The following is a 72089-nucleotide window of genomic DNA, read 5'->3' as shown; positions in this document are numbered from 1 at the left end:
CAGCCATAATCAAACTGTATTGAGACCATGGTGAGTTATAGTCAACCATATTCAATTATGGTTGAACATAAGAAAACCATGGTCAAATTATGGTCGATTATAGTCAAGTCATATTCAACCATAATCAATCATTATGAATTATAGTCAAACCATGTTCAACAATAGCAATTACAATTGTTAACCATATTCAAAACATAGTTAGTGATGTTTAAACATGGTGAATATGGAAAACTATAGTCAAGCGTAGTCAACCATAGTCATTCACATAGTCAAAACCATAGCCATCATCAACCATGATGAGTCACCATCAAGGTTTAAAAATGTTTAATAAAATCAATATTAACATTAATAAAGTTGACTACAACTAATAATAATAATCTAACAATGGAATGGTACTGAAACCTATCCAATGTCGCAATGTGACAAACATTGTCACCATGCTACATTGCATTATAGTTTATCCAATGTTGTAATGTAGAAATAGAAAATCATTCAAACATATTTACTAATTTGATTGATTATGTTTGACAATGTTTGATAGCCAACACTCTTCAACTTCGATCTAACATAATCACTTATTATTATCATTGATGAATATCAATACTCAAACATAGTCAAAGAAAGTCAACCTATATAGTAAATGCTTAAATAGTTGACCATAATATTAAAATTCAACCAAACATAATCTCCTATTAGTACATTGATTAATTTAATAATCAAACATGTGACATTAGAATGGTACAAAAATCAATCCAACATCACATTGTGACAAACAATATCGCAATGTGGCAATCATTGTTGCAATCTTACATTACATTGCAATTTATCCATACATTAGCAAATTTATCAACCACACTTATTAATGTGGTTGACCGTGTTTGACTATGTTTCACAGTCAACACTCTTCAACTTTGGTTAAAAATAACTTCATTTTATTATTATTGATTAATATTAATAGTGAATCATAGTTGACCAAATTAGTTAACAAAGTCAAACAATGTCAACCTTTATAAGCAATGTTGATAATCAACCACATTTATCAATGTGGTTGACTGTGTTTGACTATGTTTGTTGACTATGTGTAGTAGTCGAAAATCTTCAACTTTGGTTAAACATAACTTCCTTTTATTATTATTGATTAATATTAATAGAGAATCATAGTTGACCAAATTAGTTAATAAAGTCAAACAAATTCAACCTTTATAACCATTGTTTGAATCAATGACCATGATCAAACTTTATCACAATGTTGCATTATATTGCAATTTATCTAATGCCGCATTGCGACATTAAAAATTTAGTCAACCACATTTACTATTCTGGTTGACCATGTTCAATTATGATTGATAGTCAACACTTGTCAACTTCGGTCAAAGATAAGTATAGGGTGCTTAATATATCACACTTAATATATAGGGCTTATAATATTAGTGTTTAATATGTAGTGTTTATAATATTAGGGTTTAATGTATAACATTTAGAATATTAGGGTTTACAATTAAGTTTTATAATATTGGGTATAGAAATAGGGTTTATAATATTGTGCTTATAATATTAATGTTTATAACATTAGGACTTATATTTTAGGGTTTATAATATTGGGCTTATAATATTAATGTTTATAACATTAGGATTTATATTTTAGGGTTTATAATATTAGGTTTAAAATATTGGTTATTTATTTTAGGATTTATAATATAGGGTGTCCAATATATAGAGTTTAATATATATGGTTTATAATACAACATTTATAATATTAGGGTTTAATATATATGGTTTAATAATATTATGGTTTATAATATTAGGGTTAATATTAGGATTTATAATATTGGGTTTATAATATAGGGAGTTTAATATATATGGATTATAATATTAGGGTTTATTATTACGGTTAATATTAGGGTTTTTAATATAAGGGTTTATAATATTGGGTTTATAATATTATAAAACCTAATATCAAACCTCAATACCTTGCAGCTTAAGAGATAATGGTAGTATCAAATTTCAAGAAGGGAGGTGAGGGCGTTGCAATGACTGTTGCCCTTGAATTTGTCCCACATAAGGTTCGTGAATGCCACCCATATATTATTGACCCCAATTTTCCTCTTCCTACCTAAAACTCGTCTTATATCCTCTTGTTTATAATTCTCACGGAATAGTGTCCAGAGGGGGAGGGGCCCCACACCCCTAAAATGACTTTGCAAGCTTGATGCCATCTACAAACTCTGACTCAAGAAAATCTAAATCATCCAAAGCTACTAGGCTAGGTCTCACAAAATACATTAGCTAGAAATTGAAAATGGTCCATATTCAAAAGAGTACAAGAACTTTTATTACTAAATGAATAGAGATTCTATCGATTCACATCCCCCCATCTAGGCTAAATGACAAAATCTAATTCATGTAGCACCATGCCTTGATCTACAAGTTTATTGGGATTTGGCCAATGGAAAAATCACTCCTCCAATGGATCGTACTATGATAGAAGCCAAAATCCCACTACACGGTAAAATTGGGCTCAAAGGGGGTTTTACTATGATTTTCTCTCATTTAGAGGACTATAATGAAGTAATGGATGGAGTTCCTTACTTATTCAACTCTGTTGGGTTGTACATGCACCACTAGGTAAAACTCTTGAACCTACATAAAGAGAATTCAGTTAGGCTCATGTTGGGATACACATGTTTTTTTTTCCATATGAATACTGGGATTCAAAAACATTGCAAGACATTGGAAACAAGTTGGGTGAGTTTGTATCTCTCTCAAAACAAACAAATCATGGCTTCTACACCTCCTATGCTAGGATCTATGTTTACATGAATACCTTTGGCTCCCTCCTTGAAGCCATAGCCTTGGAATCAAAAGAAAGAGACTGGTTTCAAACCCTTGACTATGAGCATGTCCCCTTTCACTATAAGAAATTGGGCATGCACAAACACTTATTCCATGGCTTCCTTCTCAACAAACCTAGGAAATACCCAGGAGAAACTGAAGCAAAGGATGGAGAAGGATTCACGAAAATCCCTTCTAAGAAGTGTCATAATGAGAATACCACCACCTTAGTTTCTCCCAAGACACAAGAAATAACCAAAAACTTTGAAGTGATAATATATTTTCTAGAAGGATCAAGAAACCCATCGTAGGAGAACGTCCAAAAAATCCCTCCATAAGGATCCAGAAAACAAACTGTGAAAGAGAATTGAGATGAAAAGGATAAATCCACCCCATGTAATAATTCCACAAACATAGATCCAAAGGACATGAAACACATCATCATGATAGAGGAGGATGATTTCATATGCATAAAAGGGCTAGATTTAACAACAATTAAGGATTTATGGTGGCATAATGACTTGGATGTGATTCCTCCTAAGAAGATCAATATTCTAGATGTAGCACTCCAAAAATCCAAAGCCTCACGACAACTAGGATTCCAAACCATCATCATCAAAGAAGGAAAAAAACAATGAGGAATTTCAACAAAGGGGTAGGAAATCGGTTTTCCAAAGAATAGACACCCTAGCTAGAAATCTAGTCGAATCTGGCCAATACAAGAAATTCTTAGAGATTTATGCATCTCAAAGTATTGTGTCCCCATCAACGAAATATATTGGAACATAAGGGGTATGAATGTCCCCGATGAACAATGTATTCTCCATCAAATGACTAAACATGATATTCCAAATATGTTTCTAGTTCAATAAAACAAATGCTCTAGCACAAGTTCTGAATCCATAATGTCTCTTTTATGGAATAAGGTAAATACCATAGTTGTAGATATTAAAGGAAGTTTAGGTGGCCTTGGAATAGCCCCAGACCCCTCCCAGATTAGCATAACAAGCCTATATTAGGAAACTTTTATTATTTTTATATCCATTCATCTACTAGGCACAAATTTGCATGGATTTCTCTCCAATGATATGGGCCTCAAATCGTAGCAAGGAAACACAAAATTATCAACCATCTCAATTCCCTTCAAATAAGGGTGGATATGCACAAAGGGATTATAGGGGGATATTTCAACCTAATCATCTCCCTAAGTTAAAATAGATGAGCATGAAGGAATCTAGAACCTGAATTAGAGGACCTATGAAGCTTCATCAAAGAAAATGACATTTTGAAAATCCAAACCACGACTGGGTTCTTCACCTAGAAGAACAGTCTCTATGGATGTGCATATCTCTTCTCGACTAGATCATTTCCTTGTTTGGGAAAATCTACTCACTTGTGGGCATGATACAATGGAGATCCTCCCCTCAATTGGATTAGCTCACTGTCCCATCTACCTCTCATGGAGAACCTTTAATAAACTCCTAAAGCACCTATTTAGGTTTAAATAATTTTGGCTCATAGATACAAGCTTAATAAGAAAAATCTAGGAATATGTTGATGGTGTTGGATCTGCTAACATTCAGGCGATCTCCCAAGTGTGAATTCGCAACTAGACCTCACACGTTTGGTGTAGGAGTCCCATCAATTATGAGGGACTGGTTATCATTATCTTGAAGATATGCCTTAGCTCTTGCTTGTCAGAACATGAGAGTGGTTTACATAGTCTTCGAACAACGAGGTTCACATGCCTCTTGAGTGCTCAGTGTCACTTCTGTCAAGGTTCTTTCACTATAGAGGGAGAGGGTGAAGGTGAGTCTCAAGTCAAAAGGGAATAGTCCCAACTTTATTAGAGACACACAACACAAGATGACATGTGCAGCTTCCAGTGGAGTAGTCCACATGGATGTGGCAGTCATAAACACAAAGTGAACATGATGTACAACACCCAACGGAATAGTACACACGAGTGTGAAAGTCGTTATAACAAGATTACGAGAATGAATATGTCGAGTGTCTCGCAGAATAGTCCACATGACTAAGACAATTCTAACAACTAATACAACAAGTTTCCAACAACATATGTAGTAAAACAATCAAAATAGTTCAATTGTCTTAATACAAGCTAAAGAAACATGCATTACAGGCCTCCAAAGAATAGTTTTACAAATCAATACAATACATGTATGAAAATGTGTTGGCCTGTCACCAGGCTTCTGAATCAAGTGAAAGTTCCAAGACACATATGTACACCATTACATCACTAACCCCGATAGCGGGGCATTGAAGCCACTGCTCGATCCTCAAAGAAAATACTACAAAATCTCAAGGCTATGTGGGAGGAGCCAAGGTGAAAAGTCTTTTTCATGTACAAATGAGGGGTATATATAGCCAAGTGTGAAACTGACCCTTTTGACTATTCGACTTCCCTCATGACTATTCGACTTACATGACTCTTTGACTTCATTTGTGGGTCTCTTGGAGTTCCATGTTACATTACATTGTTTACATAGTTATGACCCAAATTGGTGATATGGCCGAAGCGACTCATGACATAACTCAACATGACACTACTGGTATGCACATGTTGGCTGTGGTGTTCATGTCGAGCTGCTATGTTGCTGAGTCATGAGTGTGCCCATGGTGTACCATAGCTTCACGTCCGCATGACAGAGTGCATAAAGTATTAAATGGTCTTGGTGTTCTCTTGATAGTTCATGCATGCGCATGTGTCTCCTTCGCTTCCTACTTGGTATGCTTCATGGTTTCATCCAACCATGAGCAAGTATTCTAGCATGTGCTTCTTATTCATCCCATTCGTCATCGTGCCATCTCTCATCCATGTACCTATTTCTAAAATCACTCATGACGAGATGACATCAAATCTGGAAATCCCTTAGTCTACCATGATGCATAGCCTTTCATTTCCGGGTGCAAGTGACCGAGAGAGAGGACAAGGCTCTGAAATAGTAGAGAGCACATGTCAGGCCAAGATGCGTGGCTCTATGGCACCGTCAAAGAAAATTGTGTAGAGATCACTGGGAGGTTGGGATGAGCAGTCCAGAAAAACAATGACATTTTTTGGGATCTAGCTCAGCTAATATCCAGAACTGCACAATTTTTCACAGGAAGGAAGTGCGTGCAGAAGAGGATGTTGACATTGAAAACCATGTAGATTTTCAAGGGAGGCCAGTAGCAGGCTACGAGAGCTTGCTGGAAAAAATAGAGTAGAATTGGAAGGTAGTCATTCAAGACATGTCTACGTAGTTTCTGGGCTGAGCGGGATGTTGTGCAGGTGGTGGACAGTCCAAGAAAACTGCACAATTTTCAGGAGCAGCAAACCGAGTGGTAACGGGACTGACTCATTGAAATGCATAATTTCCAGAGACAATGCAGTGACAGGTAGTGGGTTCCTGTCCCTCATGTCTGTGCAATTTCTTCAGTCAACAAAGGCGGGTATGTTGACAACTACTTTGTAATTTTTTAGAGGAGTGAAGCCCAGGGTCACTGCCCCATCAAACTCTTCATTCGACCAACGGGAGGCTTGATGTATTAGCTTGCAGACAACGTAGATTGAGATGGATTCTTGGGAAACTTCTGCGTTTTTCTGGGTGAAAGTCAGCCAAGTCAATTATAGGATTGCATAGTGTAGACTGCATGGGAGGAAACCTCAAGCTCTGCGCAATTCTGGGTAGCAGTACTTAGTCACTGGAGGCTAAGAGGAGGTCCAGTTGATGGAGGGTGGTCTAGTCGACAAATCTTTGGAAAAATAATTATGTGTCTAAGCAAGGGAACTCATGTATATATGACCTTGCGAACACACACTCAACATGAATTGACGAAAAGACATCTCGAACAAACAAGACAAGATATGCTCGGTGCGACTAACTGCGGGACTGCGTAATGATGAAAGCCACAAGTGTGACAATTTCGATAGACCTTCGAACGACCGTGACAACACTTGCACGACAGTGCTTACAACATCGTGTGTGAGTGTAGTAGATGTTTACATAGAGAACAAAACAGGAACACAAACCTTCAACATCACTAGAATGAGGTCGCAAGCATGACATAGAAATCAACATGCCGAAGATTACAGTTGGCCAAATGAGCAAAAAGGAAAACACATGAAATTAATTTTTGTGTTTTAGCACATGCATGTTACTGAGGAGAGGATGATATGACAATGACAAGTGGTCCTGCAAACTCAACTAAGAGGTGTTCTTTGAAAGGTGTTCTTTACTTAGCATACTTACCCTTCAGATGATCATGCATCTGATAGAGTTTGCATGCAGTCCTAATCTTTCCATGACTTGGTCTCTTGGTATTTCTCCTCAACTCCTTGGGAGTGGTCTCAAAATTTCACCTTTTCCCGCGGTCACTGAATGATAGGCCAACAATGTTTTAGCGGGTAGTGAGTGCTATCGGAATGAGTCCATGGGAAGCCCATCTATGGAGTTTCTGCCTGCAAGACAGACAAGGTAGCTTGGACAACTCTATGAAGTTTTGAGGCATAGGACACTCCTGAAGAAGAACACACGGATGTGGCAGTCATAAACACAAAGTGAACATATAGGACGTACAACACCCAATGGAATAGTACACACGAGTGTGACAGTCATTATAACAAGATTACGAGAATGAATATGTCGAGCGTCTTGTGGCATAGTCCACATGACTAAGACAATTCTAACAACTAATACAACACATTTCCAACAACATATGTACTAAAACAATCAAAATAGTTCAATTGTCTTAATACAGGTTAAAGAAACATGCATTACAAGCCTCCAAAGAATAGTTTTACAAATGAATACAATACATGTATGAAAATGTGTTGGCCTGTCACTAGGCTTCTGAATCAAGGGAAAGTTCCAAGACACATATTTACACCATTACATCACTAACCCCAATAGCGAGGCATTGGAGCCACTGCTCAATCCTCAAAGAAAATACTACAAAATCTCAAGGCTATGTGGGAGGAGCCAAGGTGAAAAGTTTTTTTCATGTACAAATGAGGGATATATATAGCCAAGGGTGAAACTGACCCTTTTGACTATTCGACTTCCCTCATGACTATTCGACTTACATGACTCTTTGACTTCATTTGTGGGTCGCTTGGAGTTCCATGTTACATTACATTGATTACATAGTTATGAACCAAATTGGTGATATGGCCAAAGCGACTCATGACATAACTCAACATGACACTGCTGGTATGCACATGTTGGTTGTGTTGTTCATGTCGAGCTGCTATGCTGCTGAGTCATGAGTGTGCCCGCGGTGTACCATAGCTTCACGTCCACATGACAGAGTGCATAAAGTATTAAATGGTCTTGGTGATCTCTTGATAGTTCATGCATGCGCATGTGTCTCCTTCGCTTGCTACTTGGTATGCTTCATGGTTTCATCCAACCACGAGCAAGTGTTCTAGCATGCGCTTCTTATTCATCCCGTTCGTCATCGTGCCATCTCTCATCCATGTACCTATTTCTAAAATCACTCATGATGAGATGACATAAAATTCGGAAATCCCTTAGTCTACCATGATGCATAGTCTTTCATTTCCGGGTGCAGGTGACCGGGAGAGAGGACAAGGCTTTGAAATAGTGGAGAGAACATGTCAGGCCAGGATGCGTGGCTCTGTGGCACTGTCAAAGAAAATTGTGTAGAGATCACTAGGAGGCTGGGATGAGCTGTCCGGAAAAACAATGACATTTTTTAGGATCTATCTCAGTTAATATCCAGAACTGCACAATTTTTCACGGGAAGGAAGTGCGTACAGAAGAGGACACTGACATTGAAAACCATGTAGATTTTCAAGGGAGGCCAGTAGCAGGTTGCGGGAGCTCGCTGGAAAAAATAGAGTAGAATTGGAAGGTAGTCCTTCAGGACATGTCTACGTAGTTTTTGCGCTGAGCGGGATGTTGGATAGGTGATGGACAGTCCAAGAGAACTGCACAATTTTCAGGAGGAGCAACAGACCGACTGGTAAGGGGACTGACTCATTGAAATGCATAATTTCCAGAGACAATGCAGTGACAGGCAGTGGGTTCCTGTCCCTCATGTCTGTGCAATTTCTTCAGTCAACAAAGCGGGGTATGTTGACAAATTATTCACAATTTTTTAGAGGAGTGAAGCCCAGGGTCACTGCCCCATCTAACTCTTCATTTGACCAATGGGAGGCTTGATGGATTAGCTTGCAGACAACGTAGATTGAGATGGATTCTTGGGAAACTTCTGCGTTTTTTTGGCTCAAAGTCAGCCAAGTCAATTATAGGATTGCGTAGTGTAGATTGCATGGGAAGAAACCTCAAGCTTTGTGCAATTCTGGGTAGCAGTACTTAGTCACTGGAGGCTAGACGAAGGTCCAGTTGATGGAGGGAGGTCTACTCGATAAATCTTTGGAAAAATAATTATGTGTGTAAGCAAGTGAACTCATGTATATATGACCTTGTGAACACACACTCAACATGACTTGATGAAAAGAAATCTCGAACCAACAAGACAACATATGCTCAGTGTGACTAACTGCGGGACTGCGTAATAATGAAAGCCACAAGTGTGACAATTCTGATAGACCTTCAAACGACCGTGACGACACTTGCACGACAGTGCTTACAACATCGTGTGTGAGTGTAATAGATGTTTACAGAGAGAACACAACAGGAACACAAACCTTCAACATCACTAGAATGAGGTCGCAAGCATGACATGGAAATCAACATGCCGAAGACGACAGTTGGCCAAACGAGCAAAAAGGAAGAAAGACATGTAGAGAAAACACATGAAATGAATTTTTGTGTTTTAGCACATGCATGTTACTGAGGACAGGATGATATGACAATGACAAGTGGTCTTGCAAACTCAACTAAGAGGTGTTCTTTGAAAGGTGTTATTTACTTAGCATACTTAACCTTCAGATGATCATGCATCTGATAGAGTTTGCATGCAGTCCTAATCTTTCCATTACTTGGTCTCTTGGTATTTCTCCTCAACTCCTTGGGAGTGGTCTCAAAATGTCACCTTTTCCTGCAGTCAGTGAGTGATAGGCCAACAGTGTTTCAGCGGGTAGTGAGTGCTACCGGAATGAGTCCCTGGGAAGCCCATCTGTGGAGTTTCTGCCTGCAAGACAGGCAAGGTAGCTTGGACATCAGTATGAAATTTTGAGGCATAGGACGTTAGCATGCCAAGTGTCTTTGTGGGTCCTTCTTGTAAAAAATTTAGTTTTTTTTGAAAAACTTCTGTGGATGATAACTTCTTCATACGATATTGGATTGAGGTTATGTTCACATGGGTGATTTTAGAACAATGAGCTCTTAGATTTGAGATTAGTTTCACTTCATTTCAAGGACTTTGGAAATTTGGCCTTTTAGGATCCTCCTAGATCACCTAGGGCTGGTTTGCAACCTCATGGGGTCTTTCGATATAAACCTGAAGGTAAGTTGAAGTGTATTCCGTAGTAGTGTTATATTATGCGTAACCGTACAATATGAGTGTTCCTATATACTCAATGTATGTGGAGCACCTTCCTATATACAAAAAGGTACATGGAAGAGCGATGCTATATACTTCAAATCATGTGGAAAAGTAACCATTCCTATAATATAACACATATGGTTAATGATAGCTCCTATGTTTAGAGAAGTCCAGACATGTCTTCTAGCCTAAACCAACGAAATTTGTTTTTACCATTTCAAATGGTCCTTAGATTCATTAATAAATTTTAATGTTTGTCTTTGGTTAAGGTTTTAGACTGACCGTCAAAAGAAAAATATTCACCTAAACTCCTCAAATGAAGCTAATATTGAAGAAATATTTTCAATTCAATGAAGACCTAACTAAAGGGAGAGATTTCAATTCAATAATGTAGAAAACAAATCTTCCAAACAAGATTTTTGAAGGCACTAGTCCAAATTCAAAATTTCAAATCCCTAATACACAAGAAACTCAATTTTTTTTCTTTTTTAATTTTCTAATATAAATAACATTGAAATTATGACTAGATTACTGAAGGAAAAGAAATTCATGCATATATGTACTTTAACATGAAATGTCTTTCAATGAATCAATAATCAAACCAAATTGTAAAAAGCTAATTAAGAAGAAAAAATACTTTCCTACCAAAGAGAAATACAAACTCAAATTTCATACAAATGCTAGCTTTACACAGGATAACACATAGTAGAGATTCATAGAAGCATGACCATCAAGATAAATTTGAAAGAAAGATAGGGAAAACTTGATTTTTGTATTTTTTAGGGATCATTGCACATATAGTATAGGCATGAGTGCAATGGGTCACACTTACTGAACTAGACAATTGCATTGGGTCACACTGTCTCAGAAGAATAAGTGTGATGGACATGATTCACAAAAAAAGAGAAAAACAAAACCTAATCAAGCTTCAAAATTCAACTTTATAAGTCAGATTACAGTCTAAACAAGACAAACAGAGTCAATTTCATAGGTCTTAAAAGGCCATAAAAAGAAAACCACCAAATGATAATATTTTCCCTAGTATGGTCATGTTAGAAAATTATATATTACAAAGCAATGGAACACATAAAATATTGCAGAAACACAAACAAAGAAAATGCATAAAACAAGAGAGAGGCACAGATATATGTGCTTCACCTAATTTGGGCTACATCCATGGAGAAACAACCAGTTCTTCCTTTTATATTATCCTGGAAAATGGCGAGATACAACCTACAACTGATCCACTATAATTTCCTCTTCGCTCTCACACAATCTTATCTCCCTTTCTCGCTCAGAATACACATATATTCGGTCACAATACAATTCCATGATATATAGCAAGGGTTTTCCTTCTAGGGAAGAAAAGCCTAAATTAAACATAATGTCTACCGTGAGATCATCCGCCTAATGAATGGCCCAAATTGACTAAGAAATTATAATATTTTACAAGGAAAATTTACATCAATTTTTAGCTTCGGGGGCACTACCCCCGAACCACCTCCAGGGGGGCTCATAAAAATCATAGTCATCCCCCCCCCCCACCCCATGGACCCCCCTGCAAGCGAATAAACAAGCAGCGTTTCCGCCCCATTATGAACTGGGGTCCAATGCGGCGATACCTCTGAATAAAGACAATAATCATGCTCCACACCCAATAGGTCACCAAGTTGTTTTCTAGATAAATCCCTTCCGCAAACAAAAGCAATCTCCCTAGGTTCATTCTCTTCACCTAAAAATACCTAAACAAACTACACTATATTTCTCTAGAAAAATTTTAAATATAAGAAGAAGACCTACCTGGTATCCAATGCAAGCATCCTTAAACTTTTCACCTTCTCACTCCAGCTCCATGTTTAACTCTTGAATGTGATATACTTAAATGACTCTAAATAAATATCAGATAACCTTATTCTACACATGTACAATCAAAGACATGATATATGGGAAAAACATGCTCTTTATACTAAAGATAACAAAGAAAGATTACAATCATTGTCGATGGCTTGATGTTGTGAATCTCTTCTAGCCTTCTCGTCCTTTCTTTTCCACAATGGTAAAGCCTCCAATATCATCAAAGCATAAGAATGGATTAAGGACCTCCAAACTTAAACTGGAAGCATAAGGGTAGAATTAGAACCTCCAAAAGCTAACCGAGACTCAATATGAAGTACTGCTTTTATAGGGTTAATGAGGTAATTTTAGATCCACCATCGTAGGGATAGTTCCACTTTGAAAGGGGATAAGGTCCCATAGACAATGGATAAATTCTCATTAGTAGGAATTAGAGATTAGATCCAACAAAGAATGAGTGAATTAGCTCTTGAAGCTTCTAGAGAGGGAAGTTTTGACTTTTTATTTTATTTTTCGTCATTTCCAAGTTTCATCGCACTTTTTGTAAAGGAAACCCACGATTATCAGTGCAAGTTGCATGTGTGAAAACTACGCTAACGTTTAATATCTTAAGGCTAAGTGCTATGATGCCTCAAATGAGGGTTTTTAGCTAATGGAATCCAAGATACTTGTAACTTTTGGAAATAGGTTTGCTTTGGCCGTGTAGGGGATAGATGCAAAGTGTATTGAATGGTGAGAGATCCGGTTTTGGGGCCTTTTGCTTCAGTGAGACAAAATGGCCTGTAACACCCCTAAATCAAGGTACCACTCACAACCTTGAACTAAGGTTGCCATGGAAGATATTAAAGAGAAATCCAATTTGAACTCAAAAGACAGTGCTTCTCCTCTTGTTGTTGGTACATCATGGTCACTATATTTCTTGTTTGGAAATTTTGTAGCATAATGTCCGAAGTTGTGACAATGAAAACACTTGATCTTGCTACAATCATTCTTTTCCTTTCCTCCATTCTGACTAGACTCAATTTTTCCTTAGGCCCTCTTTCCCTTGGCTTTCTTCCCTTTGCTAGCTAAAGAAAATATCTCCTCATCTTCTGACCCATAAGAGACTCCAACCCTTGTGTTCCTCCTTATTTCTTCCTAAGCAAAATATGACCACAGTCTCTCCCAATTAGAGAACTCATCTCTGCTATTCATTGCATTGTGGAAACTATGCCAAAATTGTGAAGCCAAAGAAGAGGAATGCTCATAAGATCTACTAGTGGAACTATCTCTCCAACACCTCCAAGTTCGTCCATGACTTGAGCAAACTTGGATAGATATGTAACAATGGGTTCATTTTCTCCCATCCAAATGTTCCTCAATTTGTCCTTCAAAGCTTGTTTTCTGGCATCACTACTACATTCGAATAGATGTGTAAAGGCCTTCCACATGGGGAATGGTGTCCCCTTCCCATGCAAATTTGGAACAATATGATCTCTGACGCCTTCTAGGATCATCCTCCTAGATTTCACATTATCCTTGTTCCATTGAGTGAGTTGTTGTGCATTTGATGCAGGGGTTTTAAGAATACCATTTTTGATTTATTGTAAAACCCCATTATCATCTAACACAACCTCAGATTTTTCCTTCCACGCACACAAATTTGAAATCCCTTCTATGGCATGCTCTATCCTCAAACCTTAGACTCACATGATTCTCGTAATTGTAGAATTTATTCATTAACTCATCTCCTCTTCAAGGCGCTTTGAATGTGATCAACGGACTCAGTCTATATCTTGTTTTGTGCTTTGATATCATGTAGGAAATCCTTGAAATGGTACCATGTAGAAAATCCTTGAAACATTGCAACTGCTAATGAGAGCAAGGTGATCACAAAAGACACAAGATTTCTCTACCAAAAATGTATGGAAAGAAAACAATGAATAGAAACACAATCACACATAGAACACAAAATACATGTGGGGAACCTAACTCCGAAAAACCCCTCTTGCTTATATTAAATCAACTTAGCAATCTCACCTATTACTTAAAATGTCCTTCAAACCTGAAGCTCCCTGCAATACTGAAAAACTCTCTCTCAAGGCTTTCCCAACACTTAGGAAAATAAGGCATGCTACGAGCTCCTATTTCCTAGCGTAAATTTTCCCCCAAAAGTTAATAAAAAACTCTTATTTCCTTGCTCAATTCCCAAGAAAAATGCTCTATCTTAATCCTTTAGCCTCTACAGAAAACAATAAATAAATACATATATTCCTTCATTCAATATCAATAGGAAATTTGAATTGTATGACCTAGTAGGGCTAAATTTAATAGTTGTCACAGTTAACTTAGAGTAAGTTGAGTTAACAGAAAGTCAAGTACTCAACTAAACTCAAGTTTATCTATATTCTAGAACTAGAGTTGAGTTAAGTTACACACACGAGAACTAACTCCACTATATAGCTAACTTTAGCCATCAACTAGTCCATAACTCATTGAAAGTCATCTAAATCGAATTAACTGACAATAACATGGTGGTAGGGGGCATCACACATGTTGATTGACACCTAACTCAAGTAACTATGAGACTCAATTCAAATTGCCATCTTTACTAAGGCACAAGTGAAAAAAGTCATTCCTTGCTACATTTTCAACATAATTTATAAATTTTAAAATCAAATAGTTTAAATTTAGATAATAGAAATTTTCCATTTTTAAACAAAAATATATTTAAAAAAAAAGTTTGTTGTAAATAAATTAAATTTATTACCAATATCTTTAATGCAACAAAATAATAATTATAATGTAATTATAATTATTTGATATATTTATTGTCAATTTTGTTAAAATTAAATTAAGACTTCTTGAAATGAAATTTTTAAGTTATATAATATGTAACATATGACTAAGCTAAAACTTTTTCAAAATACTAAATTCATTTATACAGTTAAAAATATAAACTTTGAAATTCACAATCTCAACCAAAAATCATATTCCTATAATTTATAAATAAAAATAAAAAATCAGCGTAGAAACATATCACCACTAAATATTCGTATCTTCTCTTTAACAGAAAAAAACAATATCTAAACTCAAAATTCATAGTTTAAGCTAATAAAACAATATCTACACTTGTTTGACATAATCTATCCTTAGCAATGACCAACGATCGTCCGACTTAACTTGATGTAGTGAGGCTGATGTCCACTTTCGCCTTCATATAAAAATATTGAAATAATTTGTTTGGGTAAATGTGATACCAAATCTGCCTCAAGAACATGGACATCACTGGCTTTATGTCTACGGTCATTGACCAAACTGGGGAGCATCATCGTTATGGACATGTTAGGAATTTCAAATCTGAATTAGCAGTTAAATTGGATGGTTTTTATAAGTTTAATGTTTATTTTTAGTATTTAATGTTTATTTTTAATTTTCACATAGTGTTGAAAGGCAAAACCTCGGTAGTATTGTAGTCATAACTCCACTTATCAGCAAGGTAGAAATTTCTGATTTATGGTTTCCGTAACTTTCATGTTTATTTTTAGTATTCACACAATATTGAAGGATAAAACCTGGGTAGTAATGTAGTCATGACTCCAGTTATCCCCAATGTAGAAATTTCAAATCAGATATTTCTAAAACTCCAACGTCTATTTCTACTATTTTATCACACAATGTTGAAATTTTGGCAATATTTGACGAACAAGTCATGAGAAAATCACCTTGTGACAAACAATTTGCTAGTCAAATTTGTTAGGACCTAACTTCTAATAAGTTTTGGCTAACAAATTTAAGAAAATATTGTTCTAATATTTCTCTGCAACTAGGATTGGTTGACAGAACAACTGCAGAATGACTAAACAATAATGACTGACCAGCACTTCCTCTGACTAAACCTAGTAAGAAATTCGTCATGGCTCATGTTATAACTCCTTTGTGGCAATTTTTCTAATTTCCTTTTTCATCATCTTTCAGTACATCTCAAATTTCTTCACCTGGGAGAGTAACTATAGATAACATTTCATTGACAGTGGAAGGCCACCACTCACTACGACATAGTTATGGAATTAGATAGTTCCATATTTTGTTTTCACATATAAAGTCAAGAAAAGATTTAAAATATTTAAGGAAATTTCAATAAATTAAAATATTTGTTATCATTTGTCCACATATTCTTCTTATCTCTGCTTTTTTTTGTCCTCTTATTCCGTCATTATTTATTATACATTGATAAGCATGAAACCATGGCACAAAGATTGATCACGGAGTTCATCCAATTTGGACTACGTCTCTGTCCCATGCTCAATAGTGGGGAGCCCTTCATTCATTAAGTGGCATAGAAAGAGATAAAGTATAAACAACATTCATTTACAATACTTGTACCTCCAAGCTGGAAGATGGATGAAGAATGGAGAACCCAACTTTAGAAACAGATAGTACCACCAAAATCCTCACAAAAAAAACATGCAAAAGCACCTATCCGAACACCCAATTCAAATAATTAGGCTTTTTTCACCCTCTCGGAACCTCTCTGCTGCTCAAGGCGAGGTTTTGGCCCCTACTGCTATGTCTGGTTACTATTGCGTATAATGGTTTGAACTATTAGCCAGACTCCTCCCTTTTTCCTGTGCAGGCCGTCCCATGTATACCTTTGATCGGTTGACTCTTCAATCTTGGGTTGTTCCAAATAGGTGACAAGTTTAGCAGGCGGGCATTTCCAACAGAGATTCTCGAGCAATGAATAGTACGTAGGTAACAAACCTCCAAACATAGAAAAACCTCTCAACCGCACATTAATCCTTAACCCGACTGCTTTAACATAGAGAATCAACGCTTTTAAATCAGCTAACAGACCCTATGCCTTTTCATTACGTGATGAGTGACCTGTGATAGAAGGTGGACCCAACGATAATTATCAACCACAATGCATGATATATATCAGATCTGATAGAACATCACAATATCGCAATCGGCGAGAACTAGCAGGTCTTATGGTTTGAGTTCATGGTGTGTACAATATGTGATTGTGATGTCACAATCGCATCCCTAACCCTATCAGGGCCAATTCATAAAGCACTTCCCTTTTTCGATTGTGATATGTGATTATCGCATTGCAACTTTTCTTACCTATGGCCGATTTGAAACCGCTATTTCTTCTTCAATCTGTGATTGTGATATCGCAATCACAATCCGTTAGTGCTGGGAGCAGTTTCCTTAACCTGTAGATCTCTGACTTTTGCAATCAACGAAATGCAGGACCAATGGTGGCCTGCCACTTGGCGCTTCCCCATACGCTAAAAAGTTATGCCACGTCATCTTCCCCTACCACATGTCCAAGTCAAACCTAACTTTGACTTGTTCTAACTTCTTCATAAGAACTTAGATTTGAGTGTCGTTCACATCGCTGGAATTAGGATGAGGATCACTTCGATCTGATGCTAAGTTTGTAGAGTTTCTGCCACTTTGAGTTTTGAGCCTTTTTACCATACCACTGGTACTTTCTAAAGATCCACCTAAATCAGTATACAAATACAAAATCATCAAGAAAAGATCTGAAAATGTCATTCATCACCCTCATGAATGTGGTTGGAGCATTGCACAATCCGAATGGAATCACCAAACCATTCAAAAAACCCTTGTTTTCCCTTGAATGAAGTCTTCCATACATCCTGTTCTGCAATCGTGACCTGATGATAGCCACTGCACAAGTCCAGTTTCGGGAAATAGACAAACATTTTTGAATTGGTCTAATAAATCATCAATGCAAGAGAGAGGGTACCAATTCTTTACCATTCTTTTGTTGAGTGCCATGTAGTCCATGCACATCCTCCATGTGCCATCCTTATTTGGCACCAATACAATGGGTAAGCTACATGGAGAATAACTTGGCCTTATGATCCCTTGGTTCAGTAATTCATGCACTTTTTTCTTTGTCTCCTCCATCTCAAGGGTTGACAACTTATATATACCAATATTTGGTAAAGGAGAATCGCGTTGCAAGTGAATTTCCTGTTGGATCTCAGGCTTTGGAGGAAACCCACTTGGCCCTTGAAAAATCCCATCATAGTTAGAAAAAATTTCATACAATTCTTGTTTATGAGTGGGATCACAACCTTGGAAAGGTTTAGATGCCTCCGCATATTTTTCTCTGACAACCATGAGCATGCACCATTTTCTAGAATTGATCAATCTCTTCGTCTGACCTGCATTTACATGACTTGCATTGATCTTGGCAAGATGATCTCTAAAATGTATTCGACCTCATATTTTCTGAGATGATACTTGTTTTCATGGCGAAAGAAAATTTCTTTCCTGTCATACAAATATGGACTCCCCAAAACAATGCCACAAATATCCAAAGGTATGACATCAAGTTCAACCTCATCTACTAGTTTGGATGCAATCACAAATCTAGCCCTACACTGCTTGGTTAGATGTAATTTGGCTTTGTCAGACACCCAAACAAGAGGGTAGGATTTTAAATGAGGCTTGGTCTCCAACCCTACTTTCTCAACAAAGGATTTTGAAATTTTTTTAGTTGAAAGGTTGAACCAATCAAGGTTTATACTTTAGTATGTTTCATCACTATTTTAATGTGGAACATGTCAATCCTCTTTCGTTCATTAACAACATAATCATCTGATGAACTTGTACTTGCATGCACTTCATAATTTTCATTAGCACGAAGAGAAAGGTTACCTTGCCTTTTCCTCTGAACTTGACATTCTGAGGTTTCAAAGATGATTTATTGGGTTGTTCCTCTTTGTCATTCTTGCCCCTTATTTCAAGGTGAATGGCCTTCACACTGGCAAAATCAATAGTAGTGGGCTCGAATAACAACAAAGAATGCTTCATGTAGCTATGTAAAGCACCAATATACTTTGTTACAATTTTCTGTGAGTTAAGTGAAATTCCAAAATTTAAATCTTGTTTTCTAAACGCTTCTACAAAGCTTTGTACATTTTGAAACTTTCCTTGTCTCAAATATTACCATTCCATTAAATCCTTTTGTCGATAACCAAAAGGATAGAATTGATATTTTAATGCAGAAACAAAAATGGACCAAGAAGAAAGGAGAATACCTAGGTTTTTTCTACCTTTCTAAAACTTTCTTTTCCACTAGACGAGAGTGATTCCACTTAGTCAAAGAGATTCTAATTGGATATTGGCCTCATATTCCTTGATTTTTCGAATCCGACAATAGAACTTAATATGTCTAATCCATTTTTTAAACTTCTTTGCACTACAATTTCCAATATATGTGTGCAAATCAAACTTTACATCTAGCTTAAAAAATGGCCTTTCATGATAGAGGTGATGCATACAGGCATCGCCTCTATCATGCCCTCGACCCCGGCCTCTGCCACTTCTGGTGGCTGGATAGACCGACGCATCTTCAGGGGGGTCCAGAGTGGTGGAGGAGTGCTGGGCGGTGGCTCGACCACGTGAACCGCCGTGCCTGCTGATCATTCTCAGCCTTTCTTTCGGCATTTTTATGAGATGGGAACTGTTAAACGAAGGAGGGAAGGCAGATAAACGACTGAGGGGCGAATGCACAGAGAGAGCCGAAGACTGAGCCCGTGAAAAGCAGTGAGCATTAGGAACTGGAGCTAAAGGGAGACCGGAGAGGGTAAAGACGTATATAGCCCTGCAGAGCAAGTCCAACAGTGAAGAATTCTCAGCATGCACCAGTGCCGAAAGGAAGCAGGTAGGCGGACTATCGCTCGGGGAGTCGCCTAGGACTGCGACTTGGATAGAGCCGAATGCGAACAAAAGAACAACAACAATGAGAATGAAACAGAGCACCATCGTGCCTATGACCAGAAGCAGGGAAGGCAGAGTTAATGCTGCCATTAATGTATATGTGCGAGGCCAGTTATCCAGGCCATGACTCATACCCCTGACGCAGATGGGCTGCCACTTGCCCGTCTTGCGCGCCTCCAACGTACCCTTATAGCTGTCAATCACCCGCATCCGGGAAAATTAAATGACATTGTTAATGAAAAGAAACCATATTATTAGAAAAACACATCAACTAAAAGAAACCGCATTATTAGAAAAAGACATCAACCAAACTTGAATTCATTGTAAGGACCAAATTTGAAAACCATTCTTAAACAAAAAAAAAACGACCAACCAAGTCATACAACAACAACACTTTAGATGTGTATTACATATTACAAAATTTCCCTATTAGATGTAGAAAACTTTCCTTTTAATTACATAAGTTTTTGAATCTATAGAACTTGAAGTTTTTAATGGAGATGAAAGTCTATTGATAGTGTTCTTTGATTGAGCAATGTTAAGACAAAAGTTCAATTCCCTTGGTTGTTGAAGATATATATTTGTTTTTATGGTTTGCTTTAAATTATTTCAATCTTAACAAAACAAATAGTATAAATTAGAAACAAATGAAAACTAAAAAATCTTTTTCCATTGTGCAAATAGATTTATATGTTCAATGATGTAAATTCAAATACTTTTGAAGATTATCTAATGAATAGAAGAAACATATGTTTACCTTTTTTAATAGAATTTGAGAAAAATATTTGCCTATTTGTTAAATTCTATTGAGATTTTATAGTATTTTAATGTAACCACTTTTTAAATTTTAAATATCTAGAAAGACAACATTTCATTTTGGCAATTTTTTTATAAAAGATTTATTTAATATACACTTGTTAATAGAAGTAAAAAAAAAATTATAACTTTTCATCTTTGAAAGGTTAGATAAATATATGCCTTTCCAAATAAAATTAAAACTAGCCCTTCAAATTTGATCACTGCCTCTCACCATTATTTATTATTAATTATACCTTATATACCTTATTTTTAACCAATTAATTTATTTAGAAAAATATAATCTTTTTCATAGTTAATTATATTCGAAAAGTATAAAACTCCACAATTATATATTTTGCATAGGTTAGAATTAACACACAATTCTTATAGCTTAATATTTTTTTTACATTAAACAAATCATCACGTCGTGGATGACAAATAATGTGTAAACTCATTATCACACTAAGCTAAACAAATTAAAATAATTTGATCAGAAGGCGAGATGGCAAGCAACAGGATTCTGATAATTGGAGGAACAGGTTCCATTGGTCGCTTTAGTGCGTAAGCCAGCATTGCTAAGGGCCATCCCACTATTAAAAGTAAAATCTTATAAACGTTACAAAACTAAATAAAAGAAATATTAGTTACAAATATTAGTAACAAATATTAAAAATATTAGTTACAAATTAAACGTTACAAAACTACTAAAAAAATTTGGAAGGTAGAAATATTTAATAAAAATAATACGAATGTAGATATGTAAATATATAGTATTAGAATAAAAAACAATAATATTTTATAACAGTTTTAGGCCGAATGTGATGCCATTTTTTTCTCATATGGTCTAATCAATAATTAATTTTAGAAAATGTCAATTTTTTTTCTTAAAGTAATTGTTTATAATGCGATTTTTTGGAGATTCTGGTGAGGGAATTCGGTGGAAGAAATTGAAGTTAAATCTTGATTTGTTGCAGTTAAAATGTTTTTTTAAGTGTATATTTGGATTCAGCACCCTGAAAAACCCCGGGGACGCTTTGATTGTGCAGAAACTAGCTATCAAACTTGCGATTCCAATAAATTGCTACCAAATTTTGACAAAAAAACCCACCAAAAAAACTTTCAAAAAATCTCATTACAAACAGCTGCTTTCCTAAATGTGACTACACCAAAACCATTCCTCTATGTTGAGATTCGAAGGGCGTTAAAAAACTTTATTTCACAATGAGTTGCGTGAGTTTCCCGATAGTCATTTAAAGACGTTAACGGATTTTATTATGCCTGGCGCGGCAGTGGATATACGTATTCGATTTTTGATTGACCAACTATTAAATAAGTGTTTGACCAAATATTAAACAGTAAAATATAATGTTAATTTTATATATTTTTTTAATATTTTTATTTTATTTTTTCAAGTTGTGATTAATTAATTTTGGGTGGTTTTTTATTAAGTAATGATGTCAATATACTATGGAAACCGTAAGAAAATGAAGTTTTTAATTTAATATGGAGTTGTCTTTAGTGTGATTTTTTGGAATTTTTGGTATCGGAATCCAGTGTAAAAATTTGTGGTGAAATCATGATTTGTGTTATTTAAACTAGTTCTTTTGATTCTATATATAAATTCAGCACCTTGAAAAACCCCTAGGGCACTTCTATTGTGCAGGGTTTATCTATCAAACTTGTGATTTCAATGAATCGAAATTTTAAAGAAATTAGACCTTAAAAATCCATCGGAAGAGTTTCCAAAAAATTGCACTAAAGACAACTCTATTTAATATAGGGAAACAAATAAATCATATGCTATGGGGCTGTATTGAGCAGCAGTTGTATATCCCTGTTCGATTTTGGTCTTGGCAAAATCGAATGGTAGACATATACAGTTGACGCTCAATAAAGCCCATAGCATAGGATTTATTTGTTGTCTTAATATACTTGCCCAGATTAGTATTTTTGGGAGTCATCTATGAGGCGGAGGAATTGTCTGGATGGCCAAAAGTGGCCGAAATTTGGGCAAAAAATTTTCAAAAAATCTTGTAAAAACAGTGTTTGAATCGTGTTTTTGATGGTGGAAATAAATTTAGCAACAACAAAAACGTTTAAACCACTTAAAATTTTGAAGTTTAACAACTATAACTTGAATTTACAAAAATCCTTGTCAGCGCTAAATATGTTCAAAATTTCCATAACTTTCCAAACCATTCTTCCAACTAATTACATTACAACGTATCTTTTGTAGCACTCCCAGGTCGCATGGAGGATCTCATTAAATGACTTGAACGAATTTAGAATCCTCGACAAGGGACACGTGTCCAGGACTTCCCTACGGCCGCCTCTACTTACAGCGCAATGTGAAATTAGATTGAATTAACTAGAAGCATTTATACTCACACATCATGGCTTATATTTAAAATATATGCCCTATACTTATTCCACGGTTATATATTTCAAATATCATATCATAATAAAGGTAAAGAAAGACTTTTTATATTAAAGTAGTTTTATATAAATATGTGAGTCAAAAGAAACTTTATTTTATAAATTTGAAAGAAACTTTATTTTATAAATTTGAAAGTGTTTGAGAATCATATTTTGTAAAATGATATAATATTTTCATTAAAAAAATTATTTTTATTTTACTGAGATTAAAGTTTTTTTTATGTGTTATAAATGAATGTATGATTAAAATAGGTTGGTCATTATAAAGGCAAATAAATCTCATGGTTATAAAATTTTATGATTTTATTGATTTTAATAATTTCATATAAATATATAATTTTATTATTGATGACGATGATAATGATGATGGTTAACGTCCGCTGAGATCAAATAATGGTCTATCGGACCTAAAGAAACAAATTATCTACTTTTATTTAAGATTTTATTCCAATGCTCAAAAAGCTTGGAAAGAAGCCTCCCGAGCTCACTATAATTTTGACATCGTAAAAGGCTAGGAAGGTCAGTATTGTAACAAAGATTGTGAAACTGAGATCTAATGTAGTTATACGCGGGGCACTCTAAGAGGAAGTGGTTTTCATCCTCGATGTTCCTATTCTCACATATATGGCAGATCCTTTCCGTCCATGGCGTTTTAGGAACTGCCCAACGACCTGTTTCACTATGGAGCTCATGAGAATTCGTTCTAATCTTTGCTATATTAATTTTCTTCTTTGAGCTAGTTAAAATAGAGAGATACTTTTGATCTTCTAGGGGGGGTTGATGACCTTCTTATAATAACTTAATTTTCTTTTAGCCGCTAAGTCTTTCTCACACCACATTTTTTCTTTGAACTTAGAAGTAACAATATCTTTAATGTTATTTATGTTTTGCAATGCATCATTTTCGTTGATCTCCTAATAGTTTAACCAGGCCCTTGTGTCTTTATGCCGCCCTCGATTGAGCCTTAGGTGGTTTTGGCTAGAATTTAAAGGTAGCTTAGGAAGTCTATGATCGTCTATGTTACTGATTTTGTGCTTGTACAACAGAAACCTAAGCATAGCTAGGCTCTCAATAGGGGAAAGACCTGCTTCTATAAGGAGAATAGGATAGGGTGTATTACTTTTAATTTTCAGGTTATAAGTTATAAAACGCTTCTGGATTTGCTCAATCTTTCTCCATGATTCTCTGGAGATGCTGCAACCCCAAACCTCACAGCCATATAAGATAACAGGAGTGACTAAAGTTTCAAAGAGGAACTTCTTTTTATCCCACATTACAAGGTTTGCTATTTTACAATTATTTTCAAGACCAAAGTAAGCTTTCCACCCCCCATTAATCCTTTTCTCAATGCTATGGTTCCAGTTGAGCTTGTGATGAATATCAATTCCTAGGTACTTGTAAGAATACACTTCCTCCAAGTTATTATTTTCATACATAAAATTAGCGTAAGTGTCCTTCTTGGTTTGATAATCATAACTTTTGTTTTGTCAGTGTTAACAATCATACCCATGGTAGAGCAGAAATCCTTAAGAAGCCTGAGTTGCTTATTAAGATCAGATGGGCACCTTTCCAAAAGAACAATATCGTCAGCATAAAGAAGAAGGATGACGACTATATCGTAATCATTATAAATTAGGATTATTCTCACAAATTTTTATTATTGATTTTAATACTTTTATATAAATATATACTTTTATTATTATAAATTATGATTATTTTCACAAATAATAGTGTAGTGGAAACATATTTTCTATTATGAAATCATTTGTGCTTAACAACTTACTTGTAGTTAAATAAAAGAAACAACTACCTAGTAATAATTATTTAGTGAAATGTGATTTCATTAATTTTAATAACTTTCTATAAATATATAATTTTATTATTATAAATTATAATTATCCTCACCAATAATAGTGTAGTGGAAAGATACCTTATGTAACCAGATCATTTGTGCGTAACAATTTACTAATAGATAAATGAAAAAAACAACTACCCAATTATAATCATTTAGTGAAATGTGTTTAGATTTGTACAGTACAACTATGGGCAATGCATAAGGCATCTAAAAACAAACTTTCCAATGTTCTTTTATGAAAAAATTGTATATCATGTACAAGTTTATGCTTTAGTAATTATTTCGAGCATACAATGGGTAAGTGTACCAATTGAATAATATTTATTCACAAAAAGTAATGTGTCAAATTAAATTATTGTGAATTAATGAAATTTTGATTATTTTTAAACGTAAATAATATATTGGTGTATTAAATTTTATTTGAATTGAAATATATATTATTTGTAGATGTGTTTATTTTTGAAATAAGGCTTTTAATAATTATTAGAAAAATGATATTGATTTAATTTGTATCAAATATTTATGTGATATTCAAAATAGAGTATTGAGATTTATCTCAAATGTAGTTATAATGTTTTTATTTTTTAATTAAATTAAAAAAATGTATATTATGTCTATAATTGTCATTGAACACTTATTATTTAGAGTTAATTTATTATGTTGTTTTTATTATTTATTTTTTAATTAGAAATATATATACATATTAATTTTATATAATTAATGATGACTATACTAATTTAAAATAGAATTATAATTTATATAATTATTTAATATTAACAATGTGAAATAATATATTATGAAAAACTATTTTGATACTTAGTATAAATTAATACCCAATAATACTTATCAACTATTTAATTTTTATTTAATACACAAACCTTTTATAAATTCTTTATATTGATTGCATCGTTAAAATCAAACAAGTATTTATCTATTTTATTTAATCAACAAAAGGTTTATATATCTTATCCAAACAAATATGTATTGGATAACACTTATATATAGCTTATTTAGTCAACAAGATGTTTATATATCTTATTTATATCTAACTTATCACATTTTCTTTCAAACGTAGACCTATACAATTTTGTTCTATAACATAGATTGTTCATACTTGTCTTTTGAGTACACTCCTTCTTTTCAACTAAATTATTTTGGATTATTTTTCCAAAGTTGTCATCATTATTATATTTTGTATTTATTTATATTTATCATATATTTTTATATTTATTTTTAGTTATCATTTAAATATTATATAATTTTATATTAAAAATATATTTTACCAATAGATTTTGTCAAATATTAGTGAATAAATTCATTTGTTTCTAGTTATTGTTAATTTTTCCACACTAATTTAGTTGTTAGAGGTACTATTTATGATCCACAACACTCTAGTTGTTAGAGGTATTGTTAGCTCTGAAGTGTAGCACTACCATATTGGAGGCTAGAGGAGGGAGATGATCTACTTTGATGTCCCGGATAGGGCCCCACACGAGCCATCACCCCACTTTCCTCACCGCTCCTCTTACCTTCCATTCCGCTTATTTCCTAACCCAACCCTCACATCCCCACGGGACCCTCTTTTCGCCTTAAGCCTAAATAAATTAACCCAAAAATCCCTGAAAACCTTACTTTTCCACCCATACGCGCCCTCCGCACATTTCCCGAGGAAATATCGTACCACCATGTCCCTCCGCCGTTGATTTTTTCCATCCGTTGATCTAATGGCCCACGTCTCTCTCGATCAATGGATCCTACCCGATCGTTCCCAGCCATTGGATCACCCCCGCCAGATTTGACGGTTATCGCTCATATTGCATGGGCACTAGCGAGAAGAGTACCCACCTGATAAAGGTGGTTTTTCTCTCTCTTCCGCTGCGACGTGTCATCTACTAAATGGAATCAGACAGACTCCACCATTTACCACTTATCGCCCGATGAGCGCACGATATAAACCATAACACCCCGAGCCAAACCACCCATGGTGTTATCGTCCGCGCACCTCCTCCACCCGATAACCGTTCGATCTGCTCACCCACCAGATCTAACGGACTAGACATGTTCCGCTCCCACCATGACCTCAAGCCCCCTGCACACGATCTCCACTGTGCAATCCCCCTCAATCCGACGACCCCCTTTCACGACTGCTCCTGATCATCCTCCACCTCTCTGTTACTTCTCTGTCCGTCCGATTTGGCACGTCCATCCACCCATGCACCTCATACTCCACTCCCTATCTATTACCCGATGGAGAAGGTGGTTGGCTCTGTCAGTCTGATGACAGTCTAACCGCTAAACCGAATTAACAGAAAGCATGGCCGAAGGAAGAAGGACACAGCACGACCCAACAAATGAAATTAAATAGTCATGGAGCTCCACTGTCATAATCAAGCCAACTACCTAACAGGGTAGCACAGTACCAGAATTGATTAATGTTTTCGTGATGGAAAGGATATTGCGTCCTGGAATGCAATCGGATAGTTAATGACAGTAGGTGGTCAATTAAGACATCTCGAGCCCTAAAATGGCTAAGGATCATTGTAAAGAAAAACTATAAACAATCGAAAGCAAGATGTAATCGGGGTTCAACCTCTGTAGACTGTAGATACTTTGTTTCTTGCAGTGTCTCATCTTCATTTTCAGTAATACAAGCTTCTTTTGTTGTTACATGCTCAATGTCCATTTCCCTTCTGTTCTAAACTTGCACCTGGAGTGGTTTATTCACGCTTTCCCATATGTCTAACGCTAGATAAATGTCATCTTATCTCTACATTGGTGGATTGGGTCTGTTATTCAACAGGTCATCCATGTTTCTTCTGTATCTAATGCTAGATAACTATCACCTTGTCTCTATTTAGATAGATTGGATTTACAAGTTTCATTCACTAGATGTAGCTGGCCATCATATGTATGTATGCATCTGTTGGTGTGGTTAGTATTCTTCATTCATTCACTTAATCTGCACAGTATTGAGCATTAGTGGTCTAAAGCCTTGTAGACTGAGGGTGTTCATGCATGTTTGGAGTGAAAACAGAGTTGAAGTGGTTATCTGGCTTGAACCAAACCATCATCCATTCCAATAGTTCTTAGAACAATATTGAAGATTATATGTTACTAGGCATCTTCGAGTTACAACCTAGGAGAGTTTCCTGGAGCGATAAAAAATTGGCATCGTTGCCGAGGAGAGGAGATTGAAGCTTAGCTTCCCTGGGAGACGACACAGATCCACCTATGATGATAGACAAAATCTGGAGACAATCTTGGTTGTAATCAGCTATCTAGCGACTCCAATAGAGGTCAAATCTTTTGGCGACTCCACATCATAGTTATGGCTCAGTTTGTGAGGCATACTCGGAGAAATCCTTAGAAGTCACCAGCTGACCCAATGCCTGACCCTTAAAAGATCATCAAAGGAAGAAAGATATCACAGAAAGGAGCATCAGGATCAAGTAAACCTAAACAATCCTCTATATCCCTGCAAGAAAGGCTAGTAATAGAACAAATACAAGTTGAGAGTATAACCTCTAACACTAACAATGAAGAAAAAATTTCAGGGATTCATAAAGCTCCTTATTATTTAGGTTCTCCTTTTGCTTTAAGCCGAAAGGAAACCTCACCCCCTACCCATCATATTCCTTTAGTCCTGTCAGTCACTCCTCAATTCCCTACCTTTCAGACTGCCAGTGCTATCCACCACAGCCATGACATGTCCACAAGCACTCACCAAAATGGAAAGAATCATAGCTGCTAGGTATGGACCTCTAGTACTGCCCACTCCTTTGAATGCAATGCATACTGGAGAATATCATAAATACATGCCTAAGTTCATTGGGACTAAAGGAGTTACAGCTGAAGAACATCTTGAGTCCTTTTATAGCTACACTGATAATCTAGACATTAATGAAGATGATGTGTGGATGAGAGTATTTGTCTAAATCCTTGATGGAGAGGCAAGAAAATGGTTTAGAGAATTGACCCCTAGATCTATAACAGATATTGAGGCCTTAGATGATGTGTTCCTAAAGCATTGGGGGGATAAGAAAGATTTGCTCTACTATCACACTGAGTTTGGGAACTTGAAAAGGGAAAATGGGGAGTCACTTTCTGACTTCAACAAAAGGTTTAACCGCATGTACAACAAGATACCAGCGGAAGTGAAACCAACCCCTACCTCTGCTAAGCTCACCTATGCCAATGCCTTTGATTCTGACTTATGTCTTCTGTTGAGGGAGAGAAGATGTGCTTCTTTGGCTGAAATGCAGGATGCAGCCTTAGAAGTAGAGTCCAACATCATGGCTGCAGAGAAACTCAAGGGACATGTTGACCGAAGGAAACAGAGGGGTGAATCTTCTTCGTCTTCAAACCCCACTATAGATAGAATGACCAAGATGATAGAGTCACTAGCCTCTAAAATCTCCAAATTAAAGGTTGAGCAGCACCCAGGGAAAGGAAGAGTTCCTAATACCTTTGTTCCTAGGAATCCCAATCCATATAGAAGAGCCAATGAGCAGTTGCAAATTATGCAAAGGAGCAAAGATGCAAATGAAGACCAAAGGGTGAAGGCCCCTTTTTAGAATGTAGTCATGGAAGAGGAACAATTTGATGAAGATGATGAGATCCATTGCATGGAAGACAAAGGTAGTGCTTCCTTCTTGACCTTAGCTGCCTATGAAGAGTCGTTATTTAAGGACCAGACTAGCCAAGAATGAGATGGTGGGTATGTTCTACAAACCAAAGATCAGCAAAGATATAATATGAATTCGAAGATGAACAATGCCAAGGAAACCCCTATTCAAAGGGTTGTTTTCCCTACAATGTAGCAAATTAACAAGCAAAAATGATTAGCAGTTGATCCCATCATTCTCAAAGCTCTAGCTCAAGAGGTAAGAGGTTCTGACAAGTTCCCTTCTCCTTTCAATTTTGAATCAGAAATCCAAAAGCTTAAAATATCTATACCTCTGGTGGAACTAGTGAAGAATGAAGCCTTTAAGAGACCCATCCTTGAGGCCCTTGAGCTTAAGGCCACTCAAACATCCAACGACTATGTGAATTTACAAGATGACAAACCTGCAATTGTTCTTAGCCCAATGACCAAACATTCCGACGACAATTCCCCATCATTCTATGTCTCCTTGACTATTCATGACAAAATCCTCCACAATTTTCTGCTGGACAAAGGTGCCTGCCATAATTTAATGCCCAAGGCCATCATGGATGAGTTAGGCCTTGACATCACTAGGCGTTATCACGACCTGTTTTCTTTTGACTCTAGGAAGGTGAAATGTTTGGGGTTAATCCAAGACCTATCCATCACCCTGTCTCAGCTGCCTATGAAGAGTATGATGATGGATATTGTGGTAGCAGATGTGCCCCAAAGATTGGCATGCTGCTTTCCAAGGGATGGATCAAAAGATTGGGTGGAACTTTACAAAATGATATTTCCTATGTTACTGTCCCCATTTATGGAGGAGAGAGTAGGGGATTATATAGGGAAGCTCAGTTATCTTTTATTATCAGTGATGAGAAGCATCACACTAATCATCCCATCTATGTTGTTGACACTAATTTTGGAGCCTGTATTCTCAAAACAGAAGAATCCCAGTTGGCCTCCCTACAACTCAAGGAACCAGTTCACCTGATCACAGAGGAAGAAGGTCCACAAATTTGGGACATTTTCTTTGATGGAGCTTGCTCTAGGGAAGCTACAGGAGTAGGTGTAGTTCTGGTATCTCCGACACAAGAATACATATATATATTGTTCAAGCTAACTTTTCAAGTCACAAATAATATAGCAGAGTATGAGGCTTTGATCTTGGGCTTGAACGCCACTAAAGAAATGGGCATCAAACATCTGAAGGTGTTTGGAGATGCAAACCTTATTATTCAATAGGTGAATCAGACATTCCAGGTGAGGCATCCCAGGCTGAAAGCATACAGAGATGAGGTATGGAAGCTCAAGGATTCATTCAATAGCTTTAGTATTTCATACGTCCCTAGGGCTAAGAATCAACTTGCTGATTCCCTTGCCATGTCTGCTAGTATGTTTGTTCCTCGTTTACCCCCCAAATTGACTTATGAAGTCCAAATAAAATATAGACCATCATTGCCTGATAACGTCAATTATTGGAAAGTCTTTGAAGATGATGATGAAGTAAATAGGTTTTTCCAAGTCATTGATGAATTCTATGAAATGCAAATTGATCAAGAGAATGAAACCATGGAGGAATTCCATCAATCTCAGTTGAGAAATGAAATTGGTCAAGATAGCATTGTCCAACTGCCTAGTAATCATATACCCAAAGGGCTGGTGCCTCTAGAGAAGTTGTTTGATCATAATGATGTACCCTATAAGTCTTCCCAAAAGAGAATGAGTCTACAATCCATAGACACAATATAGGGAGTCCAAATCATCCAAAGTACATAAACCTATCTACCCACTTGTCTGTTGCCCAAAGTTCTGAATATTGTACCCTGATGAAGCAATTTGCTAATGTCTTTGCCTGGGAATACAACAACCTTAAGACTTATGATGAAAACGTCATCCAACATAAGATTCCACTGGAGAAAGACACCATCCCTTTTAAGTAGAAGCTGAGACTTATCAGCCCTCTATTACTACCTTTGATTGAAAAAGAAATTAAGAAACTGTTGGCTGCCAAGATCATAGTCCCCCTAAGGTATTCAAAATGGATAGCTAACTTGGTGGTAGTAAGGAAGAAAAATGGAGAAATTAGGCTATGCATTGACTTCAGGAATCTGAACAAATGCTCTAGAAAAGACAACTACTCCCTGCCTAAGATGGAACACTTGCTGCAAAAAGTTTCAGGGGCTAGAGTCATCTCTTTCTTAGATGGTTTCTCAGGCTACAATCAATTGTTGTACACCCAGAGGATCAAGAGAAGATCACCTTCACTACTCCTTGGGGCACTTTCATGTATTCCAGGGTGCCTTTTGGAATGATGAATGCTGGGGCTACTTTTCAGAGGGCCATGGATATAGCCTTTGTGGGAGAAAAGGACAAGTTTGTCCTTATTTACCTTGATGACATAACAGTTTTCTCCAGCAGTCACGAGGATCATTTACAACATTTGAAGAAGGTGTTTCTAAAGTCTAGAAGGTTTGGAATCTCAGTAAATCCAAATAAGTCACAATTTTCTCTAGAAGAAGGAAAACTTTTAGGACATATCTTTTCTGCTGTAGGTGTCAAGATTGATCCAGAAAGGGTTCAAGCAATACAGACATTTTCCATCCCAAGGTCGAAAAATGACATTCAATATTTTCTGGGTAAGATCAACTTTGTGAGGAGGTTTATTCCAAATTTTGTAGAACTGGTGAAGCACATCACTTCCATGTTAAAGAAGGGGTGAGAGATAAAATGGACAGAGGCTACAAGAAGATCTTTCGAAGCCATCAAAAGAGCTATCATGGAGGCTCCCACTTTATTCAGCCCAGACTACACCAAGGAGTTTTATATTTTCTCTCTTGCTTCTTATGATACACTCGCAACAATCTTGTTGCAGAAAAATGATGAAGATATAGAACACCCAGTGGCCTTCTTCAGAAAACTTTGAGGGATTCTGAATTAAGGTATGACCTCATTGAAAAGCAGGTGTATGCCCTCATAAAGTCTTTAAAGGCATTCCGAATTTACATTATGCACTCAAAAGTAATTGCCTATGTACCTTCAACTTCAGTAAAGGATGTCCTAACCCAGCTAGATGTTGATGGAAGAAGGGCCAAGTGGATTGAAAGACTCATAGAGTTCAACATATAAGTAAAGCCCACCAAGCTAGTCAATGGCCAAGGCCTGGCTCAGCTTATGGCTGAGGAAAATTGCAGATTGCTGGACATAAATTGCATAGAAGTAGAATCAGGAGTTGAACAGGCAGAGGAGGAAACCTAAGAACAAGGGTAGAATCAGTCATTGGCTGAGAATTTGGCTACTTGTAAGTGGTATTCTAGTATATATCATTTCTTGTTGAAGCTCGAAGTCCCTCCAGGTCTTAGCTGAAGTCGGGCTAGGACCATCAAGCTCATAGCAGCCAAGTTTTATATAAATAAGAACCTGCATTATTGGAGGGACCCATCTGGAATCCTTTTGAGGTGTCTGGACAAAGAACAATCGGTCGAATTCATGCAACAGTTTCATTCCAGCATCTGTGGAGGGCATCATTATTAGAAAACCACAACCCACAAGATCCTAAGGGCTAGGTATATTGGCCTACTCTATTCTCTGATGTATTTTCATTTGTGAAGTCTTGTGACAGATGCCATAGGTTTACAGGAAGACAACAACTGAAATCTTTTCCCCTGAAACCAATACACACCCAGGGTCCCTTCCAGCAGTGGGGTTTAGATTTCATAGGGGAGATTAATCTGCATTCTAGTGGCCAGCACTGGTGGATCTTGGTAGCCACTGACTATTTTACCAAATGGATTGAAGCCATACGCACTAAGAAGGTTGATCACCAGGTTATCATGAAGTTCTTAACTGAGAATACTTTTACTAGATTTGGTTGCCCGAACAAGATAGTTACTGATAATGCAACAGCTTTTAGAGCAAAGGAATTGATGGACCTGTGCGAATCAATGGGCATTAAATTAGTGCATTCAACCTCATTTTATCCTTAAGGAAACGGCTTGGCAGAATCATTCAATAAAAGAATGGTCAGGATAATCAAAAAAATGTTGGAGGACAACAAGTGAAACTGGGATACCAAGGTGAAATTTGCATTATGGGCTTACAGAGTTACCACCAAGAAATCCATAGGAACCTCTCAATTCAAGCTGGTATACGGTATTGAGGTTGTTTTTCCAATCCAATCGACTCTCCTTGTGGCCAAATTCTTGCAAGAGGAGCAAGATGAGGAAAATGATATGGCAAGGATGATGAATGACTTGGTTGAAGTTCATCAGATCAGAGATCAACTGATTGAGAAGTCAGTAGTGCATCAAAAGAAAATCAAGGAGGTCTTTGATAAAAAAGCAAAGACGAATATTTTCCAGGTTGGTGACTGGGTTCTCAAATGGGATGCATTGAAGGAAAAGAAGGGAAACCACTGTAAATTTGATGCCTTATGGACATGGTTGTTTGTCATCACTCAATCTCAGATGAACAATACCTTCATTCTGCAAAATTTAGAGGGGGAAGATGTTTTTGATGGCCCAGTCAATGGGCGGTTTTTGAAACCTTATTTCATTTAAAGGCGTTAAAACCTTGGTATTGTAAATATGTTTTTAGTTTATTTCAAATTAGTTAGACTCCATGCCTAATGGAACGCTATGTAGTAGATTTAATCTTGTTGTTTACTGGAAAGGCGGTGGTCTACAGTTCTTGAAACTTCACAGGGAGGCTTTCATCCCCAGAAGGAGCCATTGTTAGCTCTGAATTGTAGCACTGCCATATTGGAGGCTAGAGGAGGGAGATGATCTGCTTTGGTGCCCTAGATAGGGCCCCACACGGGCCATCACCCCACTTTCCTCACCCTTCCTCTTACCTTCCATTCCACTTATTTCCTAACCCAACCCTCACATCCCCACGGGACCCTCTTTTCACCTTAAGCCTAAATAAATTAACCCAAAAAACCCTGAAAACCTTACTTTTCCACCCATACGCTCCCTCTACACGTTTCCCAAGGACATATCGTACCACCATGTCCCTCCTTCGTTGATTTTTTCTCTCTGCTAATCCAATGGCCCATGTCTCACTCGATCAATGGAACCTGCCCAATCATTCCAAGCCGTTGGATCACCCCCGCCAGATTTGACGGCTATCGCTCATATCGCACGAGCAACTAGCGAGAAGAGTACCCACCCAATAAAGGCGGTTTTTATCTCTCTTCCGTTGCGACGTTTCATATGATGAATGGAATCAGGTGGACTCCAGCATTTACCACTTACCGCCCGATGAGCTCCCGATATAAACCATAACTGCCCGAGCCAAACCACACCTGCTGTTATCGTCTGCACACCTCCTCCACCTCATAACCATCCAATCTGCTCACCCCTGCTAGATCTAACGACCCGGACATCTTCCGCTCCCACCATGACCTCAAGCCCCCTGCACACGATCTCCACTGTGCAGTCCCCCTCGATCTGATGTCCCCCATTCATGACCGCTCCTGATCATCCTCCACCTCTCTGCTACTTCTCTGTCCATCCGATTTGGCACGTCCATCCACCCATGTACTTCATACTCCACTCCCTATCTGTTACTCAATGGAGAAGATGGTTGGCTTTGCCAGTATAATGGCAGTCTGACTGCTGATCCGAATTACTAGAAAGCATGGCCCAAGGAAGAAGGACACATCACGACTCAAAAAACGGAATTAAATAGTCATGGAGCTCCACTGTCACAATCAAGCCAACTACCTAACAGGGCAGTGCAACACTAGAATTGATTAATGTTTTCGTGACGGAAAGGATATTGCATCCTGGAACACAATTGGACAGTTAATGATAATAGGTGGTCAATTAAGACATCTCCAGCCCTAAAACAGCTAAGGATCATTGTAAAGAAAAACTATAAATAGCTGAAAGCAAGATGTAATCGGGGTTCAACCTCTGGTGACTGGAGATACTTTGTTCCTTGGAGCGTCTCGTCTTCATTTTCAGTAATACAAGCTTCTTTTGTTGTTACATGCTCAATGTCCATTTCCCTTCTGTTCTAAACTTGCACCTAGAGTGGTTTATTCATGCTTTCTCATATTTCTAATGCTAGATAACTATCATCTTATCTCTGCATTGGTGGATTTGGTCTGCTATTGAACAGGTCATCCATGTTTCTTCCATATCTAACGTTAGATAACTGTCACCTTGTCTCCGTTTAGATAGATTGGATTTACAAGTTTCATTCACTGGCTATAGCTAGCCATCATACGTATGCATGAATTTGCTGTTGCGGTTAGTATTCTTCATTCATTCACTTAATCTGCAAACTATTGAGCATTAGTGGTCTAAAGCCTCGTAGACTGAGGGTTTTCATGCATGTCTGGAGTGAAAACAAAGTTGAAGTAGTTATCTGGCTTGAACCAAACCATCGTCCATTCCAATAGTTCTTGGAACAATATTGGAGATTATATGTTACTAGGCATCTCCGAGCTACAACCTAGGAGAGTTTCCTGGAGCGATAATAGGTAGTATTCTTAGCCCTAGGTCATTAATAGTCTTGTAGGACTACTAAAAAACACTTTGTTTGAGCATTCATATATGTCTTTTACGCTAACTTAACTATTCTTAAACTAAGAAAGAGTATCTACAATGTAGCCCTTATTCAAATGTGTCAGTGATTTTATACCTTTCAAAATTCAATAACTAAACTAAGTGGAAATAAATGCTAGCTATACAGCCTTGTTTCATAATGAGTGCAATTGACGTTTACAGAAATTTTATTTCAAGTGCAATTTCTATTTACACAATATTAAAAAGCAGGTATAGTTAGTAATACTAGCCATGAATTTCTATTTACCCAATATCAAGAAGCACGTATAGTTGGTAGTATTGGTCATGGTTAAAGTTAAGAATATGTTACATTTCAACAATATACACCAAATTTGTTATGAAAATTTGAACGTATAGTTGGTAGTATTGGTCATTAAAATCTAGTGAATATCTATTGACGCATCCCCTAATGATGGACTCACTTGGTAGTCCGAAACGTTGGGTTCACAAAACTCTATAACAGGTCATTCCTCATTCCTCATCTATAAAACAATCCTCACCTGTATGGATTCATTATTTAGAAATATGTTACATTTCAACAATATAAACCAAGTTTGTTATGAAAATTTGAATTATTGTAATTTTGAATATGTGTACATACATTTAGAATTTAATTATATGGATGCATCAATTGTTTTGTGAATAGTACTAATAAACGAAATTTTTGTGTGAAATAATTATTTTTGTTTTTTTCTAAACAATTATTTTTTAATGATATTAAAATTGGGTCAATTAAAAATTAATGTGTGTCAATTTATTGAGAGGTTATTTTTCTAAGAATTGTTGTTTATGGTGATAATTAATATTAATTTTTTGGGGATATTTTTTAGTGGAATTTATCTATAATTACTTTAAAATTGGTTGGAATAAAAAATTTGAGTTGTGAACTGAAATGTTCTATATTTTAAAAAAATGGTAAGTCTATATATAAAATTTAAAATACATTTTAAATAATAAATAATGAAACAAAATTATCTCTCAAAATTCTAGCCAAACACTTCAATACACAATTTCATAAGTATTAAACTAACAAATTACTTGTTAAATTCCTATCCTATCACATTGACATTTAAATGCATATGATACTAGTCTAAATTAGAGTAATTCATATAATTTAAATCTTTAACTGAGGAATTACTTGTTAAATTCATATCGTGTGACATTGATATTTAAAAAAAAATTGTTAAAAAAAAATTCCCTTTTTTTTTTAAAATGCTCTCTAATAATAAAAATGCAAACCTAATGGCAATTCAATGGCTAATAAAAAAAAATACTTACCTGAACAACAAGTACTATCACCACCATAAACAAAACAAAAGCCCTTCTGGAGAATCCATAGGAGCAGCTTATACGAAGAATAAATTTAATGAATATTTCACAGTGGCAAACTCTCAGCGAGATGTATATCCTTGACTTTGAAGTGTAATTCGAAGGGATGGCATCAATTTATAGTGTAATGGGGTAAATTTGATGGTTGCTCATTCTAACTGATTAATACTGGTTTTTAATTTTATGGCACATAATATTTCAATCGTCTAACACCAAAATCAATAACTCAAAATGGCACAGGTGGCATGGGAGGGGAGTTTTCATGCCCCTGCCCTGGCGGTAGTCTTTCAACCACTTATAGGAGGCCACCACCCAATTTCTTTTCAACAATACTTTCAAGTGTGGAGTACACCTAACATTCCATACTTAGTTTATTTTTCACTTTCTAAGTATTACATTCATATACACAACAAAAACATTCAATTAAACATCGTCCATCATCATTATCATTTTACACATATGCACAAGAGATACAATAATTAACGAGAGGGGAAACTCCCTGAGGATGAGTATACCCACAATAATAAAGATAATTCTTTAAAATATACAATAACATCCTTTGGAGACGAACCCCAGCTTCCTTCTCGCAATAACAGTCAAAATACACAATTCGGTCTACCACCATGCAGCTCACTCGAACCGCCGTTTAGGAGCACCCACCCTTCACTAGGTCGGGTTTCCCAACTCGTCGGGCAGAGGTTCCCACCCCCGGGCTGCCCTCCGCACCGTTCGTGGTGCCAATAGATTCAACTTTTGTTGTATCGTTCAGCTGAACTCGTCGTATCGTTCAACCAAACTCATCAGCCCATTCAGGCCTGCTCATGGCGTATTGCCCACCCAGTGCCCACCGCAACCCAACCTCCATTCAGTAGAACTCGCCCAACATTCATGTGCCCGATGGTAGCTCGCCCGCTCTACTGCAGTCCGCCTGCTAGTTCGCCACACTTGTACTGCAAACTCATTCTGTCCGCATCGCAGAACAGTCTTACTAGAGACCCATTCTGCCCATTCACCGAACTGCCTAATCGCAGACCGATTCACTCGTCCACCGAATTGTCCACCTGCATACCTGTTTCGCTTGACTCGTCGGTTCGCCCGTCGTGCAGCGTGTCCACCCGGGTCACGTGCCCAACCTGCAACTCGTCAACCGAACTTTGTGTTTCGTTCAACCCGGCTCGGTGCTTTGGTCAAGTTACTCACCTGCTCCTTTCCACTTGCCTTAGGTGCCTAAGTCTGCTCACCCTTCGCCTCAGAGCTTGCCTCCTTGTTGTTATCCTCAAACTTGAATGATGCCTTTCTCCATCCAATCGGCTGCCAATATATACGCTCCGCAATGGATGTCTGATGGGTCGGATCGCCCAGGCCGACCTATCAATTTGGGCAATTTGCCCACATAATACTTGGCTCGCCCACACCTTCACCCTGCCAGGTCTACATGCCGAACTTGCATGGCATAAGCCTACCTTTGCGAACTTTTCCATACTTAGCCAAATTCTTGACTTTCATTTTTTCAACACCTTCGTTTGCTCGTTGCGCTCGTGCCCAGAGCGCCCTTAACCGAGTGCCCCAGCTCGTCGCTCTCCTCCAACTCATCCCATTGTCACAACGAAATGTCACAAAGAATGCGCCCACTCTTCGACTCGTCGTGTTTAACCGGGAGCACTTACCCAACTTGTCGGACATCGCATCCACAACTCCTAGGCTTGACAGGAGTTATTCTTAGAGGGAACACCTTAAGCCCTGAAAATAAATACTAAAAAATTTTAATATATAATTATATATAAATTTTCCCAATTTAAAAGTATCATATATTAAAAATATAATTTTGAAATTAAAGTTGAAATATTCGATTTTCTTCTCTCTCTCTCTCTCTCTCTATATATATATATATATATATATATATATATATATATCTATCTATTATAAGAAAATTCGTAATTTTATTAATGAAAACAAAATTACATTTTGTATATGCTAAGTCGCATTTCATCTGCAAGCCAAATGACCTTAGATCAATGGTTCGTTAAAAAATGTTTAATATGCATATGGGGAGAAAATCATGTTTTCCTCCCCTTTTTCTTCTGGACCTTGCGCCACTCCTCTTAGGACGACATCGTGGATGCAAGTTGAAGTGTATTTTCAGTGCCTCGTCGGGGATTTTCCTTGTCAGAATCAGAGGTGTCTGATGTGTGTAGTCTTTTGGTTCCACTGTTTTCCATTGTATCTGGCATCTTTTTCGGTTGTGATTCCATAGGTCCTTGTGGAGATGTCTCTTGGATTTTTGCTTCTTTGTTTGTTTGATTGTTCTCATTTGGTATGGGTTGTTCCACATCAAACTCCTCCTCCTCTTCAGGATCTGTTGGGGGGAATTTCCAACCCTTGTGTTGTTTCCCTATTTTCTTCTTCCTTCGGCTGTCTTTTTTGTCTTCAGGACATATATTTTGTAGATTTCCTATTTGCCGGCATATTCTGCAACTAAACGTTGTGTTTTCATAGTCTAGTGTCTCTATCCAGCTTAGTTTTTTATGCTTTAGCTGTATGTGGTCCGGTAAGACTTTACTGAGATCTACTTCCACACAGATGCGTGCAAATGAAAATATTCTTTCCTCCACTCTTTGTGTGTCCATTTTAATATATCTTCCAATGGTGTTGCCTATACCTACAAGAACCTGTTGGTTCCAGAAGTGTAATGGGAGGTTGTGCAGACGAACCCAAATTGGCATCCTAGAAACAACCATAGTATTGGCATCAAATTCTGGGAATCATGGTGTGATGAAGAAGCCCGTGGATCCCCAAAACCATGGTCCCTCCTGTAGCACAATGTCTCTTACCTCTGTTGAATGGAATTTCACAATGAAAAACCCCTTCGAACAGAGGTGGATCTCACAATGTAGAGTCCATTTTGTGAATATCCAATGGAAAAGTTCCAAAGGTTTTTGCCAGAAACAATTGAATCGAAAAATGATGGCTTGTGATTCAAAATTATTACATGCCTCATCTGTTTCTAGTATATCTATATTTAGTTCTGGTGTATAGTTTAGTTGCTCCACAATGTATGCACTGGGTTCTGTTCCAGCTTGCTTTGGGACTACTGTAGGAGTTTTTCCCCCTTTTAAGATGTTCTTGAAGGATATTCCTCCATTTTTGTGCTTTTGTTGTGGATCTGTGTTGTTTTTTGTTGTTGTGCTTGTCCCACTGCCTCCTCCTATTTTTTTTGTTGAAGTAAAAGTAGCTACACCACCTCGCAGCCTCAGGTTTAGTGTCATAGTATATTCTGGCATAATGTTGTAGTCCAAAATGGATTTGAGATCCTGTAGGGTTTTTCCCTCATATAACAGATGTTGTAGTCCAACTAGGTAGCAAATTTGTTGGGCGATGATATTCTTTAGGTTCATAACACAGTCTATTGCAAGGACCCAAATCAAGGTAGACTTCCCCGAAGGGGTTTTAATAAAAATTTGAAAGCGATTAGAAGTTACCAAGGAAGGGTGTTCTGTGGTCCTCTGGGTCATGTAGGACCGTGCAGCTTCAATGTCTCCATAATGCTCTGTAGTCTATGGGTACTCCTCCAGTGTCTTGACGGCCTTGACAAAATTTCCGAGAGTTTTGGTTGACCCTCGCGTGGAGGTGAACATGTCCTCAATTATAGAAAACTACAGAACCTTCTTAGGCATGCGAGTAGCCACGATCCAGGAACCTCTGGGGGTGGGCACCATTCTGACTATTCCAGAGCCACATTTACCAGTGATCTTGACAGGTACGATGTGGGGTTTCCAGGTCTTGTTACCCCAATACCCCCTCCTCACGGGAATAATCGAAAACTTGGCCAAAATAATGGCTCCGCGGCTGGCCGTGGCCACCTCTTTGCTGCACTTAACACCAAGCTCAACGTGGCATCACCCACCATCTGGTGCTCCTTAACAGCCAATAAGAAGAGATAAATTTGCTCGAGGGAATTGATTTTTCTGTCTTTTATCAGGAGGCCTAGCTTTTTCACGAATGCCCACTTTCCTTCTTCATCTCTTCGGGGTCCTCCAAGTCCACCATGACTATCCCCGTGGCATCTGTCGCCTTGGCCTCGCCCAAACCCGCACCCAAATCCCCCTCCTCTTTTCGCCATTGCTTCACTAGGGTTTCTCCATCCCTACCTCAATTTTTAATATGAAATATGTTCACACCTTCTTCTATATAATTATATTTAATAAACTTTTAATATTAAAATTTTATTTTATGAAAAAATATGAAAGTATATTTTTAACTTTTAATAGTAAAATTTTATTTGATGAAAAATAAAAAAATTATATTTTCAATCTGATGACGTTAATGGATTGAAAGAATAATACCTTATAGTCGTCTTAGAGGCTTATAACTTTTATTCTAATTTATGGTATCTTTGCAAGATGAAATGATGTGGTATAGGTTGAATGGGTAGGTGGGCCGCCTCGTATGTTAACAGGGTAGATGGGCTGCCTCGTACGTTAATCAACAATTTATTGATTAGAGTTACAATCAGTGAATGAAACACTATAATAGCAAATTGGAGTTGCAATCAGATTAGGCAGAGTACTGGACATTCTCAGAGTAATTACAAATAAATATGAAAATAAATACATTTTCATGTAATTATATAAATATTACTTTACACATTTAAATTTAAATGAATAAACAATAATCAAAACTTCATATAATTGTTGAAATATTACTTCCAACTGCAGCGTTTGCCGAAATCTGCCATTAAACAGCAACTGCAAAACCGTCATGGAATTCCCAGCATCGCCTTTTCGGAATGGTGGTAATTCTCTGGGGGGCAGCGATCACACTGATCGGCTAACACATACCCTGAGTGGTTTTTTCAATACAAATTTTCCTCGACGCGTAAAGTTCGGTTAAAAAAGGTTGTGCGATATTGTCGACAACCGTCCGATTAATGTGGGCCAGATCGACGGAATTAATGCGGGGAAAACCTGAACATCAGACAAGTGATAAGGCTTAAGGAAAATGTGAGATACAACGGCCAATCAAACGTATCTGAAGATTATTGCTCCAGAAATGAGTTAAAAGGAAAAGCCGTATCCAGTTCGCAAATGAGTTTTCTGACGGAATTAATGTAAATTTATTACATTTATTACGGTTGTTGAATGTAATTAATATAAATTTACTATGGTTGTTGAATGTAGGTAAAGATTTTTATTTTTATTGTTTTTAATTCACGTGAGTCGGTTTTTTACGATACAAGTAAAAAATGTAATGTTATGTTTTTTTAAGATGCAATGTAATACGCAGCAGCGAAAAAGTATGAAGTAAAAAAAGTTACACACAACAGTGTTAATTTATACAGTGAGAGACAGAGTGAAAATTTGAACTACCTCTGAAGCAGTCTTGCTGTAATCCCTCTGTTAGAGGAAGAATTTTGTAACAACAGTCTTGTTAATAAATACAATTTTTTTTGTGTATGTAAAATAAAAAACTTTGTTTCTTGTGTTAAAAACAGAGCACTATTCTTTGTTCAGTTTTTTTTGTTTTTGTTCTGGAATTATAAGAAATTCCCAACATGGTATCAGAGCTTGTCCAGGCTCTTTGAAGGTGTCAAAAAAGCTGAAGGAAGGATTTCTTGTTGCAGCAGCTTCTCCAGTAGAGTGAAGACTCAGTCAAGAAAGAATCCAACGTATTTCTCAAGTTAGTTTTTTGTGTTACTGTTGAGGACAGTTAATGATTTTAAATACACAGTCAAGTATTTTAAAGCATAGTTAAGAGTGCAAGAATGGTTGGAGCCAGCATTAGCATGGGTATCTTTAATACTCAACTCCCACAATTTAATGGAAAAAACTATGACTATTGGGCAATAACTATGAGAGCTTTGCTTACTTCCCAAGACTTATGGGAATTTGTTGAGGATGGTTTTGAAGAACCATCAGATGAAAATGAGTTTAATAATTTAACTCAGGCAGAGAAAGATCTGTTGAAGAGTAATAAAAAGAAGGATTCTAAAGCCCTCTACCAATTGTATCAAGCAGTGCATGAGAGTGTGTTTCCAAGGATAGCAGCAACCAAGAGATCCAAAGAAGCATGGAAAACTCTCAAGATAGCCTATCAAGGCATGGAGAAAGTGAATACAGCAAAACGACAATTGCTAAGGAGAGATTTTGAGACTCTCTACATGAAGGAGTCAGATAATATTGACTCATTCTTCACACGTGATTGGAATGGTCACACAGATAAGGTCTCATGGAGAGATTCTTGAAGAAAGGAGGATTGTGGAGAAACTATTGAGGATCTTACCCTTAAGGTTCGATGTGATTGTCACCACCATATAAGAGACAAAGGGTCTCACAAACTTCTCAGTTGATGAACTACATGCATCACTGATAACACATGAGCAGAGATTGAGTAGAAATGAAAACTCATCTCTAGAACATGCCTTTAAGACCCAGATGTTCTTTGGAAGAGGAAGAGGTCAAGGCAGAGGAAACAAGAGAGGAAGAGGCAGAAGCCAAAATAGAGGTGGAAGAAACAGTCCAACAAATGCTCAAGGAAGAGGTAGCAATCCAAATCAAAACCAAGGCCAAGGCAGCAGCCAACAAAGTGGACAACATCATGCTCAAGGACAAAGGTATGATAAATCCAATGTCTAATGTCACTATTGTAAAAAATATGGGCATTATGCAAATGAATGTAGGAAGAAACAACATGATATGAGTAATAGAACTAGTGCAAATTTCACTAGATAAAATATCAGCCAAGATAATTTGTTTTTAGCCTATAATATGACTGAAGAAAAGAGTGAAGATGTATGGTTTCTAGACTCTGGTTGCAGTAACCATATGACAGGAAACATAGCCCTATTTTCTATGTTAGATCAGAGTGTGAAGTCACAAGTCACACTAGGGACTGATAATAAAGTTTTTGTTATGGGAAAAGGAGAAGTAAATGTCTTAACAAAGAAAGGTGAAAAGAAAACCATATCAGATGTTTATTATGTTCCTAGAATGAAATGTAACCTCATAAGTATTGGACAGCTTATTCAAAATGGGTACAATGTTTTCTTTGTGGATGATATATGCACCATCATGGATAAAACACCCAGCAAACAATGTATTGTTGAAGTGAAGATGATAAGGAACAGGATGTTCCCTCTCAGAATGAAAGCAAATTTAAAAAATGGAGAAGAAATAGCAGCAGTGGCACAAGAGGCTTTCCAAAGCGAACCAAAAGATGAAAATTGGTTGTGGCACTTGAGATTTGGACATCTCAACTTTGGAGGTCTTGACTTGTTGAATAGGAAAGGAATGGTAAGAGGATCACCATTGATAGAGAAACCAAACAACCTTTGTGAAGGTTGTATCATGGGGAAACAACACAGAGAAAGTTTTCCATCTGGGAAAAGCATAAGGGAAAAAGCACCCTTAGAGATTGTCCACTCAGATTTATGTGGACCGATGCAAACTCCATCACTTGCAAGCAACCACTATATGCTAACATTTATTGATGATTTTACTAGAAAAACTTGGGTTTATTTCCTGAATAAAAAAAGTGAAGTGTTTGAGAGATTTTGCAATTTCAAAGCACTTGTAGAAAACCAAAGTGGGCTGCATATAAAAGTTCTAAGAACTGATAGAGGAGGTGAGTATATCTCCAAATAATTTCTACGGTTTTGTAGAGAAAATGGAATTCATAAGCAGTTTACCACTAGGTACACTCCGCAGCAAAATAGAGTTGCCGAAAGGAAGAATAGTCAATCATGGATATGGCGAGGAGTATGTTAAAGGCAAAGAATTTGCCAAATGATTATTGGCTTGAAGTTGTACACTGTGTAGCATACATTTTGAATAGATGCCCTACAAAAGCAGTCATGAATAGAGTGATGGAAGAAGCATGGAGTGGGACAAAGCAAGGAGTCACCCACATGAAAGTTTTTGGATGTATGGCTTATGCACACATTCCAGATCAACTAAGGAAGAAGTTGGACATCAAAGGGGAGAAATGTATTTTCATTGGATACAGTGAGGAATCCAAAGCCTATAGGTTGTATAACCCATCCACCAAGAAGCTTATTATGGGTAGAGATGTTTAGTTCATTGAGGAGGAAGCTTGGGTGGAAGCACAGAGAAAACAGTGAATGTTAAAAACTCTTTGTCTCATGTTGAAGATGATGAGGAGATGACTGAAATACATCCCAAATAGCAGCACCAACACAAGGGCAGCAAGAGACACCTTTGAGCAGAAGTGAAAGTGCTTCTCCAAGCACACCACAAGGAGGAAATTCAAGTGCTTCTTCAAGCACTTGTACACCAAATGAAAGAGGTAAGAAGTTCAAAAATTTAAGTGACATTTATGAACAAGAGGCAAAAAATGAAGGTATGAACTCTTTGTTTGCTTTATATTGTCATGTTGATGACCATGTTCATTTCGAAGAAGCAATTAAGGATAGGAAATGGATAGAAGCTATGGATGAGGAGATCAATGCCATAGAGAGAAACAAGACATGAGATTTAGTTGAACTACAAAAAGGAAAGGAAGTCATTGGAGTTAAATGGATCTACAAGACCAAGAGTAATGCTGAAGGCAAAATAGAAAGACACAAGGCAAGATTTGTTGTCAAAGGATATAAGCAGCAGCATGGGAGAGACTATGAGGAAACTTTCTCACCGGTTGCTAGAATGGAAACCGTGAGAGCAGTGTTGTCCATAGAAACACAAAACAAGTGGAAAGTTTACCAAATGGACGTGAAGTCAGCATTCCTAAATGGAGTGTTCCTGGAAGAGGTTTACATTGAACAAGTTCTAGGCTATGAAAATAAAGGTCAAGAGCACAAAGTGTGAAAATTGAAGAAAGCTCTTTATGGGCTGAAGCAAGCACCAATAATGTGGTACAGTAGGATAGATTCCTATCTACTGCAAAATGTATTTGAAAGGTGTGAGGGAGAACCCACCCTCTACATCAAGGAAAAGGATGGTAAAATACTAATTGTTGTGTTGTATGTTGATGATATTATTTTCACAGGTAATGATGATTACCTTATTGAAAATTTCAAAACAATGATGAAAGAAGAATTTGAAATGACTGACATGGGTTTGCTGAGATACTTCTTAGGAATAGAAGTAGAACAAAATGGAAATGAGATTTTTATCTCACAAGCGAAATATGTTAATGAAGTGTTGGAAAGATTTAATATGCAGGAGAGAAAAGCAGCAATCACTCCCACAGTGATGGGATTAAAACTCAACAAAGAGGACAAAAGAAAGGATTTTGATCCTAGTTTGTACAAGAGCATAGTTGGCAGCCTCATGTATTTGACTGCAGCTAGGCCAGATATAATGCATGTTGTTAGTTTGATTTCTAGATTCATGGAGAGGCCAAAAGAAGCACATTGGTAGGCAACAAAAATGATTCTGAGATATGTTAAAGGTACTAAAAGGTTTGGCATTTTATATACTTCTTCAGAATGTTCAGATTTAATTGGATACAATGATAGTGATTGGGCTGGAAGTGTAGATGATCGGAAAAGCACATCCGGTTATGTTTTTCACATGGTTTCAGGAGCCATTTCATGGGCTTCTAAAAAACAACCTATTGTAGCGTTGTCTACAGTAGAGGTAGAATATGTGGCAGCTACAGCAGCAACGTGTCAAGCAATTTGGATGAGAAGGATGTTAAGGAGTTTATGCCAAGAGCAAGCAAAAGGAACTGTGATTTTTTGTGACAATAGCTCATCTATTGCATTATCCAAGAATTCTGTGTTTCATAAGAAAATGGAACACATTGACACAAAGCTTCATTACATCAGGGAATTGGTAAACAATGGAGAAATTGTTTTAGAACACTGCAAAACTCAGGAGCAGGTTACAGATATTCTGACCAAACCATTGGGGCAGAAAAGTTTTGAGTTTTTGAGGAAATGTCTAGGTATGACTGATAACTCAGCAGTTGAAATTAAAGGGGAGTGTTGAAATATTACTTTCAACTACAGCGTTTGCCGGAATCTGATCGCCTTTTTCGGAATGGTGGTAATTCTCCGGGGGGCAGCGATCACACTCATCGGCTGACACATACCATGAGCGGTTTTGTCAATACAACTTTTCCCCGGTGCGTAAAGTTCGTTAAAAAAAGGTTGTGCGATATTTCCGACAACCTTCCGATTAATGTGGGCCAAATCGACGAAATTAATGCGGCGGAAAACCTGAACATCAGACAAGTGATAAGGCTTAAGGAAAATGTGAGATACAACAACCAATCAAAGGTATCTGAAGATTATTGCTCTAGAAACGAGTTAAAAAGAAAAGCGGTAAATGAGTTTTATGACAGAATTAATGTAAATTTATTACATTTATTACTGTTGTTGAATATAATTAATATAAATTTACTATGGTTGTTGAATGTAGGTAAAGATTTTTATTTTTATTGTTTTTAATTCATGTGAGTCGGTTTTTTACGATACAAGTAAAAAATGTAATGTTATGTTTTTTAAGATGCAATATAATAAGCAGTAGCGAAAAAATATGAAGTAAAAAAAGTTACACACAACAATGTTAATACAATACTCTGTTTTCTGTTCAGCTTTTTTGTTTTGTTTTTTTCTAGAATTATCAAAAATGCCCAACAATAATTAGAAATGCATGTCAACAATTTAAATGAAGAGAGAATAAACACATTTTTATGTAATTATAAACGGGCATTGAATAACACAGGCTGATAGATGTTATTTTTAAAACAAAAATCTGTAGTCCATTCCAAACTTAACCATTTAACAAGTTTTTAACTCAGCTTGAAGCACTTAATCATATCAGGACTAGTGGCAGATGGTAGCGCGAGTCATCTAAAAGAAATAACGATAATAAGTGAAATAATATAATCTTGGAATAGTATTTAAATTTATTTTATTAATTACGTTTTTTTTCGTCATTTGCCTTTCTCAATAGATGGAAATAAGCAAAGAACGAGATGAATCATTATGTTTTGAAAATCTTTTATTTTTTATTTATGTTTAATTTTCTTTTAATAACAGGCACTTTGATTGTGCAGAAACTAGTTATCAAATTTGGGATTCCAATAAAAGACGGTTTGATTTTGACCAAAAAACTTACTGGAAAAACTTCCAAAAAATCACGACCACTGCTGTAATTGGATAGCAAAATAATAAGTATACTCATTTACCGTGTACAAATAGAAATTTTGATTCCTAAATGTTCGTTGACTGTCACCTCGGCTCCAGGGTGCCTGACGAAGGATCAGCAGTTGCAGAATGGATATTGGAACGTGTGTTAGAAGAAATTGCTGTACTGCTAGATGGTTTGTCAGGATCAAAAACTCTAGAACGTTGAAGTTGGTGAGATTTGGTCACATTCTCCACATCTATGGAAACAGGCCTTGTCGGTGAGGAAAGATGTTCTCGCTCACTGGCCAGCATGGACACTACCAGTGACATTGAAGGCCGCAACGTTGCAGCTCCTTGAGTGCACAGAAGACCAATTTTAATCACTTTCATCGCTTCCTCACACGAATAACTGCCCTCCAATATGGGATCCATGACTTCTAATGCTCTCTCTTCCTTATACAGTCTCCATGTCTGAAAATTGACCAATAAAACATTAATTAGCAGAAATCATATTTCTACGGGCGTTTCAGGAAATTTCACTTTAGATATTAAATCCACATTAGCCATACTTCTTCCGGGAGAAATACCATGTGTTGAGGCAAACTCTGATTCTTTCTTCCGCTGATCATCTCAAGAACAACTACTCCAAAACTGAATACATCCGCTTTTTCTGTCAGCTGTCCGGACAAGGCGTACTCAGGCGCCATGTAACCACTGCATAATGCCATCTATAATGAAATCAACATATCTTAACCCTCTTAAAATTAAAATTATATGATGCTTTCTCAAATATGTTAATTGTAGTTGGTTCATGTCCTGCAATTTATTAAATAAAGTTGAGGACATCAAGACATTGAGATGTAAAGAGAATACTTACAAAGTTCCAGCAATTCTAGTGCTAACGTGGCTCTGATCTTCTCCAAAGAGTTTGGCTAAACCAAAATCTGCTATTTTGGGTTTGTAATTTTTATCAAGTAAAATATTGCTTGGTTTAATATCTCTATGGATGATCCGAATGTCAGATTCCTCATGAAGATAGGCCAGTCCACGTGCAGTTCCAACTATGATTTCATACCTACTGCTCCAGTCAAGTAAGTGGCATTTTGTTCTATCTGCAATGATTGCATTACAGGAAGTGAAAACGTTGGCAAGCTACCTTCAAATACTCGATCCATGAAGCGATTAAGTAGTAAAAGAGAGAGAAGTTACCGAATAGAATCTTGTCCAGACTGCTGTTATGGATGTATTCGTAAACTAGTAGCCTTTCTGAGCTTTTAACGGAGCAACCAAGCAATTTCACTAGATTCTTGTGCTGAACATGTTGGAATATTAATTCCAACTGCACAGCGCAACGCAGTTTTGGAAAACCGTCCCGGTCTCTCCGCACCACCATTCGCAGAAGGCGGTATCCGTGAAGGGGGACCTGACACAATCAGGACGCGCCACACGTCCCCTGTACAGCAGCCGAAACCGCTTTCCCCGGACGCTAAAGCCCGTTTGTTTTTCCCGAGGTTGGTGTGCGAACCTCGTTGGATCAGCCAAGTGATCAGGGCGCCCGATCTCAGCCGTCGATCTCCTGAAGGTGCACGGGCCCGCGTCAAATCAATTTTTTGCGTGGAATGGAAGTTTTTGGTTTGACCGCCGGATGGAAGAATTAATGAACATTAAGTGTTGTTCGTAGTTTTTGGTGAAGGCCATTTTAATATGGTTATGGGCACATATTATTATATATGTTTTTTTATATATGTTGTAGAGTAGAGGCTACGTGCCGTAATTTTTTTTTGTATGTTTTATATATAAAACATTGTGTTGAGCCCGCATGTATATGCAGTAAAAAAAAGGGCGATGTGAATTAGTTTTTATGTGTGTAGTAGTGACTGCGCATGTTGTAGTTTTAGGGTGTCTGCGCGTTGAAGTTTTTTTTTGTTGTGTATTGTCACTGCGGCCGCGCACCGTGGTGCGTTGTTTTTTTTGTTTTTTTCATGGAAATGTAATGAACGCACAGCAGTGCGAGATATCATTGGAATGGTGCTGCAGTTGACAATGTAATGGGTATGGTGCCTGCGCACAGTAATGCGATTTTTGTAAATGCACAGCAGTGCGATATAAAAACAGGGATGTAATGTTTTCCTCTTCTCATTGAAGAACCGAGGAAGACCATGATGTTTATGTAATCTCCACAGCAGTGGAAAATCTGTGAGAGCAGCAGAGTTTTTTTTTTGTGATTCCCTCTTTGCACAGAGGAAGAAATATGTAACAGAATGTTTGTTTTAATTAATAGAAATGCTTTGTGACTGTGTTGTCTTCTGAGTCATTTTGGTTTTAAAAGCTTCCCTGTGTAAAGATCCTGAACAAATGAAACAGAGCATTGGCTCTGTGATGTTTATTTTGTTTGGTTTTGGTATTTTCCCATTTAAAAAAAAATACCCAACAGTGGTATCAGAGCTAGTCCAGGCTCTTTGAAGGCTCAAAGATGCTGGAGGAAGGACTCTTGTTGCAGCAGTGAAGGCTCTCCAGCAGTGTGAAGACTCAGCCAAAAGAGTTAAGGTATTTTTCAAAGCTTTCCTTTCTGTTACTGTTGAAGGAACAGTCAGTGATTTAAAAGAAAAACACAGTCAAGTATTTAAAGCCTAGATAAGAATGGCAAGGTCAAAGAAGAAAGCCTTCAGGCCTGTTAAAAATGTGTCTCCCTCCTCTATTAAAATAGAAGACAATTTATTTGAATACATTTTATTTGAAACCCCAAAGTTTGATGGAAACTTTGATGTATGGGAAATAAAGATGAGGGCTTTCTTAATGTCTGAGGGGATTGAAGTCTGGGAGTCAGTGATTGATGACAGCAAGATGGATAAAGAATCCATGGAGTATGATGCACAAGCAACAAAGACTATCTTGAATGGACTCCCTGATTCTGTGAAGAAGAATCTAGGAAAATACACATCAGCAAAGGATATATGGGACAGACTGCATGACCTTCATGCAAAGGGAGCACTGACCATGACAATGAGTCAAGAAGAACCCATCATAGAAGCTGAGAATGAGAAGGTTGACTTCATCAAACTTCAAGTAAGAGAAAGGGATGAAGAGCTTGCCAAGCTTAAGAAGGAACTTGAAGAATGCAAGAGGAAACATCATGAAGAAGTCATATCCATGACAAATCAGTTGAATGAAGCAAAGAAGCAGGCAGATGCCTTGACAAGTCAACTTGAACAAAGACACAAGAGAGTGAATAAACTTATTGAAGAGATTGGACAGTACAAGGTAGAGGTCTCCTCCCTTAAGTCCGAACTACAAGAAGCCAGGAAGCAGACACAAGGAGCTGAAAAGAAAATGAAGAGCAGTCAAGCAGAAGATGAAGAAATCTCCAAAATGAAGACAGATATTATCTCCTTCAAAATAGTAGCAGCTGAAGCTACTCGTAGCAAGGAAGAAACTGAGGGACAACTAGCAAAGAAAAATAATGAATGTGAAAAGTTAGAAGAAGAGATTGTCCTCCTCAGGAAGAAGGTTGAAGGGATGAACAAGATCATGAAGAGCTCTCAAGCTTTGGATGACATGCTCAGCTATCACAGATCTCCATCTGATAAATCAGGACTTGGGTATGTAGGTGAACCCTCAAACAAGGATGAGGATGCTTTAAGCAAAGGAGATGTGAAGAAGCCAGAAAGAAGGTGTGATGCTCCTAGTTCCAGCAAAGGCAAGGAGAAAAATGAAGGTTGCAATAGAAGAAATCCTACTCCAAGTAGAAAACCAGCTCCAAGAAGAAATGTAGCTGATGGAAAAAAGGCAAGAGGCAATGGTGATCATCAAAGGATCTCAAGGCAGCAAGGCTTCAGAAGTACATCAAGGAAACCTCCATCTCCCAGGTACCAAAGTTCATTTTATGGTTATTGTTATGCTTGCTCAAACTTTGGTCATATGGCAAAAGACTGTAGAGCATTTCATGGAGATAGATGTTGTGGTCCCCGACAATCTCCAAGAAATAATTTCACAAGAAGAAATCATGAATTCTTATTCATGAATAAAGTTGAATGCTTCAAGTGTCATAACATTGGGCATATGGCACGTGACTGTAACTTGACATGGGCTCTTACACAAGCTAGACCCATGCAAAAGAAGAAAGTTACACAAGTATGGAGAAGAAAAGAAATACAGTGTGAAAGCCCCTTAAGCAACGCAGCTGATCTAAGTTTGTTTTGAGAAAACTTGCCAAAAGAAGACAAGCATACATTAAAGGGGAGCTTGTAATTTTTTTGTTGCTGAACTGTCTTAATTGTCACTCTTTGATGAAGACCTTTTATAAGGGAAAAATATGAAGTTAAATCTGCTATAACAGCAGAAAAGAAATGGGGGCAGCGCTCAAATGTAAAGAGCAGCAGCGCAAGAAGAAAAGTATGCAGAGCATGGAGACCCTCACAGCAGTGGGAGGACAAAACATAAAACAACAGTTTGAATTTTTTATGGTGCACATGCATTGAAATGCATAGCAATGGAAGGTAGTTTCCTTTTATGTAGTATGAGAGAATACACTCACAGCAGAGTGAGTATAATACACAGTAGATTGAAATGTTTTCTATTGGGAATGAAAATGCAAAGCAGTGAGAAGAAAATGAGAAGAAGGAAAAACGCAGCAGAACGTAAATGCCTAGTGGCTGAGAATGCAATGAAATTCTTTCACACAGCAGTAAAAAAATGTAATGTTTTTTTTATGCAATGCAGCATGCAAAGAAATGCATAAAGAAAAACAAGGACAACAGTTTTTTAATGCACACTGGATGTATAAGAATGTGTGTGGCAGAAGAAAGCCAAAGGAATCGCACAGCAGTGCATTGTATAAAAAAAATGAAGACTAAGATTGTGTGAAGCAAGGGTGCATAAGAAAAGGCAGCGGCCTGTGTTATTTTTTTGTGGAGAATGAAGTGCCAAGAGTATGGGTACACAACAGTATGATGAAACAAAAGGCAGCGACAGTGCAAATTGCAGAGGCAATGCAGCAGCAAGAAGTTATGGACAACAGCATGATGGCAAGAAGGAGAAGCACACAGCAATGCAAATAAAAAAAATGCAGCAGCAAGAAGTTTTGAACAGCAGCACATGCAAAAAAAATTTTCCTTACAGCAGTAAAGGTAAATGTAATGAATTTGTTGTTCATTGAATTGAAATGCAATATATGCAACAGCAGTGAGTGTAAGAAATGTTTACACACAGCAGTGTAAATTTGTAAGGTGGGACAGAGTAACTGTTCCAGAAAAGATAGAGTATTATGTCTTTGAAGAATGCACAGCAATGCAAAGTTTGCAAAGAAATGTAAGTGAAATGCTGCAACACAACAGCAAGTGTAGACACAGCAGTGTGGGGTAGACACAGCAGTGTGGAGTTTGCACACACAGCAGTGCAATGATTGTTTGTTTTGGAACTGCATTTGAAGCAGTCATTTGGTGAAACCCTCTGTTAAAGAGGAAGGTGCTTTTCAGCACATTTTCATTGGGAAACCCTCTGTTGAGAGGAAGATGCTCTTTAGCATAGTTTGGTGAATCAACAGAGGAAGATGCTCTTTAGCATAGTTTGGTGAATCCCTCTGTCATGAGGAAGGTGCTCTTCAGCACATTGTTATGGTGAATCCCTCTGTCATGAGGAAGGTGCTCTTAAGCACAGTTTCAGGTTAATCCCTCTATTAAGAGGAAGACAACTTTGTTTGTTTGTGAACTGCATCAGAAGCAGTTGGTGAATCCCTCTATGTGAGGAAGATATCTTTGTAACAGCAGTACTGAGGAATCCCTCAATGAGAGGAAGTGTTTGGGTATGTCCTAATGCCCAGCAGTTGAAATTAAAGGGGAGTGTTGGAATATTAATTCCAACTGCACAGCGCAACGCAGTTTTGGAAAACCGGCCCGGTCTCCCCGCACCACCATTCGCAGAAGGCGATATCCGTGAAGGGGGACATGACACAATCAGGACGCGCCACGCGTCCCCTGTACAGCAGCCGAAACCGCTTTCCCCGGACGCTAAAGTCCGTTTGTTTTTCCCGAGGTTGGTGTGCGAACCTCGTTGGATCAGCCAAGTGATCAGGGCGCCCGATCTCAGCCGTCGATCTCCTGAAGGTGCACGGGCCCGCGTCAAATCAATTTTTTGCGTGGAATGGAAGTTTTTGGTTTGACCGCCGGATGGAAGAATTAATGAACATTAAGTGTTGTTCGTAGTTTTTGGTGAAGGCCCTTTAATATGGTTATGGTCACATATTATTATATATGTTGTAGAGTAGAGGCTACGTGCCGTAATTTTTTTTTGTATGTTTTATATATAAAACATTGTGTTGAGCCCGCATGTATATGCAGTAAAAAAAAGGGCGATGTGAATTAGTTTTTATGTGTGTAGTAGTGACTGCGCATGTTGTAGTTTTAGGGTGTCTGCGCGTTGAAGTTTTTTTTTGTTGTGTATTGTCACTGCGGCCGCGCACCGTGGTGCATTGTTTTTTTTGTTTTGTTCATGGAAATGTAATGAACGCACAGCAGTGCGAGATATCATTGGAATGGTGCTGCAGTTGACAATGTAATGGGTATGGTGCCTGCGCACAGTAATGCGATTTTTGTAAATGCACAACAGTGCGATATAAAAACAGGGATGTAATGTTTTCCTCTTCTCATTGAAGAACCGAGGAACACCATGATGTTTATGTAATCTCCACAGCAGTGGAAAATCTGTGAGAGCAGCAGAGTTTTTTTTTTGTGATTCCCTCTTTGCACAGAGGAAGAAATATGTAACAGAATGTTTGTTTTAATTAATAGAAATGCTTTGTGACTGTGTTGTCTTCTGAGTCATTTTGGTTTTAAAAGCTTCCCTGTGTAAAGATCCTGAACAAATGAAACAGAGCATTGGCTCTGTGATGTTTATTTTGTTTGGTTTTGGTATTTTCCCATTTTAAAAAAAATACCCAACAGAACACGACTGATAAGATTGACTTCATTCAGAAATTCAGTGTCTCCTTGCCTTGAATCTATATTCAGCGGTTTAATTGCAACCTCTCTTGCATCAGGTAGAACCCCCTACAGTAGATCAATGAACTTCAAAATTATTTCTATTTTTCATGGAACCTGCAGATTCCAAATATCTAATTTGACAGAAAGCAATGATATTAAGCTCTCACTTCAAATACGGATCCAAAACCTCCCTGGCCAAGCTTGTTTTCTTCATTAAAATTGGACGCAGCCTCTTTCAGTCTGTCGTAGTTGAATATAAGTTCCGGATTAGCTATACTAGGCGATAAGTCAATTTCTCCTCCTTCCCCTGAGAAAACATTAAAAAGGCATCTATTTATTTTGCGGTAAAGAAATAGTTGATAAGTTCACAAGACACGAGTATGTCAAGCACACACTAATGGTTTAGCAATTCCAGAACCTCCGCTTCGAGAAATGCGTTCCCAAAGTCTTAGACGAGAGAAAAAATTCCACTTCCAAAGGCCTATGACTGCCATGAATCCAACCGTAGCAGCTAGTACGCCCAGAGTTATTCCAAGCACGTTAGGTCCTGCAAATTCACACTTGAAGGCTTAGTAAATTGGCTCTTTTATTTTACAAAATGAACAAAAACACCATACCACTTATCATTGCAAACTGTGATAAAGAAGATACCGGATACCGGTCGCGGTGACGCCATGACGGAAGTATTAAAAAGGTTGTCAACGTCGTAACGCAAAAAGCAGTACATACTTAAGTAGCGTCCTCCAAGAGATCCAGTTTTGCATCCCTTGGATAAAATCGACGGACCGGCAGCTAGGCACGATTGGCAGTTTGTTGGCGACAGATGGTTCCAACATTGGGCTAGGATGTAGATTTCCCAGATACCTCCATAACCGGTTTCGAATTTATCTGTAGCAAAAAGTGTGTGACTCCGCACAGTTTTGTTGATAAGTTTTGACAGAGCCTTCAGGGTAATATTTGCGAAGAGATCTGGCTGAGCGCTAGCAATATTATTGTTACAAATAGTTTCATTGGCACTACTCTCATCATAATGGTTGTAAAAATTATGATTGTCGTAACGTAAGAAGCAGGCGTCTTTATAGATGAATCCAGAAGTCTTGTGGCATTCCTTTACAAGGATTTCTTTCGCCACAGAAGCACAGGCTTTGCAGTGGGAGGAATTTAAATCTCCTCTGCACTGGATAAACCCATAAACAGTGCTATTGCTGTTTTGCCCCTCAACACTTGAGGTATTGAACCCGCTGGTAGAAGCGTTCCCCGATAATGATTCCAAAACCTGGATTACATTACGCTGGAGATCGCTACCATTTATGTATTCCGTTCCCGCACAACTATTCCAGAGAGGTGCAGCTAGTAATAGGTGCAGGCGCGTCCATACAGTGACGATAAGCAACATGCGGCCGTTTATTGTTTTCATCTCCATCGACGTTTCAAACAGAGCTCGACGCTTTCCTCTCGAACTTTTCTTTTCTAATTTGATGAGGGGAGCTGCTGCACCAACGATCATAAGGCTCTGCGTGATTTATTATTTTTCTAACCCTTTGTTCCGGCTTACGTTGATACACTGAATCTGCACTTCTGATAAAGATGTCCGTTGATTTTTCAAGTACGAGGGCGTGGAATGACTCTACCATTGGTTACACAAAGAAAATTCAAGCGAGAGAAACTTGATGGAATGGGCTCCTACATTGAAAATTCAAAGTGTGGAAAACTTACATGGTTGTGAGATTGAATGTGACTGATTATGAAATTGGGAAATTCCTAAGAAACTTGCACCGCTAGGGCAGTAGTTGTGATTTTAAAGTGAATCTTTACATTTAAACATGGAAGTTTAAATTTCTGAAAATCACATCGTTTATAGTGGCAAAGAGCTTATATTATTAGAGTTAGTTTGACCGTGACTGACTATGAAATTGGAAATCCCTAAGCAACTTGCACGGCTCCGGTGTGAGTTTGTGATATTAAAAGTGAGATACTACTTTCTAATATGGGCTTCTTAAATTCTGAAATCACATTGTTTATCGTGGCAGATAATTTGTGTTGCTATAATTAGATATAATGTTTAAACTACTTTAGTTTCACTGTCACTAATTATGAAATTGGAAGCTCGTAAGAAACTCGCACGGCTAGGGTGTGATCTGACATATTAAAGTGAGGCTTGACTTTCGAGTATGGATTTTTTAATTTCTAAATCACATTGTTTATAGCGGCAAAGAAGTTTTATTATAGTTTGTTTACAGTGGCAAAAGAAGTTTTACTATTATCATTAGATAAAAACACTCATGACGTCGAGGGTAGTTTTATCATTATTTTTTAAGTTTTATCATTATTAGTGGTTTAGTTTACTTACACGTCTTTAAATTGTATGGAAGAGTTAGAAGATGAAAGTTGTTTAAATTATATAAGAGAGATGACGATGAAAGTCCTTTTGGGAATTAAATTTTTCTAAAGAATATTTTAGTGAGAATCATTCTTCTATCTAATAAAAGAGCTACTTTAAATTTAAGTTTAACTTAGTTTTAAAACCACAAAATACATAAAAATATTTATAATTATAATTTGATAAAAAAAAAATATTTGATTTAAAATTTTATTAACATCATTTGAATTATAAAACATGAATTAAATAATAATGATATATGTAGCATTAAATTATGACCAAATTAAAATTATTAGATAAAGATGACTAAAGTAGAATCATTCCTAATAATAAGATTTAGTAAAATTCAAATTTAATGTTGTACATATAGCTTATAATGTTTTTAATAAAATGAAAATTTAATACCATGTAAATTGAAAAAATAGAAATTAAAAATAGAAATTTATACTTAAAAAAATTAGCTTAATAAATAAAATTTATATTAAAAACAAATTTTATATTTTTTTAAGTTAGCAAAACAATTTTTTTAACAAAATAGAAGTTTTGTTATAGTTGGTCTTTTTTAACCAACATATTTTCAATGCACGAACCATTGTGAGTTGTTAACATAGATTTTTATAAGTTGTTCAACTGTTATAGCTATCTTTAACAAAGTTTACACCTCCCCTTTTTCATATATATATATATATATATATCTTTGTACATATTTCATACATTGTGACTTATAACAAAAGGCTTCTCTATAGCATTAGATCAATGGTTTCCTACTATGCTAAATATTTATTATTTTATTTTTAAATATGTGAATGGGATTTTATGTGTGAAAGCATATTTTCCTTTCATTTCTTGCTACTTTTTTTTTTAAGCATTGTAACATCACATTTTTTGAGCTCAGAAATGTAGATTTATAAAATTGTTGTCTTTACTTTTAAATATGTAAGGAAAAGATTGGGTCTAATTATTTAGATATTAGTTTTTTTCTCTTCTAAAATACCATTTGTCTGGTGATGATCAAAATTATTTGGTTTCTAATGAGGATATTTGAAAGTGTGAGATTGAATCATAAACATTTTCTTTAGATATATTAAGGCACCATCATTCTTGCTACAAGTGGTTGGTTATATTAGAATGAATTCAAATCAAACACTTATTCAAATATGCATTATCAATCTCCATGTGATTCAAAGGAATGATTAACTCCTACCGAAGCCAACAATCTTAGCCTATCTTATATACTTCTCTCATTTTCCAGGTGCTCAATAGACAAGTTATTCTTCGTGGATTATGCTTTAGATATCTACGAATTCAGCCAATTTGAGATAACAAAATCGCGTCAAGAAAGCCTAAAAATCATCTGGCTGATAGAATGTATTAGAGATTTGGTATTGATTGTGGGTTTTAACCCTATAAAAATAATTTTGCAAACATATTCCAAATTAGAATAGAAAATATGTAATGGAAAACATAGAAATTTTATCTTGAAAACCCAAACCACGAAAAACAAAAATATGTTTTTCATTATATATTCTTTTGTATAATATTACACACACAAACACACACACACACACACACACACACACACACACACACATATATATATATCATGTTGCATCAATAAATTGTCAATACATTTTCCATGGATTAGAATAAAACCATAGTTAGTTAACTGTAGTTTTCCATGAACCCACGTGCAAGAGGGATTCCATCCCCCTGTGACCTCTCCCCACGTCCCATGTTCAGTGCAACGTACAACTTGTGACAATAGCCATGCAAAACATACAACACATACCCAACACTCTCTCACTTGTTTTCTTTCTTTGGATGCATTGGGGCATAGCAGTACATGATCAACAATCCAATGCAATAATTTTCATTGTTCCTTTACATGATGGGAAATTCTTAGTGTCCCATATTGTGTTAATGAATTTGCAACATTCTTAAAAATGTCCACCTTCACTAGCAACAACTTCTTTTCTTCAGCCATATCTCTCACAAGCTGATACTGAATATCAATATGTTTCCCCTTAGAATGATATGTTGGGTTCTTTGCTAAGAAGACTGCTCTCTGATTGTCACAATCTATCATCAAGCTCACTCAACCAACCTACTACTTAAAAAAAATATTTGTAATCATACGAATTCCTTGATTACATGCAGAGTAGCTATAATGTATTAAGATTATCATATAGTTGACATTGCCACTACAAATTATCTTTTTCTCATACAATTGGTTTCTCCTCCAAATAGGTTTAACACATACCCACTTGTAGATATGTTGTGGGCTAGATCTCTAGCCTAGTCTACATCAACACGCCCATGTATGTCTAACCCCCTGTCTAATATTGCTCTTTGTTGGTATTACAATCCAAATGCAGTAGTGTCATTATGAATAACCTTGTTTAATGTAATATAATGCTCCTTCCTTAGTTTTTACTTCAACCTTTTCAATACTCACACTCTATGTGCAATGTTGCACCCAATAAATACCATTGCATTCACTAAACATCCACCCACATTGTTATATGGAACATGGGATATGTTCTCTTCGTCTTTCTATGACTTGGGATATTGATTAGTAGATAAACTTACATCTATAGGAATAGGAACCTTCATTGATTCATATTCTTGCATATAAAATACCTACAATATTGTCTTGACACACTTCCTCTAATTTAATCAAAGTTTCTTTTTTTTCCAATCCCTTTTCATTTCCATGCCAAAAAAAAAACTATAGCACAATATCCTTCATATCAAATTTATAGAAAAACTGAGTTTTCATATCTTGGATGATTTCCCTATTATTTTCAAAAAGCATTATTTCATCCACATACAATACAAAATAAATGGCATAATCACTAACTAATTTGAAATGCAGGTGTGATCATATTTTTTACTTATGAAGTCAAGTCCTAATATATAAGTATCAAATTATTCGTACCATATCCTTGGTGACTTATTTAACCCATACAAGGGATTTTTCAACTTGTGTACTACTTGTTTCTTTCCTTTCATAGAAAAAGCCTAATGCCTGCTTCATGTAGATTTCTTCTCCCAAATCACCAAGTAGGAATACTATATCATATCCATCTATTCTACTTGAAATTCAAAAGAAACAATAATCTATAAATTCAATTTAATAGAAGTTAAATTGAAAACATTAGAGAAAATATCACCAATGTCAATTCCCTTTACTAGAGAATAACCTTTTGCTACTAACCGAACTTTGTATTCCTCCACCCCTTTTTCAACATTCAGTTTCTTTTTAAACACCCATTTTCTTTCAATAGGATTTGTTCCCATAAAAAATTCCACTAGATCCCAAGCCTCATTTTGGTTCAAGGCTACCATTCCTTCTACCATAGCCTTTTTCTAGAGTTTTCTATCCTTTAAACATCCCTAACAATTCTAGGATCTGCTTGAGTTCAAGGCTACCATTCCTTCTACCATGGATCTGCTTGTGTTCACCACTTTGTTCCGCCTTTGTGTTGTCAACAACCTTCCTCTTGCATTCGGTATGCTGCCTTCAAATATTGTTCATGATGCTGCTAGCTGTGATGTTGTCGTTGTCATATCTTGATGTCCTTGTCTATGAACAACTTGATGTCTTTGTGAGTAGGCAAGCTCATAGACACTTGATCGACCACATCCCCAAGTGTGCAATGAATGGTGTCCTCAGCTCTGTTCTCCTTGAAACCATTGTACCTATGTCTCTCAGAGCAAGATGAATGCCTGCAATACCTAAATACATGACAACACCCATGGCAAGCAAGTTGTCAGTCGAAAACAAAAATGAACTTGAGAACTGACTTGCAACATACCTATGTAATTAATCATGAAGGTTGCACAATTTCCGTCGGGAGGCTGGGAGACTGAGTGCTAAGACTGTGCAAGGCACAGTCTGGATTTTTGAGAGACCGACTAGCAGCTGGAACTGCATAATGAACAGTCCATTCTGGCTACTGACTGTTGGAATTGCGTAATGCGCAGTCTCAGCTGGCAATGGCTATAGGCTTAGTGACTGCATTATGCAATTTTATGGGTTAGCAGTCACTGTCCCTCAGAAATGCACAAAACAGTCCTCGAGGACAACCATTGGGCAAAAATGTGATTTTCCTGAGAGGAAGACAGAGCCTTTCATCTCAAGATTGCAGAATATTGTCTTGGTAAGGCTCTTAGTGAGGTAGAGCCTTGGCCAAGGCTGGCTAGACTCGCCGACAGGCAATTGAAAGCGAATGTGAATGTGAATGTGAATGCATGGCAATACTGAGCATAAGCATAAGGGAATGCTCATGCATGCAAATGGTGAATGATAGATTCAGAAAATGGAACAACATGCATGTGGGTGAGGCGAGTCACTGAATTGGTGACTGTTTGTGAAAAACAGTTTCATGCATGCGATAGTAGTGACATGTTAACGAAAACTGAAACGGTGCTAGTGCAAGCTATTATGTATCAAAATGACTGCAATAGCTCATTGAAATCAAGAAGACAATGTTCATATGAAGCGAAACACAAAAAGCAGTAGAAATGCAACACAAGTCATGGAAGGCATGCTTACCCCAAAACAACTGAGTTGAATGTGTCGACATCTTCTAGATTCAATGCGTGATGTCAGAGATGAAAGGTTGATGTGAGGAATGATCTCTGCAGCTTCCAGTTGATGAGATTTGATAAAATCGAGGTTATGATGTGCATGCCACAAATCTAGGGAAAGTGACACTTGGTGGGAGCTTTCTAAAATGATCCTTGCATGTAACCTCTAACTGCCACAAATAGATCCCTGAAACAAGGGATTTCTTTACATGTTGCCTTGGGAGAAGCAACCCATGCATGAAAGTTTGTTTTTCTCGGTCCCGTAGGGAACCGATCAACTCAGCTGCACATGCAAGAGGATGCTCAACTATTGGGAGAAAATGAGCATTTCTAGCTGGGAGCTAGGCTGGCTGCCCAAGAGATTTGCGCAATTTCTGGGTAGAGCAGCTGATTGTTGCCCAGATTTGTGCAAATTTTGGGCTGAGCAGCCCTATTGGGGGAAATTGTGGAATTTTCTCAGTGAGGGTTGACTAGCAGAATTGCATAGTTCTGGAGCCCACTAGGCTGCCAAACAGGATTGCACAATTTCTGGATGGAAGGTTAGTTACCCTCTGGAATTGCACAATTTCTTGGGGGAGCTGCTTAGCGTGCAACTGGACCAAGTCCGAGTGAATAGCCTGTGAGGGGAATGCCTCAAGTTGTGATCAACAGGCTACTTTTGTGCAAGAAAAACACTGAAGCTTGTGTACTTGACGAAGCAAGACATGTTGTTGTGAAGGTTGGAAGGGAGGCTCCCAAACGAAGCTAAGGCAAAATTTTGGAGGGTGGTTGTAGCCGCTACAACACAACAACAACAGGATCATCAACATCACTCTCCAGTATTTGCACATCAAATGAAACAAGCATCAAAAGAGGCCAATACAAAAATAATATACAACAAGTACACAACACAGGGACATCATTCTCCAACAAGCATCATCATCAAAGCATCTTATCCACAGGTATGTCATCTTGCTTATGCTCTCTCGTTAGCACGATATGATAAAAAATGTAGGATTATGTAAGAGTTGGTTTTATAACCAAAGGTGGCCAGTTAACTTGGCCACCTTTGGCCAGTCGACGAGGAGAAAATAGTTAGACCACTCAAAATTTGGTAGCAGTCAAGTCAGAAGAAAAAGGAGATAAGGCCAAAAATGGTCAAATTACGGATGATTGTAGTGGGACATGATTACGAGGTAAGGAGGAATGATGGAGTGATAGTGGGACCAACGGTCCAAAATGAGGTGCTCATACTTAAGCATCCATCACACCATCCCACACGATCACCCACATAATGAAATAAAACACTGATTTCCATGCAAAGAAAGAATTAGCAATCTCGAGGATTCATCGAAATAAGGTTGCTCTTGGCCTCTTGAAGCAACATCTACAGGAAAGACAGTGAGAATTTTTCAGTGCAGGAGCACGTACAGGATCCTACAGGAAAAGCTACAGGATCCTACAGGATACCGAGCAGTCATCTACAGGATTATCAATGGGCACTAAGGGAGGATAGATCAAAGGTTGTCCTCAACAGACAGAGTCTAGCAAGGTAGGAGCTATACCTTCCCATATTTTCCAATTAAAAATAAAGAAAAAATCCCCCATTTGGTTAAGGAAGTTGCAGTATAGGGAAATTATAATGCAGATTTATCATTTAAATCTCTCACCCACTAGAATTCTCGAATTGTATCCATACAAGCCTCCAAAATTACCAAGGGAAAGATGACAAGGGGGTTTTATCAAGAGAGAACCCACAAACACAGTAAGAATTCATCAGCACCCTCCTGTAGTTGAAATATTCACAAGGAACAACTGGATGGGTTTCTTTGAAAGAATGAGTGGATACGATGATGAGGTGGCCAGTGAATTTTCTCTCTCACTCATACCCCTCACTAGGACCCATGCCACTATTGTGGTGAAAGGCCTATCAGTATAAATCACCCTTGAAGTTATAAGCAGAATCACCACACTCCCTTTAGGGTTACCTTGGAGAAAATAAGATAAGGGTAACAACACCCTTGCAAAGAAGAAATTATTTTTGGAAGGGGAGGAGGCAATGTAGGACCAAAATGGGGTCAGAAGGGGAAGCCCCCCATACCCTTGGAATGAGTTTATTTACCACCTCATTAAATATATATCATGTGAATGGAGATACAATGTGGTGTGTGGATACCATTTCATACTTCTCCAAGAACTGAGATTCGGAGCAGACATACCTCCCCAAAACAAACTAAGTATACCCTACTTTCCTTTTCAATCAATGATAGATATGAGCATCAAAGTGAAGGAGGGAAAACATCAACAACTAGCTCATCATGGGTTGATCAAAATCATCCTATAAGATGCTATACAGAACCTAAGACTCCCTATTACATGGATAACTTTCAGAGACATGCAGGCAGAGGGAGCAATTCAAGTACTTAAATATGACAAAAGCCCCACTGCTAGTGAGAGGGATGAAGAAACATAGGGAGAATATGAAGAGGAAAAAGAGGAGGAAAAAGATCAAGAGAAGGAAGACAAAAATTAAGAAGAGACAAAAGAAGAAACAAAAGAAGAGGTAGATGAGCAGAGTGAGGAACTAGAGGAAGAAGAGAAAGAGAAAGACAAGGGTGAAAAGGAGAATGGAAAAGAAGAAACAGAAGGGAAGGAAGAATAAAGGTTTACAGTTCAAGGCAAAGAAGGGGAAGAATCACCAAGGGTATCTCTAGAACCCAATGAGAAAGAGGCAACAGCTGCTCTTATTGCCCTAAGTACACCTATTAGGTCAAAAGGGAAGAGATAGAGACAAACCCAATTCTACTTTCGGACAATAAAAAGCACAAGGATCAGACAACAAAGACCTCAAACACCCACAAAAATTCCTATTTTCATTGGAGACTCACCGAAACGGTAAGAAAAGGTAGCTCCTCATGAGAAAAATCAAGGAGAAGCAACATCAGGACAAGCCTCTCCCAAATCTCCCATCACTTATGTTAAGAGGCCTGTCACAAGTTCTACCTCATCAAAGGGAAAAGGTCTCCTACAGGAGACACAGAAAGACCTACAGGAAGAAGAGGCCATCCTACAGGAAACTCCGCTAAAACTACAGGGAACTCAAAAAATGGACCAGGAAGGTATCACTCAGCAAGAAACAAAAAAGGAAGACCTAGAACTAAAGGAACCTAGTCCACAACCCAACCTCAACTCTTACTATAGATTCATTGAAGCGGGTAGGGTTATCCCACAAAATTTTTCCATCCCCTTATTCTTTAAGCTTGAGAAATAAAGGGAAATGACACACAAGTGGATGCATATTGCCAAATCAAAAGGAGTGGATGATGTAGGGCACATGGAGGTGAAATTGAAGGAGATGGGCAGAGAACTGAGCAACATAAGGGATAAAGAGGCAATGATGAAACCTCAGTTGGAGGCAGAGAATGCATGGCTAAGGGGACAACCACAAGAAAGGGAAAGTTAGTTGGTAGCTATGGCCAGTTTATCCTTAAAGGCAATCAAGTGCAGGTTGCCAGCAAAGTCTTTAGGAATGATGGATACAATTCCAAATTAAGACTTTGAACATATATTTCATTAAAATTGGAAATTTTTTATTACAAGGACATCACTATAATTGAGTTTTTTGGTTATTTTAAAATTCTAGATCCACTATTTAATTCCAAATTTAATGAAATATGTGTTTTTAGCACAGAAAGGCACTATGCCCTTCCAAGACTATAGACAATTCATTGACCTCTATGATCAAAGAAACTTGGAAGATAGAGCAAAAATGTCTGAGTTTTACCTACACAACTTGGCGTTGACAGATTTGAATGTGTGGGACCCAGATTCAAAACTAGGGGACTTGCAATTGATGGCTTTAGCATCATGGATGAATCATGAGGAGGCAAAAGATACAAAAATGAAAAATGTAATGGAAAGGGATGAGACAGAACCCCTCATGATAAGAGCTAAGCAATCTAATATAATGGTTGTCATTATCACCCACAACTTGATTGAAAATGATCCTAAGCTTGCACCTAGGTACCTTGTTGCACAAAAGAAATAAATCACACACTTTGAAGACATGTTCAAATTGCTAGGAGATGACAACATGCAAGCTTGCCAAAGGAGATGAAACACCTTGCCTTACAACCTGAAAATCAAAGAATACCATTCTCCCTAGAGGATGAGAGAGGCACTAAACAGAACACCCATGTACAAGCAAGCTCTACAAAGACTCCAAGTCAATTGGATTGGCTTGAGACTCAGTCCACCACTACTTTTAGGAATGTTGGAAGGATTGAAAGAAGAAGAATAAAGAAAGTAGTGGGAAGAGATAGAGAGTAAGGCAAGATTTTATTCATAAGAATAAGAAACTATAGTAGAAGCATGGGATGTCAGGGAGGCCACCAGAGAAATGGAGGACATGGATATAGATTAAGTTGCTCAGAGGATGAGAAACACTTTCAATAGGGGGTTGATGATGAGCCTCATCATTGGGTAACTATATGGACCATAATACACCTCCAAGCTTATTAAAATGAACTCTTCTCATAATTCCTTACATGTTTTAATTATATTTTCTTAATGAGATGAGTAAAAGTAAGATGTTATGTCTAGTGGTCTAATCTGCATTGATTGTAGGTTTTTGAGAGAAAATCATGGAAATTTTAGCTAATTAAGGGTAGAATCTCAAATGAAACAAGCAGTATAGATTATAGGATATATATCCTCCTCATTTAATCCTCACTCATTCTAATGTTCCTCAATAAAATCACACTAGCTCAGAGTTGAAAGCAACCGAGTCATGGAGATCATAGGCAGTCACGCCAGTGACATTTAAGAGCCAGTTCATCTTGAGTTTGGGAGCCAAGCCTCCTTAGATTTAAGGACGTTGTTGGAGACTTTATTTGTATAAATAAAGATGCCTAGATCCTAGAGCACTAAGCATTTTTGAGTTCAAGTTTTGTGGAGAAACATTGTTATGTAATTTTTCTGATATGATAATGAGAATGAGCGTTTCCTTGATCCAACACTGAGTTGACTCAGAGGACTGAAACTCTTGGGTTAGGGCCCAAACCTAGCATAAAAGGCGCATCTTCTTGTACTTGTATGATCAGGTGATTTCATAGATTAGTGGTTGAATTGGTTTTTAGCATTGTTTCATTGCAAGTAGTTGTGAATTTGATTAGTTTGCTTCCATTTGTGCATTGCTTTAGTAGTAGCTTAGAAAGATAAAGGAATACCAAAAAGGTTGATAGTAGGTGGATTTGGACTCCCTCCCCCTTCAGGGACCATGGTTTGAGTAAAGAACTCCTATGCAGCCCCAAAAAGACAGAATTCTGATTTCTTATGGAATTTAGGATTTTCTGCTACTTAGACAAGCATCTTTTCAGTTTTCAAGGATAGGATTCAATTGTCATTTATGATATCTTCAGCTTTGTATTAGATCTCATAGTGTTTCACATTATTCTACAAGTATTTCCATGCATGAACTAGACAACTAAATAATGAAATTTTGTTTTCTTGAATTGATTGAAAATCTTTCTTGTTTGACATGATTCATGGATAAGTGCCAGTGATTGGTGTAGTGCAGTAGTTTCAATAGTGTAGGAAAATCTCATGCCCAACAATCATAGCCTAACCTCATCCACCTATGATCACCAAAAGCCACTAACTCCCTCAACCAATTCATCATTCCATAAGAACAACTTTCCAGGCTTGTTGAGAAATTACAACCATCTTACAAACACTGTTTTGAGCCCTAAAGAATTCCTAGCCACTCCCTTACCATATTTCTTCCATCATTCACCTTCCCTAAGCCCTATACCACCTTACAAATCACTCATATTACTCTAGGCTAGATTCTGTAGGAATACAGGGGATCCTGTAGGAGCATTAGGACATCCTGTAGGAAGCATTGAAACATCTTATAGGACGACCTATAGTGGCCTATTTTGAGGCCGATTTCTGAAAAAGAAAAACATCCTGAAGGATAGGAGAACACCCTTACTTGCCTCCCAAGCCATCTGACCTTTAACCACCATATCTAACCCACCTTCCACATCACCAAAAAGATTGAACATTCACATTTTCGCAAAAAAAGGACGAAAAGGAAAAAAAGAGTTATTGTGTTCATTCATATGCATAGTAGTAGAATGTTTGGTAATTTCAGATTTCATGTCTATGACAGTTAGGATTACACACATGTTAGCCTAGAATCCTTTTTAAGAAAGATCCCTTAGAAAATAGTTAGATGAGTGGTGTGTTCAAAGAATTTGATTTCAATATTTCCTTGCTGCAGTAGATAATGTTTCAATTCTCCCAATTAGTGCAAAATTCCCCTTTCCTCATTAGTAATCAAGCTTCTTCTGAATCAATAGAAGGTTGGTTTGAGAAACCGTAGTGGTCTATCACAAGCTCAGTAGTGAGAAAGAGTGGACCCATCACATCTGCTTGTTTATACAACACTGTCACCTCTAAGTTTGTACCCAGGGTTGATAAAGTAAAGTTTGTAGCCATAGGAGTTGCAGCATTCTTGCTGCAATACTGGTGCTCATAAAAAATACCATGAGATTTTTAAGAGAATGTTTTTTACAAGTCCATATTGTTGAATTTGTAACTACGGATGGTCTTCATAATGTACATTTCGTCATTTGATGTAATTTCATTTATCATTGTAAATCATATTTATAAACACTTGATTTAGAGGAAAAAATATTTTGAGTCAACTTCCGAGTCCGAATTTTAAAAGATGTAAAATTGAAGTTTTGAAATGTAAAATTTGGCTCCAAAAGTGACAAGTTAGATTCCCTCCAATTCAAGTCAGCCCTGACCAAGATACGTACCGATTCGGCATACACAGATCACTATATAAAGGCTATTGAACCTCGTCCACTTGGGAATTCATATGTTCTCACAAAAGATTGTTTCTGGACAAGCAGGTCAAGGAAAATGAGGATGAAAAGAAGGATGAAATTCATCTCTCTCTCTCTCTCTTCTCTAGCTTGTACATGTGGATAGTTCTCTCCTTTCCTTGGTATGAATATTTTTTGAGGAGTTTTTGTTGCAGAAACTTGAGTTTTTAAAGAAGACACAAAACTACAGAAAGGAAAGTTTCTAAATAAGTCGTAGAAGCTACAAAAAGCTGAGTTTTTGAAGAAGACACAGAAACTACAAAAATATGAGCTTTTCATGAAGCCATAGAAGTTATAGAAATTTCAGTTTCTAAAGAAAACGTAGAAGGTAAAATTTTTGGGTTGATCAGTAAAGAAAATTGTTGGATTAGGTTGGCAGGGTTAACCTGGAGTGGAAGAACAACTTTGACCTTAGGTATAGGTGTGTGTCTTATTAAATAGGAAGAATTTCTCTTTTGAAAATGGTTTTGGATTTTCCCCATAGTGGGATTTCCTAGGGTAAATATTGTCTCTCTTGTGTGCATTGTGATCTCTATACTTCTATTGTTCTTTGCCATTGAATTTCTGAAGTATAATTGTTGAATGATATATTCGAATAAAATAAAATAATATCTACATCAAAATTAATTATCAGAATTTTAGAAATATTGTGGTAACCCTAAGTGCGCTAGAAAAGATACATGGTATGAGAGCTTTGGTGAAAAGAGGATGGTACATGATATCAATTTTTCAAAAAACCCTAGAGATAGAATTTCATTAAATTCCTTCTTGACCATTGGTATCTGTGGCTTCCTCCATGAAACCTGAAAACGAGTTAGAGGGAGCATCATACTTCAGAGCTTGGAAATTCATAATAGATCTTATTCTTGGCAAGAACAAAATTTTCAATATTGTCATAGGTGTTAGCACTCTGTAATTTCTTTTGGCTGTAGGAAGGAAACCAAGAGGTAACCACAAACCACTTGCGAAATTGAAAACTATCCCTTCCAACCTGAGAGAAGGCTCTCTCTTTCAACTCAGTCACTAAAGACTCGTTTCAATGAATAATAATGACTAGATCTTTGCAAAATAATAGTGTTTATAGGTGTGGTGGTACGGCATAGAAAAACCCATTGGGCATGGAGTTAGTAAATATTGAGATCAATGATGTGGTGGGTGCTTGGTGAATTTGAAAATGTTGTTTAGAGGCAAGATATAAACACGTCCTTATGCCAATTAATAGTTGAATATGTGAGAAGAATAAATAAAGTAGATAACCATATCAAGGCATCAAACAATGGATGAAACTTAAAATTATTATGGTAGAAAAAACATATGGAATGTGTAAATGACTACAACAGAGGAGCATTAGATAGATGAATTCTGAAACAAGTTTTTCATTTAAACATCATAGGAAGAAATATACCAAACACAAAATAGGAAACACTCACATAAGAGAGTTGAGTCACTTGAATCTATGAAAATATTTAATGAGGTACTTTTGATCCCCCAATTTCATTAAAACTCAGAAAAAATTAAAATATGAACAATGTTCTTTCCTCTCCAATCTGACCTACCCGACTCATTTTCCATGTCTTGAGATCGTAGACACAATGAAAAATTTTAATTACCACTCTAGGTGGTCGAATTCACTTCATAAAAGAAAAATGGTCCAGATGTAATGCATCTTCGCTTGCTATGTAGGAAAAAACAAGTAATTTCTATATCAGGACTAATGCAATTTAGAAATATCAACTCAAGCAATGAATATTCATTTAAAAACTCAAAATACATGATTTTAACTTATAAAAACTTATCCAAAAACTAGAATGACTTCTAGAAGCTCCAAATTTCGAAATTTTCCAAAATAGAGTTAACTGGTATATTTGTGTAGCAGAGGGCAGCAAATTTATGGAAAAGTAGGGTTCAGAGACGAGCTCATATATCATGAATCATGATATTTGTGGGAAACAACGAAGGAGTTTTTTGTATATGAGAGTGTACTTGAGAGAAAACTCTCTTAGTTTCCAAAAATTCCTCTCCAACTCCTCACAATCTACACCCAAACATTATAACTAAAACATGAAATGTCAAAACCTAAAAAATAAACTCTATATATTCACTTGAATATTCCAATATATGACACTTGTATAAAAATCAAAGGAGGTTATTGTTCTTTTTACTGTGCTTGGAAAACACCTCTTGATTTTACAAAATTCAGCTCCATTTGGTCGGAAATAACTTTTGAAAATGATGACAAAAACAATAAATTTCACAGCAAATTCATAGCAAGTCCAAGTAGCCCCCCATGCTCTGTATGTTTTCACACCTCCTATGGCACAATGGATCAAATGCGTAGGCTTGAAATGTCTATGTAATGGTGTAGAACTCTTGAAGTAGTTTTTCCAATGCCTACAGACCTCCTAGATGAATAGTAATAGGCAAACACACCTTGATTATGAGATTATAGGATCCTAAGATTAGCTCCAATGGGGATGGAATACTCTCTATGAGGCAAAGAACATCATAGACTAGTAGTCTGATCCATTGCGCATGGGTTCTAGCTGCAATTTACTTTGACCTGAGACCTTCTCCAACTGAAGCCAAACTATTGCAATGTAACCAATATATAGTCTGAAAATAA

At 37.1% G+C, this 72089-nt stretch overlaps 1 protein-coding gene and 1 pseudogene across 1 annotated transcript; both read right to left on the bottom strand.

Annotated features, from left to right (window-relative positions):
- Nucleotides 1-41100: 41100 nt before the first annotated feature.
- On the bottom strand, nt 41101-41666 carry LOC149256363 (small ribosomal subunit protein uS5y/uS5u/uS5v pseudogene; annotated as a pseudogene).
- Nucleotides 41667-48740: 7074 nt separating this feature from the next.
- LOC149256362 (cold-responsive protein kinase 1-like) lies at nt 48741-57038 on the bottom strand. Its single transcript, XM_089455340.1, has 8 exons — nt 56480-57038; nt 56034-56162; nt 55783-55922; nt 55598-55681; nt 49858-49977; nt 49516-49781; nt 49226-49352; nt 48741-49109 (listed from the first exon to the last, which is right to left on the bottom strand). Exons 1-8 carry the CDS (start codon nt 57036-57038, stop codon nt 48741-48743), a joined length of 1794 nt encoding a protein of 597 aa, XP_089311466.1.
- Nucleotides 57039-72089: the final 15051 nt, after the last annotated feature.

Source organism: Pinus tabuliformis, chromosome 7, assembly GCF_031772625.1.
Source record: "Pinus tabuliformis cultivar Carrire ecotype Pingquan chromosome 7, CPIR1, whole genome shotgun sequence".
Lineage (NCBI taxonomy): Eukaryota > Viridiplantae > Streptophyta > Pinopsida > Pinales > Pinaceae > Pinus > Pinus tabuliformis.
The sequence above is the reverse complement of the archived record's forward strand: the minus strand, read 5'-3'. Positions and strand labels throughout refer to the sequence as shown.

Excerpts from the sequence above, each read along its gene's own strand:
- LOC149256362 (XM_089455340.1), bottom strand. The coding sequence starts at position 57,038 with ATGGAGATGAAAACAATAAACGGCCGCATGTTGCTTATCGTCACTGTA. Across the intron at positions 49,978-55,597 it reads ACACTGAATTTCTGAATGAA|TTGGAATTAATATTCCAACA; the intron begins GTCAATCTTATC and ends TGCGCTGTGCAG. Across the intron at positions 49,110-49,225 it reads AGAGTTTGCCTCAACACATG|ACATGGAGACTGTATAAGGA; the intron begins GTATTTCTCCCG and ends GTCAATTTTCAG.